Source organism: Camelus bactrianus, chromosome 28 (assembly GCF_048773025.1).
Source record: "Camelus bactrianus isolate YW-2024 breed Bactrian camel chromosome 28, ASM4877302v1, whole genome shotgun sequence".
NCBI lineage: Eukaryota > Metazoa > Chordata > Mammalia > Artiodactyla > Camelidae > Camelus > Camelus bactrianus.
Window position 1 is genome coordinate 23,774,992 of NC_133566.1, and position 72,089 is coordinate 23,847,080.

The following is a 72,089-nucleotide window of genomic DNA, read 5'->3' on the forward strand; positions in this document are numbered from 1 at the left end:
TGTAAGTCAATAGTGTTGATGAACATAGATGCAAAAATCCTCAACAAAATATTAGCAAACAGAACCCAACAGCACATAAAAAAGAAAATCATACGCTATGATCTAGTTGGGTTCATCCCAGGGACACAAGGATGGTTCAACGTATGCAAATCAATCGACATGACACAACACAGCAACAAAGAAAGGACAAAAATCACATGACCATCTCAATAGATGCAGAAAAAGCATTTGATAAAATTCAACACCCATTTATGATAAAAAAAGCAAAACTCTCTTACCAAAGTGGGTATAGAAGGAACATATCTCAACATAATGAAAGCTATTTATGACAAACCCACAGCCAGCATAATACTCCATGTTGAAAAGCTGAAACCCTTTCTGCTAAAATCTGGAACAAGGCAAGGATGCCCTCTCTCACTGCTTCTATTCAATATACTATTGGACGTCCTACCCATAGCAGTTAGAAAAGAAAAGGAAATAAAAGGGATCCAAATTGGAAGAGAAGAGGTAAAATTGTCACTATATTCTGATAACCTGAAACTATATGTAGAAAACCCCAAAGGCTCCACACAAACCCTACTAGAGCTGATAAAAGAATTCAGCAGGGTAGCAGGGTACGAGACTCACATACAGAAATCAGTGGCATTTCTTGACAGTAACAGCGAAATATCAGAAAAGGAAAGTAAAGAAAAAAATCTGTTTTAAAATTGCATCGAAAACAATAAAATACTTAGGAATAAATCTGACCAACGAAGTGAAAGACTTATATGAGAACTACAAAGCATTCACTAAGGAAATTAGAGATGACTTAAAGAAATGGAAAGATATCCATGTTCTCGAATTGGAAGAATTAATATTATTAAAATGGCCAGACTGCCCAAAGGAGTCTATGGATTTAATGTGATCCCTATCAAATTACCCAGGACATTTTTCACATAAATTAGAACAAATAATCCTAAAATATATATGAAATCACAAAAGAGCCAGAATTGCCAAAACATTACTGAGGAAAAGGAATGAAGCTGGATGAATAACCCTCCCAGACTTCAGACAATACTACAGAGCTACAGAAATCAAAACAGCATGGTACTGGTACAAAAACAGACATACGGATCAATGGAACAGAATAGGGAGCCCAGAAATGAACCCCCAGACTTTTGGTCAATTAATCTTTGACAAAAGAGGCAAGAACATACAATGAAGTAAAGACAGTCTCTTCAGCAAATGGTGTTGGGAAAACCGGACAGCAGCAGCTAAATCAGTGAAGCTAGAACACTCCCTTACACCACACACAAAAATAAACTCAAAATGGATCAAAGACTTAAGCATAAGAGAAGACACTATAAACCTCTTAGAAGAAAACATAGGCAAGATATTATCTGACATACATCTCAGCAATGTTCTCCTAGGGCAGTCTACCCAAGCAACAGAATAAACGCAAAAATATACAAATGGGACCTAATGAAACTTACCAGCTTTTGCACAGCGAGGGAAACAGCAAAACAAAACAACAACCTACAGCATGGGAAAAAAATATTTGCAAAGGACCAGACTGACAAGGGCTTAATCTCCAGAATATATAAACTGCTGTTACAACGTAATAAGAAAAAAGCAAACAACTCAATCCAAAAAAGGGCGTTACTCATTTCATGTTTCCCTTGCCATTTCTATAGTTCCTAAATATTTGCTAGGTTACTAATGCTCCTTTTGTTTTTTTAGTGTTTACATATATTTATTTCATATTCCTTTCTAACAATATCTATATCTGAAAGAATCATGGGTCTGATTCCCCTGTTTGTTTATTTCTGTTTATTCTCATGTTTTCAGGCACATCTCTTTTTGCAGGTGACCTGATGAGTCTGAGTTTAAGCTGCATCCTTCCAGAGGGAATTTTCAATTGCTTCTGTCGGGGCGACGAGGGGACGTCTAACTGGGGAACTGTTTAAAATGTTTTCTGGGCTTGAGGTGTTCAGACAGGAGAGCTAATGTACATGCAAATCCTAAATACCTATAGGGCAAGGCTGGGTTATAAATTTGTACAGGAGATTGCTTTTTTTCTCCGACCAGACGCAAAGCCCAGGAAGCACAATTTTGCAGGAAGGAAGGTGCTTTCTAACCTGTCCTGTCCCTCAATGACAACGTGGCCATGTCCTCAAGAATGCCATTTCTACCTGCCAGGTTACTGTTTTCAGCAACTATCTCTGGGCAACCCTTAATCCATGCTAAGGTTTCACTGGATGGGTTTCCCTTACTTTCTTAATACCCAGCCCTGTGTGCTTGTGTTCGTGTGGAAAGAGAGAGTGCAGTATTTTATCCAGCACTTTTGGGTGTCCTGCAGCTAGAAAAGTTTTCAGAATATATAGTCTGAGATGTTTCTGAGGTCTGTAAATTCTACTGACGTCTAGTTTTTATTATTGTGGATAAAAGTTGACTCCTATGCTGACTTTTTTTTCTTTTATACATAAACTCTTCTCTCTCTGTAGATTATATATTTTTCTCTTTATCGTGTGAGTTCATAAATTCCATCAGGATAGAAGTGGATTTTTTTTAAAAGTTAGTCTATCTGACATGGAAACTTTTTAATCTAAAATCCTAAATTTGTCATGTTGGGAGCTTTACTCTCTTGTGTATTTCTTCTTCTGAGTGTTATGTATTCTCTAACCATCCATTTTATTCAAGAACTGTCCTTTACTGAAAAGATGATTTTATCTCACTTCCTTTTCTATTTAATAAACAGTTTTCTTCAGTAATGACTCACTTGGAGTTTTCATATTTTTTAAGATCAGTCTTCCGTTTAGAACTGTTTGTCCTTTTCTGTAAGAGGAACCCTCTGCTTAATCGTTACCTACAATTTTATTGCCTCTTCTTGGGAAATTTCCATGGCATGTTCCAGGAGACAATTTAAGAGACGTGTCCTCCTTACAATCTTCACCGCAGACTTTTCCTTCTTGTGTTCATTCCCAGGACTCTGGGCTGTGACTTGTTCTGGTTATTCGTTTAGTTCTTTACTCTTCCTTTGTTACGTTGGTCTCACACTGCAGAGCAGCCAGTTGACGGTTCAAAACCTCAAGTCAACACCTAGTTTTTAAATCCCTTTCTCCTGGAGACCCTCTATTCAAGGGAAACAAAAACTTCTGTCACCTCTACGTTCTGTCTTGTGGGGGCTGTTTTATTTTTGCTTAACACAGAAAGTTTTTTAAAAATCATCAAAACTAGGTACTTTAACCATGTTTGTTCCTCCCAGAGAATTCCAGAGCAGTACTCTGGGTCCTTTACAGTAGGTTTCAGGGCATCACTAATTCTTAAAGCAAGAGATTTTCTTATAAGAGTGATAAAGGAGATCAGGCATGGGGTGGGCAGGAGGAGACGAGGTTCTGGCCTGAATTTAAGAGGCAGGAGACCTGAGGTTCCTTGGGAACCCTGTACTAGGCTCCCTGGCATCTTCAGGTGTGTGTCGGCAGCCTGGGAGACATAAGTAACCCTTCATACTTCTGTTTTATGCAATAATAGCTGAATAGGTGATTGCTTTCTTATGTAGCTTATTGTGAGTGTGGAATTTCTTCAAGATCTTGCTACTAAGTTTGCCATTTTGCTGATGAGCCGCGTTTGATGAATTAAAGGAAGGTTCCTTTACGTTTTTAACACCTTCATGGTTACTTTCAACGGGAGTCTGGAGAACAAGACAGTAGGGCAGGTGTTCAGATTCTTCTTTTAGGGAAGCTATGATTTTATGTGTTTGTGCAGATAAATGAGATACTTGCGTTACAGCCCAGTTGCTTTATCCAGGAATTAGAACCTAGAGATTTGCTTTTATTTCAATTTGTATCTTTTACATAACCCTTCTATCATAATAGAGTTTGACATTTTTAATGGCCTGTGTTTTAAAAGCTTATGCATTTCTCGTATTCAGAAGCAATACAGACTGACTTTGAAAAAAACATAATCCCACGAGGAACTAAATACATCCGTATGGGGATGTTAGAGATGTTTGCCAACTTCACAGACATTTTGATCAAAAAGTGATTAAATGCTGAAGGCAAAATAATATAATGTTTCATATTTTGCTGATTTTCAAAATTGTATACAGTAAAAGGAAAAGATCTCAAAGTAGTGCCACAGCGCTCATCTGCAAAGCAAGTTTTCTTTGGTTGGTTGGTTTGTGATTTTTCAAGAGCCTGAGCGGTAAAAATGGTGGAAAGGGGAGAGTAGAGGTATGGATGGTGGAATGAAAACGCATTATTCTTTGCTAAGGTGCTGTCAGCCTCATTTACAATTCAATTTTGATTTGCACCAAACCCACTTAGCATAAATAACCTTTCTTTATTTTCCTTTCCTGCTTCCCTGAAAGTTCTGACTATTAAATCAAGCCTTCCCTGGCAGTGCACTGCAGTGACAGCCCTGCTGTCTGCAGGTGTGTATGTACTCAGAACAAAATAAAAACAAAAGCATAGTGATGTCCTCGGGATGTGAGAGGGTTGCCCAGGCTCTGATCACTGCTGTCGCCATTTCTGTTGCTTACCAGTCAGAGGGTCCAGCGTTTTCGCCAGCAGCTTCTGTTTAGCTGGCAGACACAGTTACAAAAATTAAAAAATGAAAGAATGTGCAAAATTCCTTAGTTCCAGAGGAACTAAGACCTAAGGAGACTGAGACTGTGTTTTGGATTTAAATTAACTCCCAAGCTAACAAAGTCAGTAAGTAAACAAATGTGGACATAACATCACACACACACACACACACACACACACACACACACACACACAACACACCCTATCTGTTCCTTAGGGAGATTTTGAACAGAAGTTGGAGATTTTAAATTATGTTACTTTCATTCTAAACATAGTTGTTCCTCATTCGTAATCCACCACTCTTGCTGACTTCAGGAAGGATTCTTAAAGAAAGGCATCATGATTATAAAATATAATGAACTGAACGCGAGAGGGCTTGTAATTTAAATGTTTAACTGCTAACTTAGATACCTCACGATGATTTGTTCCAGGCTCCATAATATTTTGAATTTTGAAATTCCTTCTATAGTCTGCATCTTGGTTACAGATGACAAGTGCTCTGAGAGCAAACTTGTGATTGTCACCAGCCGTCTGACCAGTGACCTCCACAAATGCATTTGATGTTGAACTGATGTTTAAGCTATCGATGGCTCCATAACAAACAGTTTTCCAAATTTGGTGGCCTAAAGCCACTAAGTCATATTATTCTATGTGTCTGTAATAATGGAACAAGCTCTGCAGGGGATTCTTTTGCTCCCGCATGGCACTGACACGAGTCACTCGGTGGCGTTTAGCGTGTGGTCTAGATGGTCCAAGATAGCTTCACTCACAGGCCTTTCGCTGTAGCTGGAAGACTGGGTGCACCTGGGCCCTTTTCTCCCTCCAGGTAGTCTCGGGGCCTCTCATACGCTCTCCACAACAGGAGAGCCAGACTTTTTACCTGGTGGCTGTGGGCTCTAAGAACAAGCGTTCCCAGAAACCTAGGCAGGATCCCAAAGCCTTTATGTGACTCCGCCTCTGAAGCCTAAGAGCCACATTTCTGCATTATTACATTGCTCAGGCAAACCTCTAGGCCAACCCAGACGCAAGGCAAGGGGAATTAGACCCCACCTCTCAGCGGGAGGAGTGGCAGTGAATTTGAAGCCGTATTTAATAGACAATGACTATGTCACACCCCTTACGCTTAACTCCAAGACGTCCTGGAGATGTGAACAAATAGTCTTTGTTTCTAACGTTCAGGAACTTTAAAAATGGTCATTGATATTTCCTGGGAAATGACGTCCTGGTTGTACTTCTGGGAATCAAAATACATGTATACGTTTCAATACACAACCTTTTCTCTGAGGGTGAGGGCGCTGTTAGCAAACCAAAGGGGGTTCTAAGTCACGAGGCAGAGAAAGCTGTAGATGTGGACAGAAAAGCAGTTCGCACGGGGAGTTTAGAAGCCCAATGGAAAGAGAGGGTGAAGAGATAAATTAGGACATCATGAGAGTAAACTCAGCGGGAACAGAAAATTAGATCCAAGCCTACTCATCGTCTGCTTGGAAACTGCAGCCAATTCATTTTTTTAAAGTAGAAATTGATTTTCTAAGCAAGACCTACAGTTGTAGAGGTTGGTGACAAGCTGTGTAGTTTATCTACTTGTTAATAATGATGTAAATTTTATTTTACACTATTTTAATTAATACATTTAAGTGAAGGCTTAATTTGTACTTTAAGGCTTAGTATATTTGAGTTATGGGTCATGCTGTCTTAATACTAGCAGAACCAGAGAAGTTGAGAGCTCAGTGTGGATTGCTGCTTCCAGCTCCAAAGATGGCCCAGCGTCGGGACAGAATTTGGTAGTTTTTGGTAGTTGTCTGTAACACCATGATGTCCAAGTCAGAACAAAGGTCGTATAAGGGCCAACAAGTAAGAGTAACTGGAAGCTAACAGTCCTTAGGAAACAGGCTGTCAGCAAGTCTAAGAAACTTTAAACACCTTTCTTCATTTATTTGGCTATAACGGGTACTAAAGTCAAAAGGAAGAAGCAATATGAATCTTCCTATAAGCCTCAAATATCATCAGTATCCTTGATTAAACATTCTACTTTTCAGCCCCGAACTATCATTTCTGTGTTTAACAGTTATAGACTGCTGAGGTGGACTAAAATGGCCCTGAGCCTTCAACTTCTTGGCCCAGAAGTCCAGTGTGTAATCAAGGCTTTTCCGGGTCAAGAGCAGACGGACTTCAGCTGAGGTGCACGTCGGCGCCCTTGACTTGCCCAGGGAGGCGCACGTTCGCTGAAGCCGATGTGACTGGGGACATTAAAGGGGCCACGCTTCCTGGCAGACACGCCCACTCGTCTGGTACAAAGGTCAGGACGTCGCACCGGAAGTTTACATGCGCATCGTCCAAATGACTAATCTGGGTAAGACGTTTCTGTATCAGCTAACATTTAGGTGTTAGACATTTACCATGTGTCAAGTACCATAACCACCATATAGTGTTTGCACTACAAAATCATTCACTGTAATTTAGAACCGTAGTCAATAGTTCATCAGTGGATAACTGGTAGTTCCAGGATAGAAGACCAGGACGTTATAGCCTCTGGTTCACCTTCAACCGTCTTCCTAAAAAACTATGCCAATGTCAATGAGAGAGAGAGAGAGAGAGAAGGGATAAATAATACAATAGACTAGGGTTACTATGTGGGTTACTAACTAGGGTTACCAAGAAACAAGAATACCCAAAGCTCAAAATCTGGAAGACTAATACCAGAATAGGATCCTGACAGAGGGGTGCTGGGGGTTTTGGAAAGGAAGGGACAGGCATTGGAAGGGGCCTGGAATTTAAATCGAAAGACCATGCCTGAAGTTTGTTTTTTTTAATTGCTTCGATTAAAGAAGGAGCAAGTCGGTTCTCATGTCAAGAAAGAGATAAAGGAAAGTGAAGGGAAAGAAGGCACTACCCTCTGTTGATTATCTTGCGTTCTCTCTCTGTAACTAAAGGGTACACGTCCTTCCCTGCCCTGTGTTTACAATACTTGAAGGAAGCAAAGTATATTTTAGTACGTTGTAGTAAAGCAGCATTTATACCTATGTATTTTGTGCTAATGAAGTTATCATCCTATCTTCAAATAAGAACATAGAAACACATTTTTTCTCTGCGCAACTTCCAAATGCTTTATTTCCAGCTGTGCTCTTCTTCCCTGAACCCTATGATACGACACAGTCATGGAATCTTTATCTATTACAGAAAGTTAGGGTTTTGCCTATCAAATTTGTTCTCTGAATTATCTATGGCTCTGCCATAATCCAATTTCCATTCCAATGCTTATGTAATTGATGTCTTTGGACCCAGTGACTCATGGCATTTAAACTATGGTATGTGAAACTAAGAGTTGAAAAAAAATGGGTTTGAAGAGGGCATTGGAATGGTGCAACACTGTAGTTAATGTGGTCTAGAAGAAAGATGCAAGGATGTTTCAAGACATCCTTAGTTAAAATTTACTTCCTAGAAAAATAATAGCATAATGACAACTTCAGGCCAGCATAGATTAATACACAAAAAGCTTCAAAACAGCAGGAAGTTACCTGAAAATGGTGCTATCCATCAGCCCTCCTGGAGTAAGCTAGTTCTAACACAGAAATGTTGGGTGGAGATGAGGAACAACAAGAAACCACACAATTAAGGACTCAAAAAATAGATGTCAAATGAATGAGGAAAATGTCATATAATTCAGATCTACTTGTCACTCTCACTGGAGTTTGATTAGTCTGTCTGAGCTAATGCATTCTTATAATAATCCATCTTTCAACTCACGATGCAGCTTCACCAACTCCAATAGACCTATTTTATCCAAGCCCTTTCTCACTTAATACTGTAGTCATTAAGTACATGACAGTTTTTTTCTACTGATTTTTCAAGGAGAGGAGAAAATTTGAGGTCAATTTTCTAGATTTGCACTTCCACTGAAAAATTCAATTCATAGAAAAGGATTCTTCTTTACACGACTTGTTTCCATTTTCAACTTAAAAAAAATTCCAAAACACAGTGTAAGCAGCCCTTTTTGAAGTATGTGTTTTGGAGAAAGATAGGATGTTGGCTGACATGATCTATCAACTTAGAGCAGCCTGGGGATTCTTTTTTTTTTAATACACTCTATGAAAGTCACCTCGAAGATCAAATTCATAGTTGAAATCTGCATTTTATGTCCCATAGTAAATTTTCCACAAGTAAAAATGAGCCTAAAGAGGATATGAAAGGAATCCATGAATAAAAGTTTTTAATCTTAGAAGAGTTAGAGTGAGTTAGTGAGAGACAACCCTTAGGAATTGTGTTCAGTTCTGTGAAAAGTACTTTAACTAGAACATAAGTGAGTCAGAGTGAATTCAAAGAGTGAGCAGGGGAGTAAAAACACTCAAGACCATGTCATTATGCTAATATTAAATAACCATGGTGTTTATATTCTGGGAGAAATAAATAAGATGGCACAAGAATGATTTCTTAACATATCTGAGATGTCCTATGGGAGAGGAAGAGAAGAATTCTATAAGACCTCAAGTTCAGACCATGGGTGACAGAGTGAACATTTCAGGCAGCAACATCTCTGCCCAGTAAAAGGAAGAACTTCATATCAAAAAAAGATAACAAAAATTAGATTGAATTGAATGAATTGCTTAGGAAGAATACAAGCAAATAATATTATATTTGACTGTGCATGAAGCAAAAGTTAGAGGACTAACACTAGATAAAATTGGTGGAATTTCATTATCTCTCTTTCAGTAGTTTGGTGAAATGACATAACCAAAGATAAAGACCAGGTTTTTTTTTTAAGTTGATTAAAAAGATGGGGTGGAAAATTTTACCAAATCTGTTGTCAACTGTGGGTTGTAATCTAGCAATAAGACTGAAACCAAGTTAATGGGTCAAATGAATGAAATGCAATAGATAAAATATGGGAAATCTCACCTGGCAAAGATAAATGCTGTTTTGTGTAACTTTGTTTCCATTGTGTGTGTGTCAGGGGTGCGTATGTGCGTGTACTGTGTAATGACACAAAGTCTGTTTTCCACTGAGGACCATGTTCTAAAACTTCTGAAAATCACTTCCTCGGACCATGTCTTTCTACTTCATTTGCAGAGTGTTGATTGAATTTGATAATGATGGAATAGAAACATTCTTGTGAACAGGTGGTAATTTGTCTGTATTTTGTAAATTAATTCATTTTAATTATTTACTACTTGTATTATTTCATATTAGTGGTTGTCCCTTCTGATGTTTCTCCCTTGAAAGTAACTGCAAGATTTCTTTGAGATTTGATTGAGAGCCTTTGAAACAGGGTAGTGTCTGAGGGATAATATTTCAAACAAGTATAGTTAAACCCCTGGGTCAAATGCTCTTATAATTTCGGGGTTTAATTCAGAACTAAGTTAAGGGAAGTTAGTAAGAGGATGAGCACTAGAGCCAGGCATTCCTGGGTTCAAATATCGGTACTTACTGCAGTTTACTTAACCTTGGACAAATTATTTCACTTTTCTGATCCTTCTTTGAGATATATATCATATATATAATCTATGTGCTTTCTGTGAAGTTGATTTTTATGTCATATTCCTCCTCTGAACTCCATGAGTGGCATTCAGGTCACAGAGGACACTAGAGGCTTTGCATTTTCTGATGGAGTCTTCAGTAAAAATAAAAGGGAGAAAGAGAGAAAGAGAGAGAAAGAGAGAGAGAAAGAGAGAGAAAAAGAAAGAGAGAGAGAAAGAAGGAAAGGAAGAAAGGAAGGAAGGAAGGAAGGAAGGAAGAAGGAAGGAAGGAAGAAGGAAGCAAAGGAGAGGCAATTGAGTCAAATCTCTTCCTTCCTCTCACCGTGTCGTGTTGGACCACCTGTCGTGGAAGAGCTGCCCATCTAATTAGGAAAGCCTCCCATTAACATGGACATTCAAAGGTCAAAAAGAAAGGAAACAAACAAGGAGGAATTTTCCTCACAGAAAAATTTTGATTGGGTTCTTGACAAGAGTTTTACCACAGCACGCCAAGACAGGACTCCAGCTAGGATTTTAAGACAGAAGGATCACGTAAGAAGTAAGAATATTATTTTAGCCAATGACAGCTCTGGCATGTGTACCCAGGGATCCCATGTTTGGTTTCAGGTGGCAATGGGCAGTGGAGATTTAGAAATTTTGTGCTCCATGGCTCGGTAAGGAGCCTTAAAGATGATCCCCTAAATTATCGAGGCTCCCAAAGGAAATACGATTTTGTGATGACTCGTTTTCTATAGTGGACACCGGATAATCCCTAAAGTAGCTGACATTTACGGATGTTAGATATAAGGCTATTAGAATTTGTTTATAGTGGGATAGCTTGAATTGAGACAGGCTTACATTATATATACAATACACACACACACACACATATATATATATGAGTGTGATTGTATTCAATAATCTGCTGGAGCTGACTTATATTGTCTCAAAAGAACCAATTTTTAATTTTCAAGAAATTTAAAACCTGATTATTAAAAATTAATTTGCATAAATAGACATTTTATACATCATTTTTAATGAGGCCACTCCTTAAACTACTCAAACATCACTTCCTAATAATTTTACTATAGTTCACTATTGTCCATACTCTCTAGGTTATGTATTCTATTTTTTTCAGTCTGTTATAAATAAAACACAATATTATGCTACTGTGCATTTTCCCCCAATATTCAGTGATCTACTGTTAGCTTGAAGCGAACATGGGAATAGTTACATTGAAGAAAATGCCAAATACTAAAAATCAGGGGTTTTTTTTTGGAAGAATCAGTTGTCATATAACTACAAATATAACAATGGATTTGGTCAACAGATTTCAGAAACACTGGTGGCCTACATTTATCTAAGAAGCCCCAGACTGGAAATTTCTTGCTATTTCAATTTCATATGATGCTACCCTGCCCATTGTCAGACGAGGGGAAATTGACCCCTTTTTGAGGGAGGATCAGAAGATCATTGTCTTAGGATCTTGAAGGTCTTAGTGTGTGAATCTAACTCATTCCACTGCCTGAGAATCACTGAAGAAAAGACTGGGTTTCTTTTAGATAAGACAAGAATAACCAACAGGCAAGAGATACCATGAATGATTATTGAGGCAATTAATATAAAACGCATTTGCCCCTCATATGTAAACTTAGTTCCCATCCATTTTCATTTTTTTCTTCTATAAATATGAATTTGCTTTTCCTCAAGTTAAATACTGTCTCTTGCACAATTTTATCTGAGAGTCAAATCAACAAGGGAGATGGATTTCCCTGAGATTGCCCCTAAATAATCTTTGATGTATGAACATATTTTCCATTTTACTCTTCTATGCGTCCCTTACAAATTTTCACTATAAACAATACCTCGGTGCTAATAATGCTGAAAGTTAGTGAAACGGCCAATGTGTAACAAAGGAAAAACCCATAAATCAGCAGAGACTCAGCTGGCAGCTTCATAACAAAAGACAGAACACACTAAGTTTTTTAAGCAGGCTGGGGTTCTACCCCTGTGTCCACAGGGAGTTCACACAGAGGGGTTTTCTGTCTACTGAGATGGCAAAAAAAACTACGCGTTACAGGGATATACTGAAAAGTTAATTTTTTCCTTTTTTGTTTCTTTTTTGTTGTTGTTCAAACTAGAAGCTCAAAGAAAGAGAAGCGCTGGTCTAGCTGTAAAAGGAAGAGCCTGTGGCCAACCGCTCTCTGTGCCCTCTGTGGGTATAGTTCTTAACACAGTTTATTCTGTTATAATTTCTGTGAAAAAATATATAATATTGAGCTGGAAAAGATTGGAGAATTCATCTTGTTCAACTGAAGTATGCTTGGAGGCAGACATTTATTTCTACTAGGGTGTAGAGTCTGCCCTCTTCCTAGAGATGCTATGATGGCATTTCCACTCTAAGGGCAGGTGGCTAAGAGCATCATAGATGCCTGCCATGTTGATCGACGTCTTCTCCATGGACATGGGGAACAAGGGGTCATCACTGCCCAATGAACCCTCTACTTACCGAGAAAAGTAATCAGTTCACACTGGGGTTGCCTTTCCTCTGGCCTAGAAGGCCCCAGCAGGGTTGAACGTCGGCAGTGTGCTCGTTTCAGCTTTCATCATTTCCATGTTGCTTTCCCCAATCTTTCCCCCATTTTTTTTTCAATCTAGGAGGTAAAATTTAGACATTCTCCTTAGTTAGTACATTTTCTTTCCACCAGGAAGTTAAGACACATGTATAGATATTTCTGACCCTCCTGTTAAATATTTTGTCTTAAATACTTCAAGTAAGTATCCGATACTATTTTTTGACAAAGACAAACAAACAAGAAATCAAACCAATAGAAAGTTAACCTTCGAAGTGCCGGGATATGCGGAGATACCCTGGACTGCTGATTCTCTTCTGTCTTCCCATTTTATGTTACTGAACGTTTAAAAGCACCATTATGCATTTCTGTGTTTAGAATCCGGGGAGCCAATTCTTTCGCAAGCATATTTTTACCATGAATGGTGTACTATTGGTTGGCATGACATATTTACATAACTTACGTCTGTTAACACCAAAGCACGCTGTACGAAGTAATACTTCACTAAATGTGAAAAGAGGTGGACTCAAATTTCATGTGATTTTTTTTCCCCCAATGTTTCAGTATGGCAGTATTTGTGGAAATCAGATTTTGAATAATCCAATATTAAAAAAATTATAAGCATTAGTGTTTTCCTTCTAAGTTTGTTAGGCACAAAATTACCCTATTTTATAGGTAAGTGATAAATTAGAGATTGCTTCTAAGGGCAGCATATATCAAATGCTTTATAAACTCTGTCCCTATAAAGCCAATTTATTTTGGTCACACTCTGCTGTGGGATGTGTCACTGGGAGTGAATTTAAAATTTCAGTAAGTGCACTGAGAAATTGATTTACCACCTAATCTTGTCTCTGTGCATTATAGCAATAAAACATTATTCAGAAGGTACAGGGACTCTGGGACTTGCTTAAGAAGTAGGAATTATCAGTAAAATGATTATTTATGTTTATTAAAAATTAATGTAGTTTGAAGCACTCTGGAAAGACTTGCAGGTGGGTTAGAGGTCCGTGTTTGTTAATTATGAGATTCAGTCTTTATGAACATAATGTTCTCTGGACCTTTTATTATTTTATTCACCTTCATATTTACATACATTTTGTTTCCTCCATAATTTCTTTTACAATTCTTGATATATTTTATCAATCACTTCATTTTGTAGAAAGATTACTTGAACATTGAATTTTTGCAAGAATCTCATGTTCAAGTTCAGAACGAAGTAACATTTCACAATTCCAGGACCTTTGGAATTTACTATCCAGGTAAGAAAAGAAAGTGAGGTTCTCTCTCCAAGCATGCCCTAATATGATGCTGTAACTTACTTTTACCTGTAAATGCTGTTTTTCAGTAGTTGGTATGCAGATCATTTGTTTTAGCTCTGTATGTTTTCATTTTAGATGCATTTCATTTTAAGTGCCTAGTGTTCATAATAAAAAGGAAAGGCAAGCTTCTGAGGAGAATACGAGGTGTCACATGTTGAATGACAGAGGAGAAGCTGAGATGTGGATCCCATTCAAGCCGTCGAGGGCAAGGGGAACCAGCAGGGCAGGTGTGTAGACTCAGCCGGAGACTTGCCTCAGGCTGGTAACGTGGGGACGTTATCTGGAACATAACTTACACTTGCATTTCTCCTCTAGTTGAGCCAAAGAGGGTCAGAATCCTGCACTCCTAAGTTAACCATTTAATCACTTGATGGATGCCGTGGCTCCTGCCTGCCTGGCGACATTCCTTTGGACTGGGGGCCACTGTGAGCCATTAGTAGTCTACGCCAACAGAGTCCGGGCTCTGTCTGCACCGTCAGCATAAAGGTGATCTGAATGAGTCAGCAAGAGCATCCGTCATGGAGATTTGCAAGGAAGTTAACTGACAGACTTAGGTCGCATCTAGGTGGCTAGCCAGCTAGATAAACAGATTTATATAAAATAAAAAACTCGATGCATACAATCCAATTCCAACGTTCATATTTATACTTGCTAATTAAGTGACTATATTGATTTAAATTTATTTAAATGAGAATGTTTGTAGACTAGGCATGACCAGGCGCTATTTCCTAAATCTCTGAATTCCTATATGCATTGACCCCGCACGTTTTTATTATCTCTTTGGCTCTTGAAGGAATTTGAATCTGGCAAATATAGCGTATCTACATAGGAAGGACTTAACCGTGACACCTGAATAAGGTTCAGGTTAGGATATTTGTCTCAAAATTGATAAATTCCCAGAGTCACTCCTTGATACTACGACTTTTTGAATATCCAATTGTACTTCACAAAATCAGAATTAAGGGGCTGTAACGGCCTTAGAACCTCCTCACTTGATAAATAAAATAAAATAGAAATAATGCTGAGCATATGGTGAATGGACATATAACTTGAAATATTATTATTGTTAATATTGCTAATTGTTATTGTTCTCCAAACAACCTAAGAGAGAAATAAAGCACGGAAGTAAGAAAGGGCAGAAAGCAGCCCAGCGTTGTTCAGCCGGGGAGAAGATTATCAGGACATGGTTAGCAAGTTTGGGATCAGTGGTTCCAACCAGATCAGTAAGTTGGACTTGAGCAACAAAATCTTTTTTTTCCTATGATTTCTCTTCTGCATTCTTAAAATCAGTATGTTTTCTGTTTCCTATCCGATAGTTTCCCAAGACAAGAACTGGAAGCAGTGCGCAGCTTCATCAGTGTCCTCTGCTATGCACCAAAGCTGGAAGACTAGCTCGTTCTTGGCGGTTCTTGCCGTGTGCCCCGGCGTGGAGCTGGTCCTGCCGCGGGCTTCTGCCTGTTGACTACCGTTAGAAATGTCTTTTTCTTCCCCTCACATTTCTATTAATAAAGCCCCCCCCAACCAAGTCACTCTATAGGATTCCTGTGCTAGAGTGACTCTGTGATGGAAAGAGTAACTGGCATGCTGGAGAATTTTATTTTTTAATAGTAACAACTCAATTTTATAAACTTGTTTGATGAAATGAGCTTTAAGACTTGTAAAAGTCTGAAGAACAAATGGCCTGAATCCCGAGACAAAGGCACAGACCTTCCCCACTACCTTGACTCAGATCCAGCCATTTCTTTGAACTCGCCCATTGATCCTTTTGTGCTAAGCTTAGATCTGAATCAAGACGTCATCATGTCCGTTCGTTCCATTTCCTAAGCTTTTATTTTTTGTCTTTATTTCCTCACGTTCTCAATTTTTCTCACTCAGTGTATCTATGATCTTTTGTCAAATTAATTTTTCTTATTAATTTTTTTATTTCATTGGAGTAAAAATATATGCGCAAAGGATTATAATGAAAAATGGTCGTCCCAGGATGCAGGCTCGGCCACCTCGGTGCTCCTCCACAGAGACCTACAGAAACAAGTCTTTCTAGATTATTGCTACTGGCAATGAATACGCTGTCTATAAATAATGGTTTGCAATGGTATTTATTAACATGCCATCTTAACTCTTTACCTACTGTTTATGCAATATGAAGATTTGCATAGTTTAATCCATCCGATGTCCTCTTTGATGCCCTGGGGGTTTTCTCCCAACACTGTTAGACACAAGGGTCCGCCTCGAGCAGTGGGATCTGGCCTCCTGGAGAGGTAGCCCAGGGGCCACTGGGCGGCGCCGAGCTGCTGGGTGAGGACCCCCAAGGCGATTCCTCCCCTCGCATGAACCCACAACAGGAAGGGCCTTGTGGGATCTGGAAGCCCCAGAGCTGGGACTCTCATTAAGACAATTTAAAATTCTTCCATTGCTTCCTGCTGGGAAGGGCACCACTGAGTCATTCTTACCCTTTGAACTGTCATAGAGCAGTTGGGCTCTCATAGTTAGGGATCCAAAGCCTGCAGTGACCTCTTAGTCCAGGAAATGCCCTGAGCTGCTTTAGGGTAGTGGGATCAGGGGGTTGTAAGAATCCCTGAATTCATTCAGAGGAAAGGCCACGGTTCCCAGGAGCCAGGACAACTCTTAGATAAGTCGCCTCTTGTGTGACCATCTTGGCCTTAGAGCTGGAAATCTTACATCCTTGCTCAGCCAAGAAGCTAAGAGTTTAGACTGCATGTTGAATGGCCTGTTCTCAGGCAGGAGAACAGGTAAGAAGGTCATCCATACACCAGAGAATGGCCCCTTTTCCAGCTGTATGTCCTGGAAATCTTGGGCCAAGGCTTACCCAAAGAGATGAGGGCTGTCTCTAAATCCCTGTGGTTGCGCGGTCCAGGTTAACTGGCATTGATACCCATTGGGAAAGTTCCACTGGAAGGCAAAGAAATATTGGGACTGGGGCTGAGGGGTATGCAGAAGGAAGCATTTTTCTGATCCAAGAGCAAAGTCCAGGCTTTTCACTGCTCTTCTCTTAGTCCCAGTGGTCCTCCAACCAACAGTGGGGGTTTGTCACCCAGCGTGGGACTGCAGGCCTGGGTTCCACAATCTGTGACTCAGGCTGCTCCCTCCCTGGGCATGTGTTCACACATTTAAATCTCCCCTTTCCCCTGAATCCCCTCCCAGGGTCACGGGTCCAAGCACTTTTCTTCCCTTTCTACCTGACTGTGTGCAACGTTCTTACAGCCTTGGTTGTACAGGAGTCCTTCTGCTAGTTTCCAGTTGGTTTTCAGTGAGAACTGCTCACAGGTAAATGTAGTTCTAATGCCTTGGTGGGGGCAGGTGAGCTCTGTGTCCACTTTTGCCACCATCTTGATTCCCCCCTGCTATTTTAGTATATTGATAAAATGTAGCTTCCTTGGGTATCATGTATTTTTAAAGAATAGGAGCTAATTGTTGAAAATGTCAATATATTACTAATTAAATGAGTAGAACACAAAAATAAAATAATTTTCAATTTTGTAAAACATGCATAGAAGTATTTTAATAAAATTTTCAAAGGTGTAGAAAAATAAGGAATGGTTATTCTTTGAGTGTTAGATTTGTTAATAATTTTATCTTTATTTTGCTTGCATCTTCCACATTTTATTATGGAAAACATACATTAGATTCTATAAGGAATGCCCATCGACGGTTACTGTGACGCACATTGTGAGCACAAAGCGGTGGTCGGCGTTGCCGTATCAGCGTCAGTGGTCTACTGAGAACGATTTCCACTGGATTGGATGAACTCACTCGAGCATCTTGTTTCCCAACTCTGTGCTCAGGAATGTCACGTCGGTTGCTTGAAACTGACCATGGCAAATTTTTATGCTGTGGAAATTTGGAAATACTACCAATCTGGTTTTTTTTTTTAATTACAGAAAATTCATTGGTAAGCATTTATTGTCACACCATAGTGCTAAGAAAAAACAAATAAAATATTTCAGGCAATATATTTAATAACCATTTCACAATTCTCCTAAATGATAGATGTGTGTATATATGTGTGTGTGTGTGTGTGTGTGTGTGTGTATATATATATATATATATTTATATACATACATTTATATGTGTATATATATATGTGTCATCAAAAATAATAACACTCACGTTTAACAGCAGCAAGCAAACATTCTTCTCACGGCTCTTATTTTGTTACCCTTGTCATCTTACTTGCCATTTATGCCAAGTTATTATTTTCATTTACTCTTCAGTCATTTTTGTTTAATGTGCACCCTCATACAGTTATGCAAAGTACCCTGGTAAGAGTCACACCTTCAGCAGGCAGTATTTATGAAGTAAACAGGTCCTGGAGTAATAACTATACATTTGGCTGCACATAATAACATCATAAAACAAGAGATATATAAATATAGCATGTATTAATAAAACTGCATCTTGCTGGGAGAAAGTCAAGCTTTTTAAATCACGGGCGCTAATGAGACCGTACCTGCTGAGAGCAACAAGCTGAACGTTTCATGTAGATACATGGATGCAACAGACACTGTGACTTTGTACCAGCGTTAACCGATTTAATCAATGAAGGTTAAAAAGTCATAAACAATGTATTTTAGTGCTTGCTGTTTTTAATATGGTTTAAAAACATTTGTGTAGATTTTCCGTCTGCATTTCAGTACCTCCTGTTAAAAAGGAGGCTTGGTTTTTTAATTATAAATAATTAGCCTTATAATCAATTGTTATTCAAAGTGCAGTCCTTGGATGTGTTACATTAGCATCACGGAGACGAGATGCTTGTTAGAAATGCAAATTCTTAGGCTTCACTCCAGACCTACTGAAATAGAGTCTGCATGTTAAAAAGACGTCTGCGTAATACGTATACCGAGTTTGAGGAGCAGCATTGTGAGCCCTTCTCTTTGAAAACGTAGTAGACAATTTCTTTCTGCTTGTTTTAATATCAAACATCAAAAAGTTGCTTATAAATCAAATATTTTAAGTGAATTCACACTCACTTAACATGAATTTTATATATTTAGGTTTTATTAGATCACCATAAAGTTATAAAAACTATGTATGCAGCGTGCATCCAGTACCTGTGTTGACTAGAATGCTGTCTGTCTAAATGTTACTTCACAAGAGCCGTATTTAGACAAACGCATATTATAGCGTTATCTGGAAGAGCAGAGAGAGCCAGGTCTTTGAAGGTCCAATTTTATTTATATTATGGCACTAAAGCTAACGAGGCACCTCTCCCTCTGTGCCTCAGTTTCCTGGATTATGAATGATAGGGACTACTTTGTATCTCTTTGGGGAAATTAGTTAAGTTTATACAAGAAAGCAGCTGGCATGTATTGCTTGATAGAAATTCAAATTGATTAGTATCTAAATTTATCATGTCTGAAATATCTGCCTTTCTTAAGTCAATACTTTAGATTCATATAAGCCATTTTGACAATAAAGAATCTAAGCCAGTAGAGAGAAGTTATTTAATATTATGAGAGACATTATGAATAATTTCTAAAAATAATAAGCTTGTCTATTAGATTTGATACTAAGCAGGCTTTATCTGATCAATCCTTGTAGGTAGCTTGAGATTCCGTAGGGGACCTTCCCAGATCTTGCGTTATTTTGGGTAGCATCTAAGGAGAGAGTGCTATATCTTGAATCTAACTTCAAGCAAATTTTCTTTCATTCTTTACTCACTTAAAAGCCATCTTGAACAATGTTCATCATGATTTTGTTTATAATAGAAAAAACTGTAAACAGTGTGAATCTCCAAATATCTCAGATAGGTAAATCAAATGTGGTCCATGCATACATGGAGATAACTGGCTGAAAATGTCGGTAAATATTTATGATTTTTTTATATATTTTATACATATTTTATATATTGTTTCATCTGGAAGAATACAAGTGACAATATCTTTGGTGAAAATATGAATAATTATTGCTCACTTTTAATTCTCTTTATTTTCCAATAAAATATTAAAAAGAAATATTTCAATATGTATGTAAATTAAACCATTATGCAACACCTTAAACTTACAAAGTGCTGTATGTCAATTTATATTTCTATGAAACTGGAAGAAGGAAATAATAAAAAACTTATCACTGAGTCCAAAGCAAAGAGAAAAAAAAAACATTTTATCATAGATAGATTCTATAGAAGTTTATGTTTAAAATAAATCTCAAATTCAAGTTTGGTATTCCTTGAAGATTTATGTAAAAATCACAATAATTTTAATATGTTTATGTATTTTTTCTGTGCTGAGCACACTCCACTTACCATTTTATGGTACTAATAGAACTTTAAACATATGGTTAGCATTTTATATAATTCCAATTTTTATTTCTATAAACAACTTTTATGAACATTGCTGAAACAGTCACATTTTATTATTTAGTTATAATAAATTCAATGAAAAGAATGCTTTAGTCAAAAAACATATACACTTTTAAACTATTTCTAAATGGTGCCAAGTACACATTTAAAAGAATGATGAGTTTTTATTCTATTTAATATTTATGACAGTATTGCTATCAGTACATTGTAGTCAGTGATAAATATTACCACCAATTTTTGGCTTTGATTATTAAACAGGAAAATGTGACACCTAGTCATTTTTAAAATTCCATTAAGTTGATAACTTACTGACGTAAAACACTTATTTAAATGCCTGTTAGTCATTTAAATGACTGCCTTTATAAATTACATTAAATGTATTTTTTTCCATTTTTCTCCTAGTTAATATTTTATTGATTTGTAAGATCTGCTAATGAAATAATAATGCTGAACTCATATTTGTCATATATATTGCCAATATTTCCAGAAGTATTTTGCTATTTTATAATTTTTATATATTTAAATACACCCCTTAATCGTCACCATCTTTGGACCAGTAGTTATTCCTCAGCCAAAAAAATCTATATATTTTGCAGTTGAATATTTTAATAATTTCTCAAATATATGTATTTATTCTAAATTTGTTTTCAGTAAATTTGGAAAAGAATCTAACTTTAATCTTTTCCTAAGTAATTAGAGAATTAGAAATTGCATCAAAGCCATTTGTCAACTAATCTATTTAATTGGATATTTTTCAATATTTTGAGTTATTCAATCAAAATATATGTTGTTATTTTGGTAGAAATGTTGTTCAATTAAGAAATTTGTTAGATTCTAATAAATGATCACCTATGAAATACTATTTTTGCTTCTCAAAAATAATTCTTTACCATGAAGCTACTATTTTATTATGCATCACATTAATCCTATTTACTTAAATTTGATTCTATGGGTTATTTTCTAAAGAATGATCATATCACCAATAAGCAGAAATATTTGTTTCTCTTTTTTCAATAATCATGATACTTATTTTTGTCTTCTTGTCTAATTAAAACTTCTAAAACTTCTAGAAAAATATTAAACTATTGTTATGCTTGTAAGAGTTGTGAGCATATTCCCCAAACTTGGGGAATGTAGTATAATGTTCTCGAGGCACAATGATGTTGTATCATATGACAAAATTTCTTTCTTTTTCATGACTAAATACTATTCCATTATATGTATATACCATATTTTCTTTACTCATTTATATATTGATGAACAGTTATGCAATTTCTATCTCTTGGCTATTGTGAATAATACTTCCATTAACGTGGAAATGCAAATATCTCTTCAAGATCTTGATTTCTGTTCTTTTAATTTAATCCTTAATCTTTTGAAGAAACTCTGTAATGACTTACATAGTGATTGCTTCATTTTGCATGCCCACCAACAGTGTAGAAGGATTCTAGCTTCCCCACATCCTCATTAACACCTGCTATTTGCTATATACTTGTTTTCCTGATGCTGTTGCTCTCCAGCTTTATTCTAGTGTGTTGAGAAAAACACTCGGTATTATTTCACTCTTTTAAAATTTGTTTAGACTTATTTTATTACTTAACATGTAATCTATGCTGGAGAATGTTTTATACTTGCTTGAAAATAATGTGTATTCTGCTTCTACTGTGTGGAATGTTTTATGTATATCTATCAAGTATATAGAGCTGTTCAAGTCCTCTATTTTCTTATTGATCTGTGTCTGGGTATTCTGCCCATTATTGAAAATGAAGTATTGTAATCTCTTACTTGTATTTTGATGTTTTCTGTTTTCCCTTTAGCTTTGTCAATATTTGCTTCATATATTTAATGCTTAGATGTCAGGTGCATATATGTTTATAATTTTTATGTCTTCCTGGTTAATTGACCCTTTTATCATTATGTAAATGCAAAGGACACTTTTCAAAGATCTTATAATCTACAAACACTCTAAACCAATTAGTTCTAGTCAATTTTTTGGTACATATCTGAGAAGTTTCTACACAGATGAGAATGCAATTTGTGAATAAATATAGTTTTACTACTTTCTTGATAATCTCTATATTTTAGTATGACTTTTTGTCTTTTTGTACTGTCCAGAATGTTCAGTACTATATTGAATGGAAATCCTGCCCCTGCTTGTGATTACCATTAACCAGCCTTTTGTGGATGGAAAGTCAGTCTGGCCATGTTGGTTGGGAATGTGGGACGTCGTGTTGACTTGTAGACATGCTGCTGCCTTCATGCATGAATAAATGTACCTGTGAGGTCTGTGTAAACAAACAAACAAACAAACAAACAACATGAAATCGAAACATGACATATCTTTGCCCTCTTCCCAATCATAACTGTAAATACTCAGTCTTTCTCCATTTAACTCTTTTAAGATCAGGACCATCAGTCTTGTAGAGCCTGTGGTTGTGGAGATGGAAAACACAAAATCTCATTTCAGTCATTGGAAATCATGGTATATGGGGTCACGTTTTCATTTGGAGCTGGAGAATTCTCTAATGATCGCTGAGTGAATAAATACACTGATATCTGGGTTTGGTGCCATATATTTTCAAAGTGTTTTCTCTGAACTGATGATTCAGTTGTACCTTTATAAGGCAACTGGAATCTTCACATAAGTAAGATTTCAATGATCCAAAATCATTCTCCAAAAAGTGTTAATCTTTTGCAAATTCAAACAGCAGAATTAAATAGAGATGTGGTAGGAATCATCACACTTTCATCTTTTAAGATTTTTCATTAATTGCTACAATTCCCTATGGGCTGGGGGATTGCTTTAAATTAACTATACGAGAAGGTCAGTTTCTAGTGCTCAAGATGACACTACCTACCATAAACAGCTCTTACTTTAGAAGACAATAAGCCACTCTGAGCATTCTCCCAGATGGTCAGGTGGCCAACATTTAATGAAGTTGAGGTGCCAGAAAATCCTATATATAATGAAAAAAAAATCCAAAATTTTAAGAAGGGGGAAATGTTGGATTTTTATTTACCCTAGGACCCTCTAAATCATTTTGACTATGCCTCATAAGAGAATATGCAGCAAATATATTTACCAGATTTTCAAAACTATTCTGGTGTGGAAAATGGAGTAGTTTTTGTTTGCATGATGACTGAGTACTTAGTTCTGGTGAAAATGATGACAGCCTGGCTGTGAGCTTACTTGGATTACAAACTAAAACTCCATGTATTATTCAATACACATAACTATCCACTTTAACTGATGACTACAGAGCTGTTCTGAGTCTCCCAAGTATGGTAATAACAGAGAGCTGGCGTCCAGCCATTCTCAAAAGACCTGGGAATTTTATTGTCCCCTAGAGCCCAGTTACCCTGTAAACAATCCCAGTCACCTTGAAACATGCAGAGAAGAAGATGTGTAGTAAATACATGCGGGGTGCTGCAGAACCCTTCCTTATTACTGTCAATGCCCTTCTCTGTTTGAGTGTGTCTAACCTACGAACAGAAGCATGCTGGGAGCTGAATGAAAAATCATGACTGTATCACTTCCTCAGTCACATTAAGACCTTACTGCCAGGCTTGGTTTGTTCTTGTTGTTACAGTTGCTGTTGTTTCCAATTATAATGTTGAAATTAGACCTTAAGATTTTTTTCATATATTCTCTACCCTAAAGACACAAAAATCCACTAACAACCAACTGGATCAAATCAGCCTGACCCAAAGGACCTGCTGTCTTGTGTGAGTACTGGTAAAGTCCTGGTTCTCAATGTCTGTAACTCTGGGATCTCGTCCTCCCTGAAGAAATGAGGGAGACTATTTCAGTTTAATAAACTTCCATTTCATCCCCAGTTGACAAAGTTTTATGAATAAATTTCCCTTCACACTCTTTCAGAGGGCTTAGCAGAAACTGGGTTCATGGGTCAAAAGGATAAACCAAGCCAAATTCTTCATCCCCCTTAAGGTTTTTGGATTTCTTCCCTAACATTAGACTGTAATTCCTGGCCTCTCAACTTCTTTTAATGATGGCCACTGTTAAATCTAGGCTGTAGTTTTGCAACTGAGCAAGCCAAGAGAATCATCTCTAGCAGGTTGAGCTGGCACAAAAAAATGCAATATATATCTGATAAACATGTCGTGGGCAAACTTGTCCTGATTCAAAATTTTGTTTCCTTAGCTCTGCTCGTGCATGTTTGAAACTCATTTCACATCTTTATTCCTTTGAATGCGCCTGATAAAATTCATCAAAACAATACAGCCCTTTAGTTTGTGGGAATTATTTTCTTTGGTTAAACATTGTATTTAATTAATGAGTCATTTTGTTTTTATTTTTTATTTTAATTTGTTTTATTTTTTGTGGGGGGAGGTAATTAAGTTTCATTTATTTATTTGTTTGTTTATTTGTTTGATGGAGGTGCTGGAGATTGAACCGGGCATGCACTCCACCACTGAGCTTTACCCTCCCCCCTGTTCTGTTTGCTTTTATGTCTGAAGGTAAGACAAGGGGACGTAGGAGGAAACAGACGTCTCCTTCCTCAGATTTTATGATTCTCTCTAAAAAAGGAAGAGTAAACGTCATCATATAATGGAAGAGGAACTACTACCTAGACAAAAATACTCTTAGAATTTTGGATTCAAGGACTTAAATTCCTAAAATAGTACTAAGCATCACTCGTCCAGCTTCTAGGTTGTCAGTCCTCCCCGACTAACAGCGTGACCTTCACAGGGAGTATCTGAGATGGCTGTGCATTCATTGTAAGTCGACAACCAACAGGCTCTAACTTCCTCTGTATTTGGACCCCTTCATCCTAAAACAAATGACAAAAGAGGCTGTTTTAAGGAAGTTATGAAAGTTCATTGGTTCTGTAACCATACGTAGACCCAAGTTATATTATTGTAGTTTCATTTAGTTAAGCTTTACCGCATAGATCAGCATATCTAATTCACTTGTCCATCCATGTCTACCTCGTTCTCATTGTTTTACTTTCAACAGGCACTTTATTCTAGGTCATTCTTTTTTTTCTTTACATGCCATGGCAAACGAGGTCAAGAGAACAAATCACATCAAGTAAATCCACTTCAACTTTGCTGTATTCCTGAATCTTTGCATTCTTCCTAATTTTATAGTAACGTTACTTTCTTACTGGAACAAATCCTCGCTGCCTACAAACCCTATCAGATGAGACAGCTAGTCATTGGCTTCCACTCTTGAGGTCTTGCTGTCTGCAACCATTTCTTGTATCAAGTAATTTTTAAATCAGGATTTGGTTCAAAAAAGCAGAAACAATCCTAGTGTGGTAAAGCAGGACCTGGCTGAATGCAGAACATTAGTTTTTATACAATTGTTAGAAGAGTTAAATAAATACTCTGTAAATCTAAACTTTAGGAATGATTTTCATAGTAGCATTACCAATCTGGCCTAACAAAAATGATATGACCTGTGTGCAGTCACAAAGAGGAGAAATTAAAGAAGCTGCCTCTGGAAACACTGGCCCCAGAACACACGATTATATTTAGATCCAAACATTGGGAGTCTGTTACTCTCCTAAGTGGCTGAGCCAGCATCCTCCCGGGAGGATGTTTTTGCATTACCTTTGACACCCAGGAAAACCCAGTGCTTCCTCAACTATGTTGGAAAAGAGAAACAATGGAAGCAGAAGAGGCAAAGCCTCTCCCTTAAAATCATATCCCAAATCCTAGCTGTAAGATTGTCTGGAAAATTGCGCTTTTAGCTGGCTTGTCTCTTCATTACAGACACTGGGAGGAGGGTAGAGCAGACGCTAAGCCATTCAAACATGTATCTCATTTTGGATATTTCTAGGTCAGTATATGAGATCATCAATTTTTATCTCAAATCAATGAGCCCTTTGGATGCAATCATATAGATTATGTAGCAATTCAAGAAAATTTCTATTACTATTTGTTTTTGCTGGCACTATTTTTACCATCCTACCCTTATGTCTTCACTTCACTCCTTAAATCCCTTCATTCTGCTTCAAAATGACCATAAGAGTCAATTTATTTACCTCTTCCATTGCTTAATAAGTGATTACTGGAACCGAAATAAACCCATAGCATCATTGCAACACTTGGAAGAATGTTATTGAAGAATAAAGACATTTAAGAAATTTCTTGATATGAAAGAAAAAGATATAAAAGAAAAAGACATAAAAAACTGCAGTCTCATTACAGCATTCACATCACAGTGAGTTTTTCCAGCAGAATAGCTCGGTTCAACTTCTCTGCTTCAGAAGACGCAGAAAGTAAGGGAGGCACTCGGGCAGCCAGGAGGGTAATTAATCGTGCAGTTTGGGAAAATTGCCTCCTACTCACACAGCTTGTGACTTTTTAACTCAGTTCAAATCTAGAAAAAAAAAAATTCTCTTCTTATAAGGAGAATAAACTACGAGAAGCTTCTACTGCTGGCCCCATCGATGAGGGGTAAACATGTCAGTGCCTGCAGGTGATTTCCAGCTTCATGCGTGGACGTAACGTGCTCTGGGGACGTACGCAGTAATGTTTTCAGCAGTGTAATTCATTAGCGCCCTAAACTGAAAATGACCCAAATGCCCGCGAACCATAGAATTAATGAGTAAGAACACTACGGAATTTTCATAAAATGGATAGTTATGCAGTAACACAAATAAACCAAATGAAGCAACATAGATGGATCTCAGAAATATAATATTGAATCAACGAATGCAGATATACAATAATGTGCACTATATGATTTCATTTATATTAATTTCAAAGAACAAATCAGAATGATAGTGTTTCATTTTTTTCTCTTAATTTGGGACGAGAAATGCCTGCGTTCCAACAGTCTCTCCTCCCAGACTCATGAGGAGATGAGGAAGCTGACAGCCCCCGTGCTGGGGGGCCTCCTCAGCCCTCCTGCCCACGGACCAGAGGCGTGGAGCGTCCCCGGGCCTGCGCTCCGCAGGGGCCGCTGGAAGCCAGACGGGAGGACTGCACGGCGCACGCGCAGGCAGCACGGGGGCTGAAGAGGCCGGGGCAGCGACACCAGCTGCTGGCGCGTGATCCCCGGGCCCCCACTGGGTGTTTGCCAAGTTCCAAATTTGCCACAGCAGCCCCAGATACACCAGTTCCCTTCTTGGACTCCTGATCTTGAACGCTGCTAGTCTCAGGGCCATCAATAACATATATAATTATTTTTACATTAATGTATTGATAAATCAAACATGTATATATTTGCATACAAATTAGTTATATACAACGTTAATTATGCACTCATATATATGGGTTATATAATTAACTACATTATGTATTTATACATATGAATTACTATATTCATAAATATAAATGAATGTCATGTCAAAAGAGTAATGACTTTGGCTTGGATAGTGTGGAGTGAGTTTCAGAGGGAGGCATGAAGGGGCATTTCTGGGGTACTGACCAGAAAGCATTCTCTTTGTTAACCTACATAGATATTCGTGTCGCAGTAGCTCCTCGAGATGTACAATTCGGTTTGTGCACCTGGGTGTCTGATTTTGTGATAGGAACACAAAGGTTTTAAGAAACTGATACTAAGTCTTTTTTAAAAAGAAGGCGTGCTTTCCTCTCCTTGCAGATTTAGAACACCTTAAACTCGCATCCTTACTCACTGTGACATCCAGGGCTTCCATGATTAGCATCAGCCATCCGTGACTTTCATTTCACTCCCAAAAACCTTAGCCCAGTTACATGCATGTGTGTAAACGTGTATCTATGAAACAACCAGCAACATTGGGGCCGCTAGTGAAGGAGGAACGAAGTATCGTCAAACCAAAAAGCAAGAAAGAGAAAATATTTTTTTAAATAAAGTAATCAGTTTTGAATTAGTATCCTTAAAAAAAAACAGGAGATTCTGTATATTTGAAACAAAAGAAACAGCAGTGAGAGAGACAGAGAGAGAGAGAGATGGAAAGAGAAGGAAAGAAAGGAGACCTGTCTTCGAAACATTAACCTCATTAGGTAATTAGTAGTAGTGGTTAGGAGAGCGGTTGACAAATGTAACAGCAAAAATAAGTACCGTATCACTCATATGGAAAAGCTGAGGCGCTCTCCCAGCAAAACACTCCAGTACAACAAACAGATACAAATTAAGAAAGAAAATTTGAGGTCAAAAACTCATCCAATGTTTCCAACACTGACTTCCATTTATTAGTTTCTAAGGTATATAAGATATAAGAAGGAAGATGTAAGAGATACCACACATGCACAAATACAAAAGCATAAGTGAAGATAATATACCAAAACTTATGAAAAAACCATGGAAAGAGACCAAGGTGTCGTTCAAGGTTATTATCATTAATGCGAGAAAACCAATAACATGTGCAGCAGACACACTGAACTCTCAAGATAAATGGAGGTACTGAATGCCCTACAACTTGGGGAGAAAGACTAATGGATTTACAGAATAATTAGGTTATGGCTCTTCTCAGAACATTTTTCTAAAATACATTTAGAACAATATTTTCTAAAATACAGGATGCTGAAAATAATGGAACCCTACCTTCAAATTTAAGAATAAATATTTTAACTTAGCATCCCATAGTTGAGCAAATTTTGATCAAGAATTAAGCAAAATATGTTCTTGGCAAATAGCACATATACCATATATACTTTCTGAAAAAAAAAATGACTTAAATAAATCTAAGAAAAGAAAAGACATGGATATAAGAAACATGAGAAGCCAAGCCAAGTACAAAAACATATAATTAGGTCCAAATAATTGCAGATGATTCAGTTGAGAAATTTAAAGCAACTCTCAAGTAAGAATTCCAAAAATGGAAGAATCATAATGTTGAATGGATAAACGTTTTCTCCCCAAATATACAAACAGGAGAAAGAAAAGTGGTCGAGGGGATTTTAATAAAAGCAATGAACAGGATACTCTAGGCAAATCTCGACACCAACAAAAGCAAGATTTACAATAGTAATATATAAAATAACATTTTACATAATTGTATTAAACTAAAATTACAATGGTATTTTGATAAGATTAAAGAAAGAATGCAACAGGATTAACAACAAAAACCTCTATGTACCTACCCTAAACTGATAACTTTAGTTAATAATGATGAAACTATTTGATACAAAAGGACAATGGATAATCTCAATGACGTATTAAATAAACCCCTTCCAGAAAAAGGCAGATCACGTCAACAAAATGAAGTCAGAATGTCTACAGAAATTACATAAAGTGTAAGCGTATTTGGACATATTTAGATGTGTTTAGAGTTTTGTGGTTCAATCTGCCAATAAAATGAAATAACATATTTAGCGTTTATTACAGTCCATTACTTATTTGAGACTCCTGCTTCATATGGGTTCAGTGATTGACCTCACCATTTCCAAGACAATATCCAACTGATTTAAATATTATAACTTTTTAGTGGTTTGATACTGGCCAGTGCAAATTCACCATTATTACTCTTTTCAGTCAAAATTTTTAGTTAGCTTTGCCTAATTATATAATCAAACTCCAAATGTGATCAGATTTGATGTAATGAATGAAATACGTTTACCTTTATAAACTAAACATAAGGATACACTGATGATAATAACACTGAATTTTCCCACCCATCTCTATAACTTGTTTTCTGCCTCCCGCTAAAGTTCATAATTTGTTTCTTGGTTTTCTCCCATGTTATGGAGAGATTTGCATCTGAACTGTTGCCTGAAGCTGTCTCCATTTGGCATCATTTGATAATGGTCTTTTATCTGCCTGTTGTTTCCTAGAAATGCACTGAAAGCTCTGGTCCATTCTTGCTCACATCCACTGCTTCCTGCTTCCCTGAGTGGCTTCCCTTCCTAGTCTTTTACAGAAAATCGAATGCGGTCATCAAAAGGAATTGAGGCTTGAGTTTAGCTCTCCATCTTGAATTAAAAGTCACTAAGTGTGTTTAATTTGTATTTTGCATTGTGAATCCAGCTGTGGAAATCTTCTTTATAGAAAAGTAAGACTAAAAAACTTAAGTAATTTATTTTGGGGGGCATATGTGTTTGGGGTAGCAAGTGGGATCATGACTAGGTACTATATAAAAATATGAAGTGTTTTGTGTTTTATTTCATCTACTGTTTTGATTCAAATCATGATTTTGAGACACATGCAAAAGCTAACAATCTGATTTGAAATTATCCTCTCCAGCAGATACTACCGAGAATGATGGTAAAATATGATAACGTATTTTTTCCCAAGAAGGGCAAAAATTTACCTGGAAAAACTTACAGCAGTAGACAAAATGAACAAAAATATTTTTAGTTTTAGTTCCATAATTAAACATCTCTTTAATTTAACAATGAAAGTGATTAAAGAAAGACCCCTAAGAAACTTCTACTATTCAGTAAAGGAAAAAAAGATAATAACTTCACTTAAGCAAATGCCTCAGCTCCTTCCACTTATGTATATTTAGACTAAATAATTTTAGAAAGGAGATTCTGAAGAAGAAAAAGCATAAAAATAATTAGCTGATCAATGCTTGCAAATGTTGTAAAAATGGATCACTCTCACTAAAAACCTGCAGACAATTCATTATGTTTCCATTTTGCAAGGCCATGCAAAGAAAGACTAGGGAGTTTAGCAGAAGAAAAACAAGGCAGCCATCAAGCTGGGACTCCAGTGCAGATCTACTCAGGACATTCCTGAATTAGGAACGGCAAAGGATTTCATCATGCAATGAAAACTGACCTGAGTTTCATGAAGCCTTATGCAATGTATCTACTTATGGGCACGTAACACTCAGCTATCTCTCTTAATGTAACGGCATCTTACGTACTTGGAAGAGTTCTCTCAATAAGCCCTTTGTACTCAAATCTGTGGTAGGAAGGTCACAAGCAGCCATCATGCTCTGGGAAAGGAAAGCCATCATTTTAGTGACGCTTGCAATTGACCTGCAGCTGTTTCTAATTAATAATGACACACATGATGCAAGGTGGCATAATTTGATTGGTGCCATTTACTGGAGGATGCTCCAGTGTTCTTTGAGGTGAGAAAAGCAGAATGCTTTTGAGTGGCTATTGCATGACTCCATCACCACACAGACTGGACTTCCTTTTTCTGTCCAGTCTGTGTCATGTGTACCTGTGTTTGTTCTTGGTCTAAAAATATTCCATATTCTGCAGAGCATTTATAAGCCTTGACAAGCTACAGGTTTCCCGTATTTGTCTGTCTTCTCCCCTCCTTCCTCATTACTCTTGTGCCTTATCACCACTGCCCATCTCCACCCAGATTTCTCCTGTGAAGCCTGTCTCCTTTGCTGCAGGTCTGTCTTTCACTTCTCAGAAGTTTTTCTTCTACAACCCTGAATGGATGCAATTCATGCTACTTCATATTTTGTATTTTCATTGAATCACGGCTTCCCAGGCAAATCTTAAAAAAAAATATTGTGATTTATACCTTCAATTTTTCATGACACCTAGCACAGTGCTGTCTACATCCAAAGCTCATAAAATACTCATAAAACAACACATCAAAAGGTATATTAGTAGCATTTAAAACTAGGTTTTCTTCTCAACCATGTTACCCCTGAATTGGCTTCCTTTAGAACTTCTGATATATTTACAGCTGTAAACAACAAGCTTACATGTATCACTATTTCTGCAATATATATATATATCTGCAAAAGTATACTATATACTATATATAATATATAGTGTGTTATATATATTTTATATCATATTTCTATTAAATATATAGCATTTTATATATTATACTTTATACATAACATATAGTATTTATATATGATATACTAGTAAATATATTTGACAAATTCTTCCACTTAACCATTCATCTATTTTTTTCATCGATCTAGTTGGCTAACGTCTGTTGATTATATACTGTGTGTCGAGGCTTCTACTAAATTGTGAAATTAAAATATGAGATATATGGTACCTTCAGCGACAAACCATTCGGTCTTACGGAGAGAGAAACATTACAATTATAGCAAAGCTTGGCGAGTGCTGCAGTAGGAGAAATGCCAGATGTTTTCACAACATCGCTTACGTCATAGATCTGAGGCTGGTGACCACGTTATGTTATGTTATGACATAAAGGAAGAGAGAAGCGGCTACGGAAACTCGAAGACTCTGGAACCTTCATGAAGATAAAACTATTCCTGTATGTCTGCAGTGCAGTTTGAGGAGGATGCCAAGATATGTTACTGCAGCAGCACCCTTGTAATTCATGTGAACGTGTTTGGATGCTACCCAGAAAGAGATACGGGCATCAATGAACAGTTCAAATCAGAGCTGTTTTTATGATTCAACTCAAAGCACGGCATTATGATTCTGCCTGGATTCCAATCTCAGCCCTGCCACAAGGCCTCATTGATTTATGACAGGTAAATTTTGTATGCCTCCACTTGCTCATTTCAAAAATTAGGATAGTAATAGTACCTATCTTAAACAATCTTTGGAGGATAAATTGGGTTAATATTTGAAGCTTAGAAAAGAACTTAGCATATCGTCCGTCCAAATCAATGTTAAGTGTTTCTATTCTTCTTCTTTAAAACATTTATTCAGAATGGAGAACAGATAGAAACTAGAGAAAGAGGGATGAACTAAAATCATGCTAATGTAAATAGAGCCAAAAAAAAAAAAAAGAATGTTGGCAGATTCTGACTCCAGCAAGATCCCGCATCACTTCTCCTAAATCAGAAGTGAAAGCTTCCCCTGGTCCCTTCAGCCTCCTCATGCCGCTAAGAGGACCGACACCAAAGCGGGATGCTCTGCTCCCTGGGGTGTCTGGTTCTCACAGTCAAGGGGAAACATTCTTATTCCCTCACAAAGAGGACGCAAAACACTATGGATGAGAGAGTGGGTCCCCGGAACACCTCCGAACATTACCATCCCTGGTAGTAGAAGTTCTCGAGCTCTGTATAGAATCACCAAGTATTCAGATCTTTGAAGACGGAAGGTTTGATTAACCCCTCTAGGTAAACAATCTCGGTGAAATAATTCTCTAAAAGAGAAAGAAACATGAGTAGGATAAAGAAGCGATGAATCCCAGTAATGGCCCCGTGATTGCATAAGCAAGACTGAAAAATCTATGTTTATGGTTTGCCTTTCCCTACCAAGTACATAAGCAATAAACACATGTACAGCACACCTCAGGTGCACCATGAGCTCGGTTCCAGATCACCACGATAAAGTGAATACTGCAGTAAACCAATAAAGCGACTCACAGGAGTTTTTTGGTTTCCCAGTGCATATAAAAGTTATACAGCAGGGAGGGTAGTAAGTCCGTGGTAGAGTGAATGCTCAGCACATATGAGGTCCTGGGTTCTATTCCCAGTACCTCCACTGAAAACAAAGTTATATTTACACTATATTGCATAGTATTAAATGTGTAAATAGCATTATGTCTTCAAAAAACAATGTGCATAACTTAATTAAAATATTTTATTGCCCCAAAATGCTAACCATCATCTCAGCCTTCAGGGATCACAATAGTAAAATCAAAACATCACTCATCATAGATCAGCATAAAAAATATGATAGTGAGGAAAAAGTCTGACCTATTGTGAGAATTACCAAAATGCGATGTGGAGACAGGAAGTGAGCAAATACTGTTGGAGAAAATGACACCAGTAGGCTTGTTCAGCCCGGGAATAGCATGAACCTACAATTTGTAAAATAATACATGGAAATATATGTATATATATTTACATAACTGTATATGCGTGTATTAAATAAAAGTAATATATCTATGGTTCTATATTATATTATAAATATATATTCTATACTTTAAGATTGTTCTCTCTTATGTTTCTACAATTTTATTTAAGCATTGTAGGTCATAATTAAAATCACAGTTTGCTTCCTAAATTACAGAATGTCACATGAATACAGTCCACTTACAAAGGCGTGGACAACGCCCAGTGATTCAGGACCTTGAGATGGACGTGGTAACTGATGACACCTTTAGCTGCTCTATGTTCCAAAGGAGGTAAGATAATAAACGTTTGTACGAGCAGTGGTAGCAATGCTATGCCAACTGAAATCAAGTCACACAACGTGAGAGTTGTGAGTTAAGTTTTATTTGGGGCAGAGCGAGGACTATAGCCAGGGAGAGAGAATTTCAGACAGCTCTGAGGGACTGCCCCTAAGAGGCCGGGGGGATCTCAGAATCATATATGATTTTCATGGAGTGGGGCGCGTGCCATCAAGCACACACTCAGGCAGAGGCTGCTGCTGGCCGCGAGGAGCAGATGTCCCTGCTAAAGACAGTGCTTTTCTAGGTATGAGGAGATGCAATAATTAGGGCTTGCAAGATCTCCTGAAAATTCCTCGCTCTCTGAAGACCTGTTTTGCCACTTCACCCCAGACCACAGACTGCTTCTTTCCCGATGTCCACCCTGAACCCCTTTCGGGGTGTGTTGAAGGTCAGTGGCTGCCGTGGCGTGTGATTTAACCCAAGCAGAGGTAGATGGCAAGTGCCAACGCGATGCATTCCTTGTGGAGGCAGACAGCAAGAGCGATGTGATGGTATTCGGAGGGTTATTTTTGGAAAATGGTGTACTTGGTGTGCAGCGAACAAGTTGTGAACTCCAGAAGACGTGCATTATTTGAGGCCATTTTGAATAATTGCCTTCTGTTTTAAAAATTGACTCATATGTCAAGTATGAGTCCATCTCACCTACATGGAGTCAACCGAGTGTTCATCCTGCTCAGACTCTCTTGCAGCTCTGGTTTATTACTGTAAGTTAGTTCCGTCAATCTGGAATGCATTTTTTAGGCTTGGCTTCAAAGCAATATGGTAACAAATGGGAGTTGATCTTTTGACAAGTGCGATCTCCATGCCGGTCGGGTCTTTAACTGCAGCTAACGGAAGAGAAGGATGACATTACAAAATCCTAATTGAAAAGATTGCTTTGGCTGCAAGGTGAGGGAAGGTTAGAAGAGAGTGTATGAAGATGGGACAGTTAGAAAAATGACTGTGGTATTTAGTCCAGAAATAGTGGTGATTTGTGCTTGAGTTGGACTCTGTGGAGAAGCAAGGATACCAGCTGGAAAGGCACTTGCAGATAAAGGATGAACCTGAAAAGGCTCTTTTGAGAATTTATAGGAATGGGGAGGGAGAAGGGTCTGCAAATGATGAATCCAAGTCATCAACTATGAGCACATTTTATAATGTATTTTGTAGAAGTAGCGAGTTGGCATGATTGTCATCAGCTGTGAATTAAACAAATACATATTTGTAAGAGAAAGACTTCTGGAAACAATCCACTGACTAAACAGAGAAAAGAGAGTAAAAACATGCTGGGGTTTTTCCTCTAAAACCAATGACACGGTTCTTGTCCACAGACCCTTCATGATGACAGATTGTTTCAAATCAAGATTTCCTTAAGAATCATTTGTAAATATGGAGGCATGGAAAAGCAGAAATGAAATACCATGTATCAAATATTCCCCTGAGCTTTTCTGTGGGTAATGTTTTGTCTTAATTAATTACTTTACTTTGAAATGAGTCATTTTTGTTAAGTAAGATGTTAATTTTACAATTAAGAAATTAGCTAATTAACAATATTTTTCAATGTCAGTAAAATTGCAGATTTCTCTCCACAACCTGATGATAGGCATAAACTAATTATAAAGAGAGACTGTTAGAGCAGGTACTGGCCAAGAGAAAGTCAAGTTACCCACCCTTCCTATGAATTTAAGAAATTAGTAATGTTTATTATTCTTTTTTTCCACATTTTTTCACGATTCAGTGTATGAGGAAATTATTCCTGTTTGTGGAGAAGACAAATCATGCCTTTGAAAGAGTCCCTTCATTTGCACATTAAATCGCTTAACATGGTTTCCGCTCTTGGTGATTTTATTAGCTGTGTGCTAAAGGAAACTAAATTCAAGGGAAAATTCAGGGTGTAAAATACAGAATTATGTTCACAAAGAAAAGAGTAAAATATGTGTATCCATGTCTCAATCTGGGGGGTTGATTTTGGTTACCAAACTCCTCCTCCTTCCCCTCCTCCCCTCTCCCTCCTGCTTATTTTTTTCATCATTACAAAAGATGTCAGTGACAAGGTTGTAAATATTTTCTTAAAAGATGACATTGGTCTATTCTTCACGTGCATCCACTTAAACGTTAGACACTAAACTCATCCCATCAGAACGTCTGCACTTGAACAGACTTAAATTACCTACACATCCATTGAAATTGTGCTCAGATTTAAAACACTTACAGCACAGATTTTTGTTTTTGTCTTTGTTTTCCAAATGAAAGTTTTTTAACCTTGACAGTTGTCCCTGCTTTAGTTTAGAGCCTCCGTGCACTGCACCGTGGAAGCTCACGTTAGAGTTCAGAGAGCTCTTTTCCAATGGTTTGTGATTCACAAAGTGTTCATATTTAATGACAATTTTAAAGATATTAGCAATGAAATAACTCATTAAACTATTAACTAACATCAAGTTAAAAAGATATAAAACTAAAATCATAGCGAATAGTGACTTCAAGAGAAAATATATTACACGTCAATGAGAGGCTGTTAGGCAAAGTTTTATCAGTTGTTAAAAAAATAGTATTACATACCTCATCTACTAGCTTTCCTTCCCGTTTTCATATTTCTTCCCACCTGCTTGCCAGTGCATTCCAGGTTGAGTAACATTAGCACTGAAGGAGAACTAAATATAAAATTGCTAAAAATTGCTTTAAATTGATGTTCGGTTATTCACGGACACATTTTCAGAACGATTACAGCTAACACCCTGATGTAATTGTCTTCCCATCTTGGTGCAGAACGCGTTTATTGTGTGTGGCTGGCTATTCCATCTGCAGACTTCAAGTCAGCAAGGCCAACGGGCTACACCTCGACTTCTGCTCTAAGTCACGCTATTTAGTGGAGAAATGAAATGATGGCTTTTCTGATAACAGACGTCGGTCAGGCTGGCCTGAGGCGATCTTTACAAACCTCACAATAGGCTTTCCCATCGGATATTTCAGTAGTTAATTTTGGATCATGATAGACTTCCCCCAGCAAATCATGGCTTTGCTATTTCAAGAACACGCCAGTCATGGTTTCTTTCTTTAGCCGTCTAAATGTTAGAGACAGGAAAACAACATTTTTGAGAAATAAATTATTAACTCAGATATTCAAGAAAACTTCCAAATATCGGTATTCAGCACTTAAGAATACAATGCAAAGTTGGATTTGAAAGGGAAAGAGACGTGAAGGAGGAAAGGAAACAGGAAAATCATGAGTCCAAGTAAAAACGAATTTGGAGATTATCTGAGCTCAGTCAGTTTGAGAGATGTCAGAAAAAAATATATGCCTGATACAATGAGTGTCCTAAAAATAGCTCAGTCATAAAAGGCCAACCCGCTTGACCCTCACATAATTAATAGTTAGATTATCTTGAGTAATTTACATAAATCTTCTATACCGTACACCTATTATCCATACAGTGGAGAAAAATGCACATCTGATCACAAAGTTTTGTAGGAGGAAGTGAGTTAGGACCTAGGAAGTACTCAGAATTATGCCCAGCACTTGATATAGTTGTTATTTTGTGAACACCCGTGGGCCTGGATTATCAGTAGGAGCTCAAAGGTGCGCTGTGCAAGTGCGTCGCTCTCGTCCGGGGTGTCTAAACTCCAGGCACAGGGCCTCTCACCAGACTTCGGTCACGCTGGAAGTGAATCGGCCCTGGGGTGTGGAGGGTAGAAGGGAAGGCAACGCGGGGGTAGAAATGAGTGTTAGATGAACCGCTGGGTGTCACTTCCGATGGCTTTTAAGCATCTGGTCCTAATACAGCAAACAAATCTCCCTGTCATTCTGCAGGGCTGTTCAACCCATTCAGTCTCACATTTGGCTCGTGTTTACCTGGATTGCTCTAATTCCCTCCTGAATGACACTAGCGCCTTGCACTCTTTCCCACCTAACCTGATACGCTGGTACAATTAGCAACTAACATTTGTGCAGAGCTTAATAAATATAAAATGGTTACACACCCAATTATTTCACTAAATTTAATTTCTCCTGCTTTTACAGACAACTTGATTGTTCTTAATGCAGCTCTGATTGAAGCAACACCAAACTTTCCCATTACTCTATTCCTATAATTTATGAGGTTTTATGACCATTAAATGTTTTAAAAATCAGTTTGACAGTAATGTAAACTTTCACTGAAAGTTTTAAAATAAAAAAAAATAACTTAAAAAATACCCATAAAGGTATCATCAAGGAATTAGTTCTTAATTTTTATTTCCCATCTACACATTTCACCCACCTTGAAACTATGTTTTGCTAAGTGTGCAGTCACCATTTTTTTGTAAACACTTAGACAGTTGAAACAACACCACTTCCTGAGCAACGTAACATTTACTACCTAATTCTAAATGGTAACATTATCACAGTCTCCATTTGGATGGTTTCCTGGCTCTTTATATCTGAAATTCTTTTTCTCTTTCATAAAATTCACCTCCAAACTGAGTACCAGAAAATTTTCATTATGAAGCCTCAATAGCATCTTTAAATAACCTAAAGAATGACTGGTCCTCCATGACCTGCCTACGTTGTGATCTTCCTGGCTGTTTCCCACATAAATACATTCTCAGTGGTAAAGACATAGCCAGTGAACACAGACACGCATGTGTGTTTGTGTGTGCGCGGGCCTTGATACAGAGTCAGAGCCGTGTTCCAGTTAGCATTTACATTTTAGAAAATAAATTTTTTCTTTGTGATTATTTTTAGTTTTTCTTATGTAAATAAAAAAAGCAAATTTATACGACAAGGTCTGTTCCTCTCTAGAACCCATCTAAAGTTTACACTAGTACATTTTACCTATCATCTATTTTCTATCTATCATCTATTATCTATCTATCAACCTATTATCTATTATCTATCTATTATCTATTTATCTATTATCTATCTATTATCTATTATCTATCTATCATCTATTACCTATCTATCTACCTATTTATCTATTATCTATCTATCTAATCTATCATCTATCATCTATCTATTATCTATTTATCTATCTACCTATCTATGTACCAATACCATAAATGCACACGGCTATTCACTGTAGCATTGCTTTGTAAAAGACTGCAGAAAAGCCCTAAGAAGTGTCCATGGTGGCACACATACACGTAGGGGAGGGGAATAGCCAAGACTCTGCCTGCATCCTTCTGTCCTGTATCTCCTATGGAATAAAAGCTCAGTCTATGGTGGTGTTAGCAGAGGGAGGACCCCTAAATTAGGAAGCCCACAGAAGTGTGGGTTCTTGCTGCGAGTTGTGAAAGAATTCGCACAGCAGAGGCAGAGGGACAAAGTGAGCAGCTGCTTTATTGCTCAGAAGGGGAAAGAGAAGGAAGGCGCTCGAGCAGGGAGAAGGGAAGAAGGCGTTCCAGCGAGGAGGCCCTGGAGTGGGGGGCTGTCAGCACTGGAGACGGGTGGCAGGGACATCCCCAGCCCAGGTCGGGCCACATGGACTTTCATGAGAGGCTGTCACCATTGTGCCCTCACTCCGGGTGGGATGGAGCCAATCAGTCCTTGCTCAGAGGTTTTCATTCCTTGTATGGGCTTTTCTGGTTGTTGTCATGGCGACTGGCAACTGTCACGGCGCTGGAGGGTGTGTCATTCAGCATGTTAATAGTTTACAATGAGCACATAAAGGGGCTGAAAGTCCCCTGGAAGTCAAATCCTCCAGCATCTTGGACCCTGTTCTAACTGGTTCTCATCTTCCCTGCAGCCACCTCCTGAGACTTAGACAAGAGTCCCTAGGTTCTGTTTGAGGGAGGGGGCAGGGGTGTGATACTGGGGCAACAGCCTTGGTAACAAAGAGCAAAGTTGCTTTTAATCAGAATGCCTGCAATCTGGTGGCCCCGGCACCCCTCATCTCCCTAAAAAAACCATCTCTAAAGAAGTTCAGCCATGAAAGGTTTAAAGGGAAACGAAGAAACAATCTCAGCTAGTCGTTGAGATGGGGGTCAGAGTCACTGCCACCCCTCAGCGCCTGCAGGCTTGCCCTAACCAGCGGCTGGAGGATGCCCTTCTGCACCTCAGGGAGGCCGGGGACACGCCAGCTTTTCCATAAACAGGAGGCGGGGGCGGGGAACAGTGGGAAAGACAACAGTCATGCTTTTCTCTTGATCTCTCTCCCCGCTTTGAAGGATAGTAAACTTTTACTGTGCATAAAGTGTTAAAAGACGGGGAAGGAGCAGAGTGCAAATGAGTTTAACGAATTCGTGACCATCAGGACAGGTGGGAAAATGATGGACCAAGGGAGCTGAAGGTACTGGTGAGCGCCTCCTGAAACCGGGAGAAAGAACAGGGAGGGAGAAACAGGGCCGGACCAAGCGCTGAATGCAGAACTGCAGATGGAGGCAGGGCAGGAGGACCGAAACGGGCACACTCACTGCCACCCCAGGGACAATCCCTTGCCTGAGGCTTTTACTTGACCAGACAGAAGCATCACCAAGCTAAGAAACCCCAGATAGCAAGCAATAGCAGGGCGCAGCTGGAAGGTGGACAGGAGAACTGAGCAGGCTTGCGGGCGGCTGTTGCACTGTCGTCCTTGGTGTGCAACTGCCCGTTGTGGGGAGTGATGGGGGTGCTTGCTGTCTCGATTGCGGTAGTGTTTCATGGCTGTGTACATCTATCAAAGGTCATCAAAGTCCACATCTGAAACGTGTGTGCTGTACAGGAACAGTTGGCTGCACAGGAGCCGTACCACAGTCGAGGTGTTAACAATCCATGTGGTCACCATCTCGTGGCTTACAGGTGGCGCATCTCAGGAGGGTTCATCCAGATTCTTGGTTCCACCTTCAGACCCTTCCCCACAGCTGTTCTGAAAAAAAAAGTGGCATTTTCCTATATCTTAGGTCCTCCGAGAGCTGGGTGCAGCTTCAAGCCTCCAGTCCCTCTAGGGCAGTAGGTAACGTATTCCTTTCCCAAAATGATAAAATCCTAAGAAACGGATGTTGTCATAAGGCAGTTACGTGCTTTCTAAGCACGTGTAAGTCGTCACATGCTTTCTAGCCTTTTATTTTTTTTACACAATTTAGTGTCATTCTATTTAGGCAACAACCACCTGAATTACCAAATTCGCATCCAAGTAAATGGAATCAATTTTGTTATAATTAAGTGGCTTATAAACAGAGCCCATTACTTGGTACATTTTAACGTACACGTAGTGGAAATGGTGACATGCCAGTTGCCATAGTTTCTAGATGTCAAATAGTAAGAATAGAACCATTTCCAGCGCGCAGTGAACGCTTGGTGAATGCTTCTCAGGGCGTCGACATGTACTAGCTCATTTTATTCAAAGGCTACCTCCATAATCAAAGAGCAGGTGGGATCATTTTTCTTCGTTCTCTTCTCAACTCCTCCACTCGTGATGACTTTAAGGCTAGAACTTGGATATTTTCATAAAGTCCCTCATTCACCAGGCGCCCAGAATGTTGTGAGAGGCAGCACTGGAGCCGTGGTGGGGGAGGATGGACACGCGGATGGAGAGAGCTTTGTGTCCGGTTGGCTTGAATAATTGTTTTTCCCATCAGTAGGCAACGGGAGAGCCAAGGGGAAATGGGCCCAGGTTACTTAGGAGAAGCCCACCCAGCCGAAAGCAGTGCGTCAAAGGCACGCCAGTGAACTCAGCAATGTGGTCAAGCGGCGGCCCGGCAGAGAGCGGGCGTGCCTGCCCGCAGGCCTCCTTCCCGGCCGGCGCAGGCCCCGTGGCTGTGACCCGCGCGGCCCCGGGAGGGCGCTGTCTCTCCGCAGCCCGGGGCGTCGGGCAGGCCGCGTGCCCCGGGGCAGGGGCCGAGGCGGAGCGCGCAGCAGGCGCCGAGGGGCGCCGGGCCCCGCGCGCCAGGCTCCTTGGCGGGCCCCCCCACCCCACCCCCCACCCCACCCCGGGAAGCCGCTCTCCCGCGCGCCCGCCGCGCGCTCTGCGGGGCCGCTGGCCGGGCGGGGGCCGCGGCCCCAGACGCGCTCCCGGGGCCCGGCGGGCTCTCTGAAAACGTGGCCCTTGCTAAGCAGCGCCCTTTACGCATGAAACAAATTCTTTAACCTGATAACAGCCGTGGAATTACTGCTTCAGAACTCAGTCTAAATACTGGCAGCTGTAACCAAAAATCCCTCGTGCTTCGCTGAAGACGCACTGAGGCCCCGTAAGGTGTCTTGCCTCGGTCATGCTGACCGAGAGCACGCCAGCCCCCAACGCCATCAGCCGCTGAAAACAAGCAAAAACGGCAAACAAGTGCCTCTGGAGATGGCTCGCAGGTAGGGCAGCGATGGTTTCATTGCGTCTTACCCATGCTATTCTGAATGTGTGGACTTCTCTCTGTGCCGTGCTCGGAGAGGTCTGCATGAGCTCCTTACAGGAATGGAACTTTTTCCATAATAATTATTTGTGTAAGTACCTCGACGTATAGAAAACTCAGTCTGTATACAGCTTGTTAACGACTGCATACCTGTGCTCGCTTGATGTTTTAATGATTTGCATGTTCATCTTCAACTGCTCAAGCGTATGGTCAGGGCCCCTATCCTGCAACCCCAGCTGAGTGGAAAGGCTGAAGGCTTCACAAAAGCCCATGATGTAACGCAGGTAGAGCACAGGATTAGAATACCTTAACTTGGAAGAGAGATTGCATACACTTATTTTTCTAGTTCTCTTACCAAAACACATGGAGACGAGTGCCCACCAGTTCACGTTACCCAGAGGCAGCCCTGGAGGGTTCCGCCAATTATGTGTCTGCAAAAAGAATGCCTGCCCTCCTCGCTTTCACTGTCACTCACCTTAAAAAAAATAAATAAATAAAAAGTCTATACTCAGACGTATGACTGTTTAAGGTGAAAGGTTTGAATTAGGGTCCTTTGTCTTAATAAGATAATGAATTCAGCTCTGGTAAATGCTGCCAGATGGATGGCTGCTTAGTTGCTGACTTGAGGATTTTTATTAAAATTTCTTGTACAACAGCTCCGCGAAGCCACTGCCTCCTTCACACACTGCAGTTAAGGAAGCTCCTGGATGCGTTAAGATGCATCCTTGTAACTGTGGGTCCCGAGTTCATCGTATGTACCAGTCACAGCAGAGGGATGTATTTAAATTTTTTACACTGTTTGAATATTAAAGAACAGACAGGAAGAAGAAGGCCCACAGCACCAGAACTGCGGACGGGGCTTTGGTCCAGCTAATTGCTGTAAACAGAACGCTTCCTAATGCTCTTTTTAGTTCTGTGTTTGTGGCTGCCAGCAGCTTTCAATGGAGCCTTTAAAACTTTCTCTTTATCTCTGACTCCAGTTGATTGACATGTGAACCATGAGCTGGTGGTATTTGAAAAAGCGCACTGGATTTCTCTAAAGCTATTTCCTAACCCTTACACAGGCAGACCTAAATACTCCCATTTCAGCTCTAATTCTTTAATGCCTGAAAATCATTGGGCGGAAAAGCCGGTCAGGTATTTCAGGGAATTCATTCCTTATTTAACTCACTGAAAATGCATTCAGTGAGTGCAAATTTGATGGTAGGCGATGCTTATTGCAACATTTATTAACACATCCTTTAGCTACTTACTTGTTTATGTTTTTGCTTGTCAAAACATGAAACTATGTCTTTCTTTTGCTTTGCATTCTAATTTTTAACTAGTAATATTAAGAAACATCTACACAGTATATCTTCATTTTGCTTCTTGATTGTTACTAAAGCTCTAAGCAAACCAGTTACTGTAATTTTGAAGAAGTTCTATAACTGTGATTTTTCCACTGAGAGAACATGGAACATCTGTGTTTGAAATGTTAAAAGATCCCAAATTAGAACGTATATTTTCTCCCTCTTTCTCCCTTTGTCATTTACCTCTGGGTTAGCTCACTCTAAGGAAAAGGGAAAGAATTTTATCCATGGACAACTCTGTGAAGGATTTTCCTGTGAATAATACTATTTATAGAAATAGAATTAAAACAGGCTATATTATGTATTTTGACCCTAAATTATCTGCTTTAACAGAGTAGAAATATCTCATCTGAGAGATAGTAATTAAAACCTTTTTTTGCCCTATTATACAAATTCTCTAAAGATCTTTCAAGAGAACACTGTGACAGGGTGTAATCCAATGTGGATTGCAAAGGAAAAAAATAAATCGAACATGTGATTCCAAAGACTTTCTTTTATGCCAGAGTGCAATGTTCTGTGGCTAATGTTCACTCTCAAAAGCAACCTCAAATGCTTCTCAAAGGGAACAGTACTTTTTGCTTTTCCTCCCTTGCAGAAGTGTAATTTTTATTTATTTTTCTCTGTGATATTTAATCGTTTCATAAGCTGACTTAGCACAAAGTGTTTCAGGTGTTGGCAGTGGATGTGGACAACGGGGCTGATGAGCAGGTCTGTGTAATCAAGGATCAATATTTTTGATCCTGCCAAGAACGTAGCCTCCTCAGAGGCCTGACTTCCTGGTACATAAATAGTTTGTTTCATTTTAAACAGCATTGTGTTTTTTCCTACATACTATTTGGGGATTTAGGGTTGATTCTTGGGTTTTCCTTCTGTCATTGGGCTAAAGAGAAGATATCATCTCTCAGAGCTCAAACCACCTGCCTGGATGAAATTAATTTGAAAGTATAAGGCAGAAAACAAAATGTGACACACATACTTCCTTCAAGGATATAAAGATCTGATATTAGGCCAGTAATGGAAATATTACTACACGGTTTAGGATTTATTGATTAATATCTCAAGGTTTCAAAATCATCATATCTAAAGTAAGGGGTTTTGAAACAATGATCTTAAAAGGCTAATATCAAATTATAGGACTTTGCTATCCAGACAGGACATGATATGTTATCTTTGTAAATGATATAGTTATTTCTATGCATACAGAGCAATGTTGGGCAATAATATATGCTTGTCTGTCTTACTGTTCTAATGAAATGGCAAGAGCATGTTTTGCGCAGTGTTATAAACTATTGATTTTAAAAACGTCAACAAAGCAATGAATATCAAATTATGTGACAGTGACGGGAAAGGTTATGCATGTTGGAAAATAAAGGCTCTTAGTCATCCCTTGGCAAAATTTAATTTGATTTCAAAGTCAAACTAAATGACACTTGAGCAATAGATTTTGATAAAGTTATCTAACGAAATAGAATGTTGAAATATGGTGTCTACATCCTGCTGCTGTTAGTAAAAGAGAGGAAATAGCCAATTGCAGAAAAATAGAAACATACACAGTGATGCAAAGGGAAACTCTTTTTCCACATGGACTATATATTGTATCATTAGGGTGTATTATCTCATTAAGCTTATGCAATGTTATCTGTCAATTATATCTCAGCACAACTGAAAATAAATAAAATTGCAGAAGGTTTACTGTATCTAAAAGAAATTGAGTCCAATTACTTGGCACTTTGCAGATCTGGAAAAGGCAATTGATAAAACAAAAGCATATAAACAAACAAAAAAACTAAAGAGGAAGAGATAAGATTCTCTGTTAGAGTCTTTTGCAGGCACATCTGAGGAACTATTCTTGGCCAAATAAAAGGTGTAGGCAAAGGAAATAAAATTAAATTGTGCTTTTGCCCATTTTATGATTTTCCCCAAGTTTTGTTTTGGCCTCTCAACCAAATGGGTTCAAGTAGAAAAAGGGGGAGATTTGAAAAATAGAGCTGTTAAAATAATGTTAATTCAAGTTTAAACATGATCAGATGTGTCTGACCATGCTTATTTCCTGTGGAACTAGCTGACAGGAAATTAAATGGATGCCTTCTAAGTTTTAGCAGAAAATTTGCTGCCCCAGGATATACAATTCTGGCCTCAGAATCCTTGTTATCATTTAACTTATACTCTGAACCCCCAAAACCTAAGCCAGAAGGAAGCACGCTGTAAAACCCACGCAGGCTTTTCACGTGGAAGTTTTTATTGTAGGGTCCTGCTTCGAGTTCACATCGTAAAATAAGACAAGAAGTAGATGAGACAGAAATTATATCTATCATCTCTATTACAGATGATTGCTGAGTAATATTTAAAACGATATCAAAATGATGACCATCAATTTGGGAAAAAAATAAATTTCTACCTACGTTTTTTCATACACACAAAAAGTTTTCAGATAAATGAAAGCTCTTGACAGAAAAGTACATACGCACAAAGACATATATATATTATAAATCTACAGACATATACATTTATAGGTAAAGATATAATAAATATGTATATAGTCATAGACATACATAGTTAAATAATATTTTTGGCCTTGATAAACCAGAAGAGAAGTCATCAAGAAACCATAAAGGAAAAGACTGACGGAATTCACTATATGGAAAATCAATTTTAGATGGCAGAGGCAGTATGGACCTTCTGAAAAAGATGATGTTTTGAAAAATAAGAACTGAGACTGCAACGAATAATTATATGAATAGTTATTTCAAAGCAATAGGAAAGGAATCAGTCCCATGGTGGGGGGGAAACGGGGAGCAGAGGTATGAACTGTAATTAACTATGGACATGAGTCAGTTAACATAAGAAATGACAATTTACTCGTAAACTAAATGAGGACATTAAATGTGTTACATGCCTCAAATAATGGCTAAAATTTAAATTAAAATACCTGTGGAATATCACTAAGATAAACCAAATTTTTTAAAAAATATATATATAATTATTAATTGGCAAGATTATGGGGAAACACTCATTCCAAACACAATTGTTGGAAGTTTAAACTGGAATGGCTCTTTGAGATGATTTTTTTACCAACCTGGCAATTACATGCCTTCTATTTATTAGAAATACTGGCAGCAAAATACAAAGTTATGTGCTCAGGGACATCCATGGCAAGATTTTATATAATAAAGAAAATTTGGAACAGAGTAGTGACTATTATTCAAGAAAACTGGGAGAATATTCTGCTGCTCTTAGCAGGAAAATGATAGATGTGTTGTTCAAACAGGAGCAGATTTCCAAAGCATAATTTCATTTTTTGTGAAATTGAAATTCACAGAAAAAAAAAAAAGTATGTGACATATAGAGAGACCGTCTAAGAAGGGTTTGTTGAGACCTTGAATGGTGCTCCCTGATGCGGGTCGTGGTACTTGCTGGGAAAGGGTTTCGGGCACTTTAGCTTTGGCATGCCTGAACTTTGCTACTACGTGCACATTTTCACGGTAATAATTATAGTATTCATTTCCCAAAATATCAAAAAGCATTCTGCCTTCTGTGGATGTTGCTATTACGAGACTATGACACCGTTTATTCTGAGTTTTAACATGCACTGGCAGGGATTACGAAGGATATTTAACATTTTTCTATAAATAACTCTAAAACAATATATTCATTATAATCTGTTTAGCTTCCTGAGGGAAAATCTTTATCTCTTCCTGTTCATAACAATAGAATAACTTGGCATGTATGCATCTTGAAGAGCTAGAATTTGGAGAGAACCAAAGATTTCTTAAGCTGTGACACAAATTGTGTGATTATTTTCCATGAACAACAAAACATCTGCAGAATAACGTGACTAATGTCTGCAGAATAACAGAAATAAAAACAGTGTCTGTGGGATAGAAAGCTCCATTAATAGAGCAGAAAACGGAATATTATATTCTACTCCTATCTCCATAAAAATTAGCTATAAGACTAAAAATAAACATTTAACCTCTCCAGGTCTCCATTTGGTAACTCTCCATTAAAAGGAGAGAACAGACAATACTCGGATTCTATCACAGCCCTTGTTGCAGAATTGCTAAATTCTGTTTTCTAAAAGCCCAATTAGACACCTAATAGCGTCCTAAAAATTCGTCTTTTTTTTTTTCGTGTGTAGTGAAAAATAGTTAAAAAGGCTCACAGGGATCACTGAGATATATTCCTAAAGTTACAAAGATTGCATCAAGAGGGCAGCATATTTTAAATGCAGATTTTATCGACAAATTGTCCTGGACGAGGATGTATATCAAACTGTAGTAGACACAACATTAACATTATCCAGGATCTGAATTCTCAGATATATTACTGTCCCTGTTGTTATGATGTTGGTCTTTCTCTGTTAATAATCCAAGTTTCAGGAAAAAAAAAAAAAAAAAAAAAGCACCTTGACAGAGTATGTGTTCAAGCCTCGTTGCACGTCCCCCGCTGCACGAAGCCAGGTGCCAGCTCCGGGTTTCAGCCGTAAACGCAGGGAGCAGGCCTGCGTGGCCTGTGACCAGCGGCCGCGCGCCAGAAAGCCTTTTCATGTTCATTCTAGAGAGACAAGAGCAACGTGGATAAGGGAGAGCAGAGCCTTGTCTTAACGGACCTTATGCATCTTCCTTAAATTGTCTTATCCCCGCGCGAGCCCTTGGCCCCCGGTTTCATTCCCAGAAGGTACGTTGGTGATTCCCTGAATACCTGGCTCTGCGGTGCGTCCTGTGTCCCACTCAGCATGTGTACGTGCCCTATGTTTTATCCCCGTTTCCTTCCAGCAGCTGATTGCAAGCGTCCCCAGTTTCACCTGGGCTCTTTTGCTTGTCTCTTTCTTCATCACTTTCTTTATCAAATTTTTTTTTTTATTTGTAAGCAGCAGAAACTAAATCTGGTTAACTAAAGAAAAACAAGGGATGCTATTGGAAGGATCCCGATGTCTTACTGATGCCGCACTGTCATCAAAGGACACGCTGAGGGAGCCGGCTGTGCTCTGACCACAGCTGCCGGCAAGTGGCTCAGCTCCGGCAGCCTCTGGCCCCTGAACCTTGCCGCCAGATCCAAGTGCCAGATCAGAGTCCAGCTGACCTGACTCTAGCCCTCCGCTTCACCCCTCCCTGCCCTGGGGTGTGTGTCAAGGAAGAAAGTGAGGGCGGGCGTGGGGTGGCGTGGACACACTCGCCTGAAAGGACGGGCGATGAGCAGCAACCACGAGCGGTGCCTTCTCCTCTCCTTTGAAGAGGACGTTCCCTCTCACATTTCTATTTATTGGAGCTCTCGGATTGACTTCTATGAGAGGCGAGTCACAAACTGTTCAAAACACCGTTTCATGCCCCATTCTCTTGGCGAAGAATTTTATTTGCTTTGAGCATCCATTTTATTACTTTTTAGAGCCAGAACACTATTTCTTGTTGGCTCTTCTGTGTGTTTATGTCAGATAGTTCCTAAGATCCCCGTTACATTTTGGACTTAGCAACATTCATTCCCATACTGATTAAATTAATGAGCATTACAGAAGGATTTCTTTGATTTCTAATCCTTACATTTTTGCCCTTTTCAGCTTATACAGAAAATGATAAATTTGCTAAGAGATCACTTATTTTTATCTTCTGAAAAGCGCCACTCAGAGTTAATCATTCGTTTGCCATCCTGTAATTGCTGCTTTGCTAATTGATAGTTGCATCTGAGATTATCAACTGCTGCAGATTTACTAATCCCTCATTGGAAAGATGAGAAGGAAGAAACTCACCTCATGAGATAAACGTTCACAGATCTGTCACCCTCCATGTATCCATTCCAGTTGCTCAGTGGAAGACCTGTGGGGCTGCACAGTGAGAAGGCTTTGGGTCTTGGTCGAGCGAGGTTCAGTGGGAAAGTCTGTCTTCAGCAGTCAGTGTCCCCCACGAAGGTCCAGGGGAGGGCTTGACGGCATGTAAACTTACCTAACAAACGACTGGCCTTCGCTGTCACGTTCAAAACGAAGCACCCAGGAAACGTGAGGAGACGCAGACCCCGTTTTCTATGGTCTGGGGTGAGACACAAGGTTATGCATTTTCAAACAACCTGTCACGCGAGGTGGGTGCTGCAGGTCCTCAGGCTGCATTTTGCGTATGAAGGACATAAATGTTTATTGATCAATTAGACTGTTTCTCACAGAGTTTTGGGCCTGTGTAGATGAAGACTGATGCGTGCAGGCAACAAATATTCATGGACAACTCACTATATTACCAGGTCACTTCCTGTGTGTAGAAATAGAGCCACGCGTAAAACAAGCCCCTGTTGTCACGGGTGTTATGTACTGGTGTGTGTGTGAGATCGTGTGCGCACGTGTGAGCATGTGTGTGTGTTTATGAGTTCCAGGGAGTGAGAAGGACAGGTCAAGAGAGGACCAGAATGGCAGAAATTAAACAAATACAGATACAGATTCGCACATACACAGAGACTGTCTTGCTGTGGGACTGTTTACCCCAGCTCCCCTGATCGGTTTAGTTACAAGCATAGCCAGGTGTCCTTAAGCAAATCCACATGCTTAAGCCATCCTTTAACAAACATAACAGGCGGGGTTGAGGGGAAATGACCCTGACATCCCTGGGTCTTTCTGTCCCACGTGGGTCTAGTCGTTGAGTTTGCTGTAAGTCATTTCATGACAAAATGGGTTCCAGTACCAGAGGCTGAATCTTTGCACCCAATGGCAAAGTGAACCAGCGGCACTGAGACGGTCACTAGCTCTGGAGCAGCAGGGTGTGCTCGCCACCGCAGACGGGGGACCGTGCGGAGGTGGGACCCAGCCCAGCCCATCATCCCTTCATTCTATTACGGTGCAGCACAGGAAGACCCTCACCAAGCACGGCGGTTATCCAGAGCAGCAGGATCTCTGGGACAGGGGGTGGAGAGCAGGAGGGGAGGATTCAACTGTGAGAAACATATATACCAGAAGTCATGCAAAGGGACAGTTTAATTGGACATGAAGAGGTTGACTTCGGACAGAATTGGCCTTCCAGCTGAAATCAGACACGAACCAAGAAGTAAATGACATGTTTATTGGCAAGTCTAAGTGTGTCTGTTGGCCAACGGGCTGGGAGCGCAAAAGAATGACAGAAAAGGGACAAAAAAGTTACAATTTTTTTAAGCATCTGATTGTTGTGTGGGTGAATTCATGATCCCATTACATATGCTACAGAATTAGTCCTCCTGGCGCTTCTTTTCTGGCCCCCTTTATGGTCAGACTCCCCTGCAGGGAACGTTGGTGCTGTCGCTGCTCAAGTGGGCACTGATGCTGTGGACCGATGACCAAAAACAAAGGAGCAGCAAAAACAAAAAAACCCACAACCCAACTAAGATCTTAAAAACCTTTCTGAAGCCACTGCACAAAAAGAAACTCGACACGGGGGCTGGATGACCACAGTTGTTGAAAATAGCTTCCCTAAGAGATGGCAGCTCTAGTTGGAGCCCATAGCCCCTTCCCCACATCCTTGCGTCTCACACGTGGAGCGACCTAGCACGAAAAACACAACGCGTTCATTCATCCGGCAGCCTTGTGAGGAAAGACGTGTTCTCAGGAAGCCCCGTGCTGCCCTTAATCGCACACCTTCTTCATGCAATAAAAGCAGCGTTTCAGTCTGACGCATCTGGTAACCTCGCTAGGCAGAGGTGCCGCCGCCCAGGGGCGTGCAGGTTCCGTCGTAAGTCCTCAGGGCTTAAAACGTTCCGCCTGCCATTTTCTGTCCCAGAACAAAGACAGTTTCCTCCAAAGGACTGTCCACATTAGAGACTAGGAACTTTTCACAAGAAAGTAGTCAGTTTAACAGCTGAAAATATGGTTTAAAACATAGTGCTAGCTGGATGTTCCCTCAAACCAGAGCCTGATTTCTTCCTCCCGCCTTCCTTTCCTCTTTCCTTCTTTCCTACCTTCCTTCTGTTCATTTGCCTTTTCCTCTCTCTCCCCCACCTCTTTGATTCCTTCCTTCCTTTCTTTCCTCCTTCCTTCCTTCCTTTCTTCCTTCCTTCCTTCCTCCCTCCCTCTCTTCCTTCCTTCCTCCCTCTCTTTCTCCCTCTCTTCCTTTCTTTCTTTCTTTATTCTATTGTGTACAGCTTTGTTTGAAAACTATTGTTTTAAGAACTTTGTGTATAAATATAATAATAATGAATATAATACTATAATAAAGTATTATATATTAGCCAATAAGGAAAAAATGGCAAAAAAAACCCCCAAAAAACAAAACAAAAAAAACCCCAAAACCCAAAACACTTTCTCTCTTTCTCTCTCTTCTGCTCTTTTCCCCTGTACCTTTATATAATATTTGTTTGGCTGGGAGGAAGGACATGTAAGATTCTCCCTGGCACAGACTCTTTAGAAAAGGTGGCCCAGGCTAAACTCTGTTCTACATAAAACATTATTCTTTAAAGATTTTTTTAATAAGAAAGTATATACCTTATTACTGGTATGAAAGTGGTATTTTTTTATTTGAACAAAGAAAAAATAATTGGTCCTTAAGGCTTAAAGGAAGTGTTAAACTCACAAAAGTCAAATGAATGTTTTTTTTAAAGTTTAAATATTATAATTATCAATTGTAAAAACAATCATAAAATTCATACATTTTATACCTTGTCATACTTTTTGAATGCTTTCCCATATGTTTTGATAGAATTTTGTCCTCATAAATATCCTTGTGGAAGAGGGTGGGAGTTATTCATTTTCTCTCTTATTCTCAGAGGCAGTTCTGAATCCTCACTGAGTAGATTAAATATGCATAACTTCATTTTTCATTCCCTGACTGATTCCAGAGTCAATATCTTAATATTGCTAAGAGAAGTTGCCTTCCTTACACTAAGGCCTCTGTGATACAGACAGAATATTTTTTTATAAGATAATAAGTAGGTGCTTCTACGGAGAACAGTGGTGGTGTTATGAAGAAAACACATTTCACATTTATTATAAAATTTTAATTATTAGAGAGAAAATGTTTCAACCAACTACCCAGGAATTTTATATCTAAAACCGTGATAGATAATTTTATTAAGATGCACTTTCTTTGAAAATGAATTTTTGTGTATTCTAAGATTTAACTCTTGCTCATGACTTAAGATTCTGAGTTTCTCATACAATCAGAAAGAGTGTGCCTTGCCGTGTAGGACCCTGTGAAAAAGGACACCGAAGCTAGTGTGAGAGTTTAAGGTTTTGTGTTGTGCAAGGCTTGGAATGGAAGTCAGAGCATCTGGGGAATGTGAGAAGCTTCACAAACAGATTCAAGCTCACAGTGAGGACAGTGGAGGTGGGAGGGGACAGCTCAGGGGTAGAGCGCATGCTTAGCATGCACGAGGTCTTGGGTTCAATCCCCAGTGCCTCCATTTAAATAAATGAAATAAACCTAATTACCTCCCCCTAATCAAAAAAGAAAAACAAACAAACAAACAAACAAACAAAAACAGAATGAGGATAATGGAGTTAGTGCCACTGAAGTCCAGGTCAAAGTATGTTAAAACACACCACGGAAAGATGAAGAAGACAAGTTTACAAGGAGCGACGGAAAGGGCAGGAAACCAACTAACAAGATGGCTTCCCTGGTGCGAAAGCTGTTTGCTGAGTCATTCGGACTTAAAATTCCTGCGACCTGTTTTCCTCTGACAAAGCCCCATCTCTGCTTCACCTGCTCAACTGCGTTTGTGCTGAACAGCCCCAGCCTTCCCATCGCTCTCTCCTCTCCCTAGACACTCTTTACCCAGGAGAGCTGGGCCTTTAGCCCAGACACTGCGTTCTAGGAAAGGGGTTGGGGGCTGGTGGCTGCAAAGGGACGAACAGGCCCTCTGGAGTTTCTCTGTGACGCCCAGTGAATGCGACACTCCGAGGAGGGTAAAGAGCCCTGTGACTCAACCCAAGGAAAAGAATTTCAACGGGACACTGACCGTGTGACAGCAACAGGAAGTTTTATTCATGGAGCACAAGTTTGGGAAGCATAAGACATCGCCAAGAATTGACGGTGAGCCGGCAACCCGAGGGAGGAAAAGGCGCCTCTCCGTTTCTTCTCCGGTCTTACCTCCTGGCTGAGGGGCATTCTTGTGATGGACTGACGGCTCACATCCCTTGAGTGCGCAGACCCGCCAAGCCCTGTACGCGTGCTCCTACCCATGATGCACTCAGAGCAAAGGTGCAGGAGGGGCCCCAACTGCAAACTAATGACATTACAATGAGCACTGGGTCATGTTGAGCTAAGCAGCCACAGTGTTTGATTCCAACCTGCTTCTTGGTCGGCACTCGCTCATGTAGAGAAAGTAAAACTCTTTGAAGCCTCTCACCCTGAGCGCAGGCGTAGTTATCTTCTGGATTGTTCCCCCCCCCCCCCCCAGGGCGCTCATTTCCATCTAACTGCCCAACAAAGTCATCAAGGTTAAGAGTACAGTACCCCGGCAAACGCTCTGATAGCTGCCGCCTTGCTATTCTGTCCAGTTCCCTGTGGACGGCTTGGTTCCCGCGACAGAAGACGCCTTGCGGCTGCAGCAAGCCTGTCACGCGCACGGGGAGAAGCAGGCCTGAGGCGCGCACTCTCGGCGTTCCCTGACCCCTGTTTCGTTTGCCTTGGTCACATATGAGGAAATGCAGACATGGGAAGGTGGTATATTAAAGTACCGTCAAATCAGGGTGGGGGGAATCAGTATGAAAAAGACTTAGAACAAATAGTTTAAAATGAGCCATTTCAGTTTCCAGGGGAAAACGCTGGTACAACTGACAGACTCTCGAGGTGCCGAGTGAGATCGACTCCATAAAAGTTGTTCAGAAAGCTTGAGGGGGAAAGGGTGGAATGGGAAAGAGAAACGACAGACTGCCAAGACAGAAGGTTGGCAAGTGGAGGGTGATCAGGCGTGGGAGGTTTCCCACACCCCAGAACGGTCATGATGGTTATTTGCTTTTTTTTGTGCAGTTATGGTAACCTTTTTACATTTATTTTTTGCTTTTTTATATTTTCCAAATTCTCTTCAGTGTATGTGCAATATCTTTATCAAATAGCATATAAAGAAATATTATGAAATACATAGAACATTTTAAATGAGGAGAGAAAGATTTGAAACCGGTTTAAAAAATGATCGAATAATGAAACTCTAGTTAGATGCTTTCACTTACTATTTCATTCAAACTTTTAGAAAACAGATTATCCCAGAAAGGTACCAACCTTTCAAAATTTATACAGTACAACCTAAGGCATATTTTGAACCAAAATTGTGCTTATAACAAAAAGTAACTACAACAAAAGGTTAATGAGAACCAATCCTTCTTACATATCAACATACAAAAAAAAAAAAAAAATTACTGATAAAGATGGTTAAAGAGCATTCCAGAATATGAATTACACAGGACTGAGCAGAATTTAATACATGGAATAAAAAAAGATTGTCTTAACATAAGAAACTCTATTCTGCGTTACTATAGGTCCAAAGCAGAAGCATCACACAAAAACTGAACAATATTTTGTTACATTGAACGTATATGTGGTTATACATTTTGTATACACATGTCCTGCTGTATATATATATATATATATAATGTGTGTGTGTGTGTGTACGTCATCTGAATGTCTTTATAGACTCTTTGGTCTATCAATTTTAACAGCAGTGTTTTTTTTAATCTTACTGGGTGCACTACACCCTATGGAAAGTACTAGGAGTACTATAGGCATTATTTTTAACAGAGGCGCAATTTATAGTGTTTTCTCCTTAGGGTATTAGCGGCCATTTTTAAAATTGATAGGATTATGCTAAAGAAACCCTTCTACACATGTCTCTTTTCCGCAAATACACAAGTAGCTGTTTTTTATTGACTCAAATATCTATGTCACATTTGAAGATGATCACATACGTTTTCTAGATGTTCAATGTGGATACGATGAATTGTTGATGGATTTCTCAAGAATTGTAGGAGAAAGCTCAGCGATGATAAAGCACCATCGTGTCTCAGTGTAAACTACACACAGCGCCTCGTCCTTTAACACACAGCTTTACTCCTTTCAGAGACACAGACTCGTTGTCATATTTAGTGTCTTTGTTGTATATTGTCTTCCAGTCGAGATGGACTTTCCCATTGTGAGGCTTTGGTTGGGTAATTTGTGTTTTGTTGGGTAAAAAGCTCTGCCTTTGCTTACGGCATCCTCTCTCTCCCTCTCTCTCTTTCTCCCTCTTTCTCCCTCAGGCATCTCTGTAGTCTGAGAAACTCCAGGCTCCTTACTTGGAACTCAAAGCGCGAGTCTGCTTTCGAGTATAAAATATATGGAGTCAACGCAAGGATGTATTTATCACTCTAACAAGTTCTAATAGAAAAATCAGTTCTATTAAAACAAACTAATGGAGATTTTCTGTATACAGGCAAATCTGTCTTTACAGTGCTCTGGACGATTCTTTTTATGTTTTTTCTTTTAAGCATATTCATGAATAGTTTTAACTACAACTCATTAAGTCCGTAACTCCATAATGATGTTAATACGTTTTTTGGATGTTTATAGGCCAACTTTAATGTTTTCTGAATTTTTTACTGTGTTTTTAAATATACTGTTTTTATAGTGACGATGCCTTCCAAATTACTTATGTAATTACTACTTTAATTATAAAATCACATAAATTAGCTAACTAGAAAACAAATCATTATAAAACATTTGCTTTACACAAAGGGAATACATTATTAATGCTAGAAGAAAATTGTGGCACGACAATGAAAAGAAAAGTTGGAGAATAGTTTTCAATTACCTCCCTATTTCATTTTCCCCCGTCCTTGTCCTTACAAAGAACACACCCACACTCACATACAGTGTTTCGGACTGTAAACAATTTCATCCTCTGCTGCTGGATGGACTGGGAAAACTCACAGTCACAACAATTAAATCCAGTTCAGTTTATGATCGTGAACCATGCCTTCCCCTTAATGCCTCCAGGCAGCTGAACTGTGCATCCTTAAGCCACTCAGAATTTCATTCTCTCTTCCTCTTTAGCTGACTTCTATTTCTCAGCCTCTTTCTCTATCCTTCCAGCCCAATATCTCCTCTTGCAACTTCATTCTCAGTTGATGGCCCTTGTTTTCTATTTCCCTTGAAACATAATTGAAGCCAGGATAAGAGAATTCAGAATGTTTAACGTTGACCCATCACATAGCTCCCCCATCATCTTTCACGTGGATTCCTGCAAAGGCCTTTCTGCCTCCCAGCTCCCTTGCCTTTACCTCTAGAGTTGCTAAGTGGATTCCAGGTGAGACTTGGTTTACCTTAAGTATGGCAACTAGTATGCTAGGGGAAGGGGTCTAACCCAACCACTGTCTCAAACAGACTAAGGAGGGCGCAGCTCCCTTGGAGGGTCAGTTCTGTGGCAATAGCATGGTGAGAGCTACAGGGATTGTGGCTCACGGAGGGAGCAAGAAGGACTGAGCAGTCACTACAAACTGAAGGGAAGAGCAGACACCCTTGGGTGAGAAGTAAAAAGCAAAGACGCACACAGATTATCACTCTGAGACATTTGTCCTTGGCAGTCTCATTTGGATTCTGACTGTCTCAGTGAAGTTTTGGTGGTTTTTAATCATTGGCCCCAGAAATGTCAAAGATCCAGATGTGTCCAGACTCTTAATAATTTGACACTTGAGGAGGTACCAAACCTAGAGGTGTCTTCCTAAGCTACATAGAGTCATAAATTTACAGCAGACAGAGAACATGCATGTCTGGCTGCTATGTATGCAAATTGCCAAGATGCCTGAAAAACACAGGTTTTTCTCCTGCAAGAAGAAATGAGTACACTGAGGAAGAAAACATGCTTTATTATAACTGACTTTAACAAAGAAAATAAACACCACCATTTCTTAAGCTGGTACCTCATCCTAATTTTAGTTTTCTATGTCTTTCCATAAAAGCATAGAGACATCTTAAGCCTTCCAAAGCAAATTGCTTTGCTTTAAACTGAACCAACTACTAAACAGACTGCCGTGTACTTCCAATGTGATTAATACTGCCTTCATAAAACTGTATCAGGGTAATTCACCACATGGTACATTTAAACTCTCATGATCCAAATTGCTTTTTTACATGACATTATCAAGATGAGGCAGGCTTTGAAAAAATAATAACTTAATTCTTTTTAGCCACAGTTGATGACAGGAAAGAAAGGAAATAGAAGCACTGATCATGTTTTAATTGGTTGGCACATTTCCTTTGATCACCATTTCTCAAGGTGATGAAAATGCCTTTTAATTTTTGCTGGTCTGTCAATATTCTTTTTGAATGTTGCAAATTGCCCACGGGAATGTGACATCTAAGAAGATGATGAAAAATTATCTTTCATCTGGCTGTCATGGTCTTACAGTTCTGAAGAACCAAACATTTAAAATGTATATTTAAGTGTGTTATGCCTGGACTCTGCTTCACAGCCACTTCTGAGACAACAACACTCCATTCTGAGCAAGAGGGTCACTGAAATTCTACCACCTTTTTTCCCCCTTCTTCTTCTTTTTTTTAATGTCCTTTCCTCCCGTCCTCTCTCTCTTTCTCCTTTCTTTCCTCCCACCTTCCTTCTCTACTTTCTGTCTCTTTCTTCTATACTTATCACGTTATCACAGCTTCACTTATCACAGCTAAGATGTAAACCTCCTTGGCACCTTAAAATAAAATTCTCCCCATACTTTCTACCTGGAAGTATGTTCTGATGGCTCGGGGACCCTCTCTAGAGTCTTCACTTCAAGACACCGTTTCTCAACCTTCTTGATAATGTTGGTCCTCAGCCTTGGAATCTGTCTCTTCATGTTTAGGCTTCATTGTAAGCTCAGTCAGAATTCGGTTTTCCTTTCAACCCTGGATTTTTTTTTTTTTTTTTTTTTTTTTTTGCGTGGGCTAATTGTGGCTCCACAATCTGAAGCCTGTCCTTGCCTAGCACCTGCCTCATTTCTCTTTGCCTTTAAAGAAGGGAGAATGGTTCCATGGGAAGGAAATGAAATGAAACCCATGTAGTAGTCTAGCCTCTTTCCTGGTGTGTTCGTATAGAAAGGAAGGAAAGGTCTGGTTGATGAGGACCCTGATTGCCAAAGTATGTGTCACCAAAAGACTCTATTGCAGCTTTCGTGATTCGGGCGGTAAAATGTCGAAAGTGGTATTTCATATAGTTTAATTTGACAGAGGTGTACAAGAGGGATTAAAGAAAGACAACAGGGAAAGGACAGAGCCGGGTCGGGGGCACTGGGGTGTGGACCTGCGCGCCACGGCCAAGTGCGTCAGGAAGGTGGAAGTTCCCGTCTCTTTTTTGAGAAAACTTGCTGCACACCCCAAACCCAGTGCATTAAAAAAAATTCTGCTCTTGATTTAAAAGTAATATGAGATACCCCTCTGGTTCATTTGTTTCTGTTTACAGCTCTATATTTGCAGGACAGTGTTGATTTCTTAAAAAATTGTTTCCAAGGATTCAATTTGCACCTGTGTCTCTGCCGCTCCGTGAATTTCCCAGCTTTTCAGCCCTATGAGTATGAATATATGTTTTGATAAACCTACACAAATGAATATTTTCTGACACCCCTCTGAAATTACTTTATGAAGTTCAAATAATTAGTAGTTTTTGTTGAAGACTCTGCTCCCTCTTTTGCTGTGAGTTATGTACCGGCCCTACCTTCAGAAATTGGAACCCTTACAGAAGCAGTGAACTCGGTGGCAGGCTCTGCATGTGAAGCATGATCATTTATGTGTTCTGCATCTTTGCTCAAAGGGATAAAATAAGAAAAAAATTGAACGTGAGGAGAAAAATCAATACTTTAGTTTTCTATATACCCACTAAATTCATTGTGTTTCAGAAATGATAAATGCCTTACCAAGGACAAACATATTTAGTCTGCTTACAGATTATCCGAGGAGAGAGCCTAACACAGCGAGGATCACATAGCCTTTCTTAGTGGCTCTGTTTTCGAATGACACTAGCTTCAGTGGGAGGCCCCGTGGTCCCGGTGCGCGTGGGCTCTCCTGAGACCTGCGGCTTATTTTGTTGTAGAGCTGTTTTTGCAGAATGGGTGATTTCCAACAAGGGACAGAGTGAGAAAAAAGCTTAAAAATCACCCCTACCAATACCTTAGAAGACAAAAGTAACGAAGAATTTAAATGATCTACCCCGTGTCTCTCGGGCTTGTCATAAGCTAGGGCTGGGGCTCTCCCAAACTCCGACGCCTTCTAATTTAACTCAAGCTCATCTTCCTTTATTTCATGTCTTTTCTGCAAATAAAAAACAAAAAAACCACATGTATCGTTTATTATTTAAACACATCACCAGCATAGGAGTTTGACAGTCCCTTTGCCCAAATATTACCTTAAAAAAAAGAAAAAAAGCACAAAGATTTTCTTCTGCTGACTTGGTCTCTTTAGGCCCTTACTGCCGTGTGTGTGTGTGTGTGTGTGTGTGTGTGTGTGTGTGTGTGTGTGCGCGCGCGCGCGCGTGCACAAGGTCTCCATATTTCAAGCAGAATTTTAAGTGTATGATTATAAAGCATATGCAACTTTGCCTTCCATATTAATTTGGAAACATGTCATCCTTTTTTCATAAGGAAAATTAGAAACCAATAGATTCAATTTAAGTAACAAAAATAAATAATATTTAGCAACATAATTTTTTTTTTAAGTAAGTTAATGGCGAAGTTTTACCTCATTCACTTTTTTTTTTTTAATGAGAACATATCATTATGCTTTTGGAGCTCGTGTGAAAAATATTATCTACTCCAAAATGCTAACAGGTATTTTGCAACTTGGAAAAAAGTTTTTTTCAAGACACAGATAGCAAGGCATGAATCTCACTAAGTCTGAGTGTGCATAGACACATGAGAAAGTGCAAGGCGGTCATCAGTAACTTTAATAAAATGAAAACACTAATTCAACTAAATTTTTTTTTAACCATCAACCATTTTTAGCTTGCAGGTCATATAAAAAGAGGCCATAGTTTGCTGACAACTGGCCTAATTCATTTTTTTCAATAGAAATAGAATGTAAACCAAAGATTAATTTTAAATGTATAAGGATTCATTTAATATTTTCATCTAATTGAATATACACAAAATATTGTTTCAAATTGTAATCAATATAAAAATTACTGAGATATTTCAATTTTATTTTGACACTATGTTTTCATCATACATTGTCTATTTTTCACTACCATCATCTTAATTTTGAGCGTTCACTTTTTTAAAACATTTTTTATTGAGTTATAGTCATTTTACAATGTTGTGCCAAATTCCAGTGTAGAGCACAATTTTTCAGTTATACATGAACATACATACTTTCACTGTCACATTCTATTTTGCTGTGAGCCACTGTTCACTTTTTTTTTAATTGAAAAAAAATTTACAATGTTGTGTTATTTGCAGCAACACGGATGGACCTAGAGATCATCACGCTAAATGAAGTCAGTCAGACAAAGACAAATATATGATTTCATTTATATGTGGAATCAAAAAATATGACACAAATGAACTTATTTACAAAATGAGAAACAGACTCACATCATAGAAAAGGAATTTACCGTCACATTTTGAGAGCTAATAACTACATTGGTTCGTGGTTACCGTGCTGGGCAGCCCAAATCTAATCAGTTGAAATGTCGGGGGTCCAGAGCACAGCTTTTGATTTTTCTCTGTAAGTTGGATTCTCCCAGTATCTCCTGACTCTATGAAGTGTGATCCTCCCATTTGTTTACACTCCCACAATAAGATACATTATTTACCTTCACTTTCTTATTAATCCATCATTAAGTCCTGCTGGTTCGGCTCCAAATAGAAATCCAGACTCACCTCCCTCTCTGCATTTCCCCAGACTCCATTCCAACCCAGCCACCACTCACCTAGGCCGTTACAAATGCCATATTTCTAGTTCTGTAAGTGCTAAGCTTTTTCTACTTTCATACTGTTGGTTAAACCTACATTGTATCATATGATTTTCACTTCCCTCCTTTAAACTTGAAAATGGCTCCTGTTGCTCTTCAACTTTAGCCTCCTTGGCACAGCATACAAGGTCATATAGTTTCTCTCTCTGTCATTCAGTTCATGCCACACATGAATAAGAGTCTCACAGAGTTATGGTCAGGATAAATTGACTCTGTAAATATTGACAAACTTTGTAAGTCTTTCTGGTGTGCATGAATATAAGTTCTTGCCAATCCATAAATGAGGGGCCCGCCTAGCTTCCGGATTTCAGCTGAGGTCAAAGTGCCAGTGTTTGTGCATTTCATGAAACTGTCTGTGAGCTGATCCAAGAAACAGAAAAACAACAAGACCACAGAATAAGAATGAGCGATCCACACCATCTGACGGTGGGAGCAACTGGGGAAGATTATTAAATGCTGTGGGCTAGACAAAGTCCTCAGTGCCTAAAAGGTGCTGATAGAGAATATCTGATTATCAAAAGCACTACATTTTTAAAAATCCTGATACTACTTCTGTCCCAGAGACGCTGGGAGTAGATGGCACCCAAGTATGTTTTTCTTCTAAACTTGAGAATAGCTGTTTCCTCAGGGAAGGACGAACCAAATGACATTACTTGAAATTATATGTTCAAGTCTATTGGAGGACTTTGTGCATTTATTACATAATAATAGTTTAGGGTTTTTATCTAAAAAGTTAATATGTATATGAAACTATAGATACACTTTTAACATCAACATACATAAATCTGAAAATTTATGCAAAGAAGACTATGGGTCACTCAAAAGAATTATAAAGGAAATAATGGAGTCTTCTATTAGCTTACACTTTAAAAAAAAACCTCTCAGAATTAGGTCAGAGACAGAGTTTATTGTTATCTAATTTATGTAGCCTTGTTAAATCAAAGCTTCCTGAGTCACCATCACAAAACCTGACAAGCCAGTGAATAACATATCCATCCAAGGTCCTTCTTCCAGAAGCATAAAACACGCCCTACAAAGAAAGCATGGTCTTTTGTTCAACTTCCTCTGAATTTGTGGAAGTTGCTGTGCAAAACCCTTTTACTGTGATTTCATTTCATGATTTGAAAAATCGTATATCTGACAAAGGGACTTATACCAAGAACTGTTTCAGCTCATTTTTTTAAATAGTCAAAGGACCTGAATGTTGTTCTTTTTTCAAGAACAGTGTGTGCATAGCCAATAAGCACATTAAAAGATGCTCAAAATCCGTAGCCATCAATAGCCTGAAATTCTCCGCGCTCTGCTCCAAATGAAGGCAGTTACTTTGGAGAGAGATCAACGGCTCTCTGCTTAACAGCTCACTTCTCCCATAAGCAGAATTTGTGACGCACTGCTGTGAGGCTGGGCACGGAGTCAAGGGCACACTTGTGTCTGGGAGACACCCGTGCTTTAGGACCTACACTTTTGATAGAGTTTTGGAGATGCCACAAGTCTGTTGCCCCCCCTATAATAGAACCATTGACTTTTCAGCTGGGACAATGGTGAGAGGGGCCATATTATTGGCATAACTTCTGTCCCATGAGTGGGGGCTTGGCAGAAGCAGGGAGACTCCGAATTTTTAACCTGGAATGTAGCCTCAGCAGCAGGCAGCTGGAGAGAAGATGAGAAGTGCTGACATCCTGCCTCCCTGGGGAAGACAGCCTTCAGCTGGGTCCTGGGGGCAGAGAGGGGCCGTGCTCTTGGCTGCCTGCTCTGTGGTGAGACTATCTTCTTCTTGAGCTGAAGATGATGAGGCGGAAGCAGTTCAGTTACTACATCCTGTCATAGTTCTAACTGCATTTTAGAGATTGTTTTGAATCAGTGGTTTTCGTTTATGTTATGTGTTGGGATCATTTCCAGATTTTAAAATGTTTTTTAAATAATTTTCACCAGGTTTGTTGGCGATCAGGTTCCAACTATCACACGATTCAGCCGTCCCACTTCTGGGTACATATCCAAAGAAACTGAATCAGTATCTCGAAGAGATATCTGCACTCTCATGTTCATTGCAGCTTCATTCTCAATGGCCAAGATACGGGAACGACCTAAGTGTCTGTTAATGAATGAATGGGTCCACAAAGTGTTATCGGAACACATACATGCAAGAATATTATTCAGCTATCAAAAAGAAGGAAACCCCTTCATTTATGAGAGCATAGATGAAGCAGGAGGACCTTATTCTAAGTGAAATAAGCTAGACACAGAAAGACAAATCCTGTATTATCTCACTTATATGAAATCTTAAAAAAAAAAAAATTGAACTCACAGAAGCCGAGAAGAGAAGGCTAGGGCTGTGGGGGAGGGCAAATGGAGGGATGGCGGTCAAATGGTACGAATTTCAGTTATAAGATGAATAAGGCTGTAACTATTGTGAATAATATTGTATAGTCTTAAATGTCTCTCACACACACAAGGACAGAAGAACTTTAAATGCAAATTTGTGAAGTTAAAAAAGTCAATCTGAAAAGGCTACCTACTTTATGAATCCAGTTTTATGACATTCTAAAAAAGACAAAAAAATCATATAGGATGGAAAAAAAGCCACTAGTAGCCTGTCAGATATTTGAAGAGATGGAGGAAAGGAGGTATGAATGTATGGAGAATAAGATGCTTTTAGGGTAACAAAATTATTCCCTGTTAAATTACTACGGTGGTTGCATGGCATTTGTCCAAATCCATAGAACTGAGCAGCCAACAGAGTGAGCCTTAATGTAGACTTTGAATTTTAGTTAATAATAATGCATCAATATTGGTTCATCGACTGCAAAAAATACACCACACTCGTTCAACCAATTAATAATGAGGGCTATGATGGGTTGGGGTGAGAAGCAGGGGGAGCTTTCTGGACCTTCCGGACAATTTTACTATAAACCTAAACCTGTTCTAAAAATGAAGTCTCTAAATCTTGAAAAAAAAAAATACGTATTTTAAAAAATCCAAGAGTTGAGAATGAAACGAAGCAGGACCTCCCGCCTCAAGGAGACTTAAGTCCCTAAGGCCAAGTCTCCTTTCCTGATAGTTTCGTTTACTTTCTAACTTCATCTTTGTCTTGAAGGCATCTACAAAATACGTGTCAAAATGCAATTATAGTAATGGACTGAGATACCAGCTCAGTGCAGTTTCCAAGATTATGAGAGCCTTTATCTTTGGCTTCTCTACTCTTTTCTATGGCAGAAGTCAATGCTACTAAGAAGAGGATTCTATAAAACAGAAACAGACTCACAGACACGGAAGACACACTTAGGCTGCCGGCGGGGAGGGGGGGTGGGGAGGGGCAGACTGGGAGCTCGAGCGCGGTAGATACTGACAGGCATATACAGAATAGATAAATAAGTTTATACTGCACAGCACAGGGAAATGTAGACAAGATCTTGTGGTAGCTCACAGGGAAAAAGAATGTGAAAATGAACATATGTATATTCATGTAGGACTGAAAAATGGTTCTGTGCACCAGAAATTGACGCAACATTGTAAACCGACTATAACTCAATAAAAATTTTTTTTTAATAAAAAGAAGATGATTCTAACAGAGATATTATCTGTATGACTTTATTATTGTGGTGAATGGAGGTGGGGGTTATAATGAAGGAAAATGTAAGATTATTATTTTGCTGCATTTTCTATGTAAGGACTAAATTCTAAAAGGAATGCACAGACAGCGGTACACAATGGAAAAATATTTACACTCCCTTCGATGGTGTTTACTGACAAAATAAAGTGCATAGTTCAACTTAATGTCTAACTTTTCAATAGCCTGCTGTGCATGATCTAAACAACTTTAATGGAGGCTTTCCTTTTATGGTCCATAAATTTGCTAAATGGAATGCCATATATTCTCTTCTTAGTATCTAATAATCTGTCAGTTAAGGATATGAGCATTTCATTCAGATCAACAGATCCCAAGCAATTTGCATATATTGTGGACAATTTTATTTCCCTTGCAGAAGCGCACTTAAACACGACTGCTGTGTTTATAAAAGATATGTTACAGTAGCATTTTGTCATATGGGAGTTTAAAACCACCGTATAGCAAGCAATGACTCTTTCTAAGAAACGTAATATAGATCCATTTATTGAAGTAATGAAATAAGAATTCCACTAAGTTGCTACCTACTCCTTGGAGAAAACCCCTGTAGTAATTTTTCCCCCTCCTTTTTGAATTCATCTAACGACCTTGAAAACGAACAGTAGAACCCAGTACCTTCTCATCCTCAGAACGACTTCATAACTAATGTTGCCTGGCTGCCTGTATTTCCTCCAGCTTCCTTTCTCCAAGTAATACATGTTTTTACTTTTATTTTCTCGTACATCTGGGACCCTGATTGACAACTACCCTCTTTTTTTAAACTACTTGGCTGCTTTTAGACAGTCCACATATGTTTTACAGAAGAAAGGATTTATCACTATGATAAACTGTAAGCTTTTTTTTTTCCTGATCCCAAACTAATCATTCAATTCCTCTATTCTATTCATAAATTAAATGATCAGAATAAGAGTGTGGCCGGAACTGTAGGAAATATTAGTAGCAAAATGATTCTGGCACTAGTACGCTTCCTGGGAGCATGTGTGAATGCATCTTGTAGCCGGTGTAATTGAATTTTACCATCTGCAATTTACTGCTGGTCTTTAAATTATGTAGTCCATTACCCCCAAAAAGTATTTCCTACTTTAGCTGTAGCATATCCTTATTAAAACTCATAATTGTGTGCTGATGTTATATTCCTGAATGTTTATTTTTGTATTCAGTGTAGCATCTGGGTCTGCAGCATGTCACATCCTGTTTGCAGTTGGCAGGACCACACATCACTCAACTGAAAGACCTTATTTCCCATTGCGTGTCTCCTAGTATGGTGACTTTCCAGTCTTGCACGTGAGTGTCTTTAATTACAGATTGACTTTGGATTCCTTCTTAAACAGGCTTTCTGGGCAATCTCTAGTTTTGGGAATGAAGAAAATCTAATCTAAACAGATTAGTTTTGATCTTTCTGAAACATTCCTCAAGGAGTAAAACAAAATATAAACCATACCTGGAGAAGGTGAAACAAATTTTTGAAGACAGGAATCTCTGCGTGGAAAGAAACGCAGAAGGGCAGTTATGTTAGAAATTAACGTTTCAGAAAGAAGCTGACTTTAAAAAACATAATGCCTTGACTTACTACAAAAAATTTCTTTTGAGTTTCCTAACATCCATGGTACTTTTGATGTCATTTAATGTCCCAGACAGCATATGGATTTTTAAGTAATTATCAGAACAGGCATCTAAAAAAATCTGTATAAATGCATTGCTAGCTTGAAAACCTGAATTAGCTTAATATGTGAAAGTACCAGTTCTAACTCTGCAGCCAAGCTGGCAAGACTTGACTGAAGCCCTGTGATCTGCCTACCTGTGTGCCCTCGGGTAAATCACACGGTTTCTGCCGGACCTCCACGTCCGAAGTTCTGAAATGAGTGCGGTAACGGTGTCAGCCGCCTCCGGTGCCTTGGCCGGCTCTCCGGGAGCCCACCTGCCAGCTCTCCGGGCGTGTCCGCCTCCGGCTGTGGGGAGCTGGGTGCGTCCCTAGACGGCACGCAGTGAGCGCCAGGCTACCCGCTTTATCCCTGGCCCCGCAGGCCCCCTCCTGTGCTAGAACCCCCTCCCCTGGGCGCCTAGGCGCTGAGAGAGAAGCCGAAGCTCTTCTCCTTTGACCCAAAGTAAAACAGAGTCTTTGGAATGATTTCCCCTCCGGAGATCCTCTTGAGATGAGGTCCAGTTAGACGTCTCCTGGAGCCACATTCTCTCAAACGTAACCTTTTTTCTTCCCTCTCCTGCTTCCCTCGTGACTTCACAGGTAACTCAGAGAGCGCTGATTCAATCAATCACATACTCATAAACGCTCTTCTCAGGCCCTGCTGCTGGGGAACCCCGCCCAACTAACCTGTCTTCTTAAGTCATTATGGGCATCACCTTAATTCACTTAAAAGAACCACACCTGACACATGGTAAACAATAAATGTTATTATTTTAATTATTAATATTGCTTAAAGAGAGAATAATCGTATGTGATCTTTTTAAAGTTAGTTTAATTTGACCTGTAGAAGACTTTGAAGATGGAAATTATACACAAGGAACTCCAATGAAACGATTAATCTGTCCGTGAATTATTCTCATTTTATTAAATGGCTAATTTCAAATTTATCTTAATCAATGGATAAATATTTCTTTTCTTAACGTAAGCTGGTGCAAACAAACAAACAAATGAAACGACACAAAAACCTAGTAGGTTGTTGTCTACAAACAGTGCTTTGAGACCTAGGAAACAATGCTGTTTTAAAAATGCACTGTTGAGCGGACGTGTGTCTGTCTGCATTAATAAGAATGTCATCCTTCACTGTGTCAAGTCAGTTTTCCCACCATATAAGGCGCGGGCAAACAAAACGAAAGATGTATGTTCGTATCTATATAATAGATAACGAGGAGAAAACACAGACGTTCTGGGGTTTTTTTCTGTTATTTACCCAGATACACTAAGTACCAAGTTCTGGAGACGACCACTTCAGCAATCTGATGCTTTGAGAAAATTCATCTATGGACGTTTTGAGCATTATTAATGGAAGGCTATCCACCAGAACATCTTCATCATTTCATCCACGTGTGATATTTTTTATGCCAGGAAGGGAGTCAGCGTGTTCCATGGCTTGTGAAAGGCCACATGAATTTAGCCTATGTTTTGGCACCGCTGAACTTCATAATTAGACAAGTGATTTTATTTTCATCATTTAATGGCAAAGTCATATTCTCAGTGTGAAAATAATTATTAAATCAATATTTCTTCAGGCAAGTAAATTGATTTATGATATCAGATTTTAACGGCAAAATTTGAAAAAAAAAACCCTTTATATTGCATAGAAATAATAATTGAAACATAACTGTATTTAACTGCACATTGATAACTATTCATTTCCTAAATACAGTAATTACACAAAAATAAGTTGATGATAATCACATAATATTTCACTATTTAGAGATAAATATTTTTGTAGGATATTCTTCTAGCTTTTTACATGCATATATAATTTTTAAAATGCTGTCACACGTAGGTACTACTTGTGACAAAGACATGACTATCTAATCATGTAAATACTATGAACAGCCTTATAGATCATTATATATTATTTATGAAATTAATTACGTGACTATACAACATTCCATTGTATGAGTTCCTAGATTATCTATCCAACCTTTTTAGTTTATAGAGAATCTGAATTCTCCTAATTATAAATGTCCTGGGAATGCAGGTTATCATACCAACATCTTTGCATCTATTTCTGCAGCAAAAATTCCTCCTGAAAGTTTGTGACAATATCCACTCCTCCAGATATATTTGAGACTGTGCATTTCATTGCAACTTCGGTCTTAACTTGACTATTTTTTATTTGTTGACAAATTAGCAGGTAAAATTTTTGACTGTTTTGAAACTAGATGTGTTTTCACTTGTTTATTAACGTTTAAATGTATCGTATTCAAATTTTATACACTCTCCTAAAGGAATTTTCTTATTACTTGATAAAAATCTCTTTTTTGTACTTTTATATGCTCTTCATGTTTTTCATTTTACTTTCAGTTTTCATGGTATTTCTAGTCATTGTGCAAATACTGTACAATCAAATCCAACTCTCTTAGTTTATTGTGTGTTTTCTATGACATCTCTATGAAATGTGTACAAGACTTATTGTCATTGACTTTAAAATGGATGAAACAAGGACGGGGGTGGGGAAAAGGGAAGAGAATGACAAAAGCACACAAAGTCAGCTGTGACAAAGAACAGAGACTGCATTTGGGCTGATCAGGCTCAGGGATGGTCACCAGTGCTCAGTCGGACGGTAGCAACAGGCGTCGGGGTACTTGTTTCATAATGATTACCTTTGTAAATGTTGGTGGTATTTTTCAGCTTCAAAAGGCATCTTTGATATCTCCCTTCATTATTTAGTGATAATGAAGATGGGGCATTTGGAATACCAGTTGGGCTGAACCTACGGCAAACGTTCAAAACTTCTGGATAGGATAGCCATGTGGAATATTGAGTGTTTTCTTTGTGATATTACTGATGGACACAATTTTCTAGTTTTAAAAATAACATTCTGGATCTTATTTAACCCTAGATATTATAGTATTGCTATGGGGCACAGGCTGTATTTTTGCTTGAATAGGACTGCTGTCTTTTTTATTTTATTTTTTCACCCAACGTGTTATTTACTTTGTATCCTTTCTGAGTGGTTGGTGTTTAGTTTTGGATGACCAAACCTTAGAGTCTGTGGATTTTCACTTTGACAATTAATGTATTTGCATGTGTAGCGACAATGAATATGTGTATGTTCATGTGTAACTAAAAATTGTGCTCTACACTGGAAATTGACACAACATTGTAAACTGACTATAACTCAATAAAATAAAATTTAAAAAAAAGTGTTTGCATTTGTAGTCACAAATGCTTTATCTTATTTTGCTATCTGTTCTTTTTTAATGTATGTACTATTTAATAGGATGGATAATCAATTCCAGACGATCATACCATATATGACTAAAAGGATTTTTCAAAAATAAGCTATAATTTTGGAACAGTTTTAAGTTTACAGAAAAGTTATAAAGAGGTCCCATACACCCCACATCAGTTTTTCCTACTATTAACACTTTTAATATGGTAAATTTGTCATAATTAATGAACCAATATTGAAATCCTTCTCAGGTGATTGCTTATCTCCTCATCCTTTATTTCTTCTTCTGGGGTTTTATCTTGTGTCTTTGCCTGGAACATATTCCTCCATCACCTCAATTTGTCTAAATTTCTATTTGTATTTTTATTCAGGTTAGTTATGTTTCTCAGCCTTGGAGAAGTTGTCCTGATACATGAGATTTCCTGTGCGTCCCAGCAGTGCACTCTCCTGTCATCAGCCAAGGGCAAGGGTCCAGCTGGTCCCAGGGTAGAGTCCGGCCTGTGTTTGTGGACTCCTTCCACAGGCTGTGGGGTTATTGTTTTCTTCGTTCTGTTATCTGCTCCCTGGAAGGTGAGGCTGGACTAGAGGCTTGTGCAGGTTTCCTGGCAGGAGGGGTCAGTGCCTGCCCACTGCAGGGTGGAGCTGAGTCCTGGCCCTCTGGCAGGCAGGGCCATGCCCAGGGTTGGGCCTAGAGGTGGCTGTGGGCTCAGGAAGTCTGCTGATGGATCGGGCTGTGCTCCCATCCAGGGTGTTGTTTGCCCTGAGGCCTCTTTGCAGTTAAGCTTACAGGCTGCGGGGCGGGGCCAGGTCTTGGTGCTAATGCCCCAAGCAAGATGCCAGCCTCCACTAAAGCTCATGTAGATGAATCCTCCCTGAATGTCTGCCACTTGCTTTTACATCCCTAGGGTGAGCCACAGTCGACCCCAGGACCCAAGACACCTTCCAAAACAAGCAGGCAGGCTTGGCCCAGCTTCCTATAAATTCACTGTCTCTTCCTTTGGCCCCAGGGTACATGAGATTCTGTGTGTGCTTCCCAAGAGAGTGAAGTCTGTGTTTCCCTCAGTCCCACGGAGCTCCTGCAATTAACCCTTGATGGACTTCAAATGCTCTGGGAGTTCCTCCTCCTGATGCTGGAACCCTGGGCTGGGGAGCCTGATGTGCGGCTGACAATTCTCCTGTGGAAGGGCCTCTGCAATATAATTTTTCTCCAGCTTGTAGGTTGCCCCCCGGGGCTATGGGATCTGAGAACATCACGAGCCCTCCCTTCCTGCCATCCAGCTGTGTTCCCTCCTTACATCTCCAGCTGGAGATCCTTTTTGTTGGGTTCCAGTCTTTTCCCATCGTGGTTGCTTAGCAGTCAGTAGGGTTTGGGTTGTTGACCTTTACCATTTTTTATGGAATATAGAACAATTAGCCATTTTAGTTTTTCAGATATTATCTTCCTTTATTTTTCTGTTTTAATTGGTAAAATATGGTATTTCAGACCTGTTTACATATTTTAAAATGTGATGGGTGATAATATTAGTCATATGAATTATTAGTGTATATATAGATATATACACATTATTTTCTACAACATGTGCATAGTCAAGTACTTCACATTTACATTTTGATGGTCTTTCAGACATTGCTGAAGACATAATAAAGTATTTTGTAGTCATATACCTAATTTTTGCGGTCCAGAAGATTTTGCAAGATTTTTTTCCTGCAGTTTTGATTACATTTGCTCTTCATTTGCTCTTAATTGGTCAATTTATTTTCCTTAAGTTTTTAAAGAATGTAAAATTGATCCACAGTCAAGTTATGCCGAAGGAGGATCCGTTGCCAAGGATCCGTGTCCGCCCCCATCGGCCAGAATCCCCCTGGTGTTTGGGTACAGTTGCTGCACC